This window comes from Malurus melanocephalus, unplaced genomic scaffold (genome assembly GCF_030028575.1).
Source record: "Malurus melanocephalus ecotype Western Australia unplaced genomic scaffold, MMel_1.1 scaffold_65, whole genome shotgun sequence".
NCBI classification, from domain to species: Eukaryota; Metazoa; Chordata; class Aves; order Passeriformes; family Maluridae; genus Malurus; species Malurus melanocephalus.
In genome coordinates, this window is record NW_026623297.1 from 2,419,484 (window position 1) to 2,472,293 (window position 52,810).

The 52,810-nt window shown below is 42.6% G+C and overlaps 2 protein-coding genes across 4 annotated transcripts; both read right to left on the reverse strand.

Annotated features, from left to right (window-relative positions):
* Positions 1-3,812: 3,812 nt before the first annotated feature.
* Positions 3,813-20,591, reverse strand: MCM10 (minichromosome maintenance 10 replication initiation factor). 3 transcript variants are annotated; one of them, XM_057366452.1, is made up of 20 exons: positions 20,549-20,591; positions 19,717-19,769; positions 18,601-18,918; positions 17,798-17,902; positions 17,078-17,212; positions 16,695-16,869; positions 15,825-15,990; positions 15,152-15,319; positions 13,653-13,769; positions 12,427-12,620; positions 11,391-11,491; positions 10,268-10,369; positions 10,053-10,170; positions 9,468-9,693; positions 8,466-8,619; positions 7,685-7,803; positions 6,720-6,833; positions 5,803-5,948; positions 5,545-5,587; positions 3,813-5,162 (listed from the first exon to the last, which is right to left on the reverse strand). In XM_057366452.1, exons 2-20 carry the CDS (start codon positions 19,721-19,723, stop codon positions 5,079-5,081), a joined length of 2,592 nt encoding a protein of 863 aa, XP_057222435.1. In that variant the 5' UTR covers positions 19,724-19,769; positions 20,549-20,591; the 3' UTR covers positions 3,813-5,078. The 3 variants fall into 3 exon arrangements, with proteins under 3 accessions (XP_057222435.1, XP_057222436.1, XP_057222437.1); XM_057366453.1 differs by having other exon boundaries at positions 20,540-20,570; XM_057366454.1 differs by lacking the exon at positions 20,549-20,591 and adding an exon at positions 20,256-20,306.
* Positions 20,592-22,476: 1,885 nt separating this feature from the next.
* Positions 22,477-38,920, reverse strand: OPTN (optineurin). The gene is made up of 14 exons (XM_057366456.1): positions 38,850-38,920; positions 38,005-38,181; positions 36,158-36,357; positions 33,840-33,995; positions 32,592-32,668; positions 30,392-30,526; positions 29,180-29,261; positions 27,819-27,934; positions 27,011-27,160; positions 25,968-26,061; positions 25,155-25,313; positions 24,342-24,472; positions 23,515-23,594; positions 22,477-23,354 (listed from the first exon to the last, which is right to left on the reverse strand). The coding sequence occupies exons 2-14, from the start codon at positions 38,168-38,170 to the stop codon at positions 23,233-23,235; spliced, it is 1,668 nt and encodes a 555-aa protein (XP_057222439.1). The 5' UTR covers positions 38,171-38,181; positions 38,850-38,920; the 3' UTR covers positions 22,477-23,232.
* Between the last annotated feature and the right edge of the window lie 13,890 nt (positions 38,921-52,810).

Genomic DNA, 52,810 nt, shown 5'->3' on the forward strand with positions numbered 1-52,810 from the left:
TCCCCACCTGGAGACAGACATACCCTCTCWGCAGCCTCTGTTGTGGTTTGACCACAACACCAAGAAGGCTGATGAGGGGACACAGGACTGACCTCCAGCCCTGCTCAGTGGGTGATTTTGGGTGCCCTGGTTCCTGCATCTCTGCCATTCCCTCTATAGCCCTGGCACTGATCCAGGTCCTGGGGAGAGCATGGTGAATGATTTACAGTGAGTTGGAGATCCCTGTGCTGACTTTGCTGAGCTCTGGCTCATAGCCTAGTTGGTGCTTTCAGTGAGATTTTTTGTGAGAACTTTGTGTTTTCTGTCTGGTTCCCAGCAAGGATTCATGGAGAGACTTCCCTGTGTGGCATCACTGGTGCAGCTGGGCTGACTGCAGAGGGAGCTGTGACCACAGAGAAGAGCTACAGGTGTCACATTCCCAGTTTCAAGACTGAATTTCTCTTACTGCTGCTGGGAGAGAGAAGAAAAGGAAGAAGTTTAGCTTTGTTTTTAAAAAATTTGTTTTTGGACTTTTGTTTTTAAAAGCTGCCTATGGATTTAGGCTTCAATTCCCTCTTTCAGAAGAACAGACTTATCAAAGACCTCAGAGATTCTCTAAACTCAGCAGTTGTCCCACTTGATGAGACACTTGTGTTCCCACTCCTTCCTACACCTTGTGTGGTAAGCACYCTCTGGGGCAGGCTGTGCTCACTCTGCTGGGCAGAACACACTTGGATGAAGCTGGATTTTCCCAGCATGGATGTGTGTGGTGTTATTGGATACCTTCTCTGTAGCAATAACATTTTTGAGAAATAACTTCCAGATCCATTAGGCAGAGCTCCAGAGATAGAGAAATGCAGAAGGTGTTGACATGCTTGGGTTGCTGTGTATTTTAGTGAAGTAGCACTTATCCTTTTGGAAAAGTTGCTTGAATTGAATCAAATTAAAAGCAAAATCTATTAAGTTATTTTGATAATAGTGTGTTTTAGTTTAGCTGTRGCTTGGAATATRTTTCTTATAATTTGGTTTGCTGTAGGTGTTCAGGTTCACATRTTGGAGGTACATGTGTGCTCATTGGTGTGTACTCACCCTAAATTGATGTAAAGCATGTTCCATCTAAAACTTTCTTTCCAACTAACTTAATGTTCATGCAATTTAGGTTAGCCATCCTTGGACTTTTTTTTTTTTTTGGTATCAGCATCCAGGTTTCGAAAAGGAACGTGTAAAAATTATAGACAGCTGGCTGCTTATTTAACCATCTGCAGTTGCACGAAGCCCCAGTGTTTCAGACATTTTTTTTTTTTTTTTGCCTTGACATTTCACATGTGTTGAAAACAAAGGCTTCCTGGAGCTTGGTAAAAGACAATAAACACAGGAGATCTTTTGCTTAGAATTTATGTGCTATTTTCCAGACTAACAGTTCAGAAATGTCAGATTTAGTCTGACTCCTGACCTTGCTGACAGCGGTTGCATGCTCAGYGCTTTGATATGAACACACTGGTTAKGTGCCAAAGGATTTTGAATCCTGGTTTTGGCTTGTAGTGCTGTAGATCAAAGTCTTACTTCATGCAAGAGAAATAGTGGGAAAAGGAAGTTTAATTGACTACATTACAGTTTTTTCAAAGTAGATTTGACTCTATAAGCTGATCTGGGATGCGGGAGATCCTTTTCCAGCAGTCATTTGTAATCAAAAGTGGCAGTGAGTGATGCCCAGTGTCCTCACACAGCTGTCACCTCACCAGTTTAGAGTGCTACTACAGTGATGTTAAGAATATGATCCAAGAGCAGCTGGAGAAAGAASTAATTGAATTTGGACATGCAAAATATAAAATGGCTTCTGGTCCAGACCTTGTGCTAATCTTAAATCACTACCTTATCTTGTAACTCACAAGTAATTTTGGCCTTTTTGCTGATAAGGCTTCTTGCTGCTTGCCTGTGCTGGAGGAGTGCCCTTGCTCCAGACAGCCCCTTYGCATCCCTGGAAATCAGCCCAGGAGCTCTGCAAATTCCTCCTCCAGCTCTACTCATCACCATTCCTACTTCTGGGCTGCCAAAATTGATTTCTTGCACATTCTTTGCTGTCTTTTCAGTGCAAATCAACCCAGGCAGGACAAGCTTGTGGCAGCAGGTATTTAGGTAAGAGAGGCTGTTATTCAATCCTTCTACAACTGGATTTACAAGAAGAGAAGATCATTTATAAAACACCCATCTGAATGCCTTCTCTGCTCACCACATCAACCCACTGAGCTTTTGGCTTATGCCAAGCAGGGTTTTGTGCATTGGAGCTTGTAGCTTTTAATTTAATTTAGTGTTGTCTGTACTTTTCTATTTGAAACTTCAGACAGTAAATTGATGAGTGTTTTTATGGCCAAACAGATGAGTTCATACCAGGAACAAGCAGGAAATATCATATTCAAAGATGGTGTTTTCTAGGTTTGTTGTTGACATTTTGTGGGGTTTTTAAATGAGTCGTTGGGAAGAAATGAGCAAAGACAGAGCAAGGAACAAGAATCAAGCTTTAAAATGACCTGTAAAAGCCAGGACAGAAAACCTGTGCCTGAACATCAGCTTCTGAGGAGCCAGAATCATGTGCTTTTTGCCCCTTGTGTAAGGAACTTGCCCCAAATGCTGCATTACAACAGCATTTCATGCCAATACAAAATACGTACGGCAAGGCTGAACAACTGATGGACTTCAAAGAAAACCTGACCTACAAAACCAGATTGCTGTAGCTASTTTAGGTGATCAAAGAAAGATTATGATGACTTGTGCATTACTTGATTTTTTCTAGTCTCTCTCGATATACTTTTGGGCTGATACTCTATTAATGTAAGGTTATTAACAATACAGTTAGGTAAAACCATATTAATATAAAATTTTATGTGTGATTATGTTTTCAAGGTTTTTAACAACCTTTTTTTTGTGCAAAATCAACCAGTGAATCAGTATGAGTACACATGGGAAATCATTTGAAGTGCTGATGGAGATAGGGATTTTTATTTTTGAAATAAAGATTAAATTGTAGCAAATCCAACTTTAGAGGCTGCACTAGATTATTTCTGTGGTTCAGAAATTCTGCTGTTGCATGTGTGGCTGAATAACCAAAGTGAACTCAGGAGAGGCAGGTGCTGGGTCTGAGGAAAACATCAAGGTGCTGCAGCTGAGCCACCCAAAAATGCAGTCACTGCTGGTCCTGCACAATGTTTGGGCTAAACCCATTTTGGAGACAGCTCTGAGCAAAACACCTGCCAGTACCTCTTCACCTCCTTGCTGTGACCATCCTGATCCCAGCTTTCCTGTTAGAGCCAAGTGTTCAGGAATCAGGGTGGTAGTGCAATGTCTGTCACAAGACAAATATCTCAAAAAGTAGTGAGGCACATAAATTCCAATACATCCATCTCCCCCACTCCTTGTTTACTGCTAGAGCTTAAGTGAAGCAACTGGTTTGGTTTCTTCACCTATTTTTGCATACATGCATTGCTTTCACTCCCACAGAGATACAGGTCTTACACATCCCAGTCCTGGGCACATTTATGAATATAAAGTATTAACCCTCCTTTGACTATTTAATTTCTGTAGAATCTCCTTTCCTTTGGCCCAAGAGACAAGAATTGGAGAAAGGCTGAAGCTTTCAACGTGCCAGCTGAAGGCTGATACCAACATGGAATTTCATGATGGTTTTGTGGASTTCAGGTGAGAAACTCCTGTTCAGTCTGAATGAGCAAATTGTGTAAGCAGAAGTTACAGACCACAAACCAGTTCTTTGTGGTGATTCAGCACTGAGCTCATGGGCAAACAAAGGTGTTGAGGAAGCAACTCTTCCTCAGAGAAATACCGTGCAGACCCAGGGACTGTTTTATTTTGCATTCTATTTATTCTGAATGAGGAATCCACAGATGTTTCCAAGCAATATCAGTTACTGATTCAGTCCCCACTCAGCAAATGGTACCCATATGAGACTGAAATGAATGCAAGAGGCCAAGTGGCACCAAAAAAAGCACCAGTAAAAGATGAGGGCTGCAGAATGCTGAGGTGAATCTGTCCAGCTGCTTCAAATGAAGTAACTTCCATCTCTTCCAGCCCCTGTGCAAACAAACAAGAGGCATTGGCAGTTTGTGATGCCTCACCAGTGGGATACGTGAGACAGCTGATGGCACTTCAAATCACAGAGGTGAGAGTGCTTTTAGGCACTTAAAAATATCCTGTGRTCCTGCTGGGCATGAGCTACAGGCAGGAAAAGGCTCAGGTCCAGGAAAAGCTGATTAAAGGCTCCAGGCATCCCTARAGAATGTGCTTTCTGAACAATGCCTGTATGGAGACAAGATTTCTCCACAGCACCCTCTTGGAGGGAGAGCTCATCCTGCTCAGTCTGAGAAAGCTACTGTTCCTATTTTAAATGTCAAAAGAAGGGTAAAAGCTTTTAAATATAATCACTCAGCTCTATAAAACTACTCACAAAATAGTGCCAGATTCATTAAAATGCTTTTCAAAGTGGGAGCTGCAGGTCTGTAGTCACAAGAACGCTGTAGTGTGGATGGTGCTGGGGACAGGGAGCTCTGAGTTTGCAGCATAAACACTGCTGGCTTGCAATGCCAAAGCCGTGGAAGGGCTTTTTAACAGGTGAGCCAAGGAAAAACTCAAGACATCTGTTCCTAAGGGTTCAGAGTGATTTCAAAGCCAATGGAGAATGCTCTGTACCTACAACCCTCTCACACTCCTTTCTGTTCAAGAGCTAAGGAACGGGACAGGTTGGCATGAACATATCACAGTATTGATTTCATAAGTGCTTATGGAATATACAGTCATTCCCATTCATGATGATTTGTCACTTAAAAGTCTGGTGAGGTCATTCTTCTGTTGTTAGTTGGAAAGAACAGGCATGAATGTGCATTTCACATGCAGCCTTATTCAGTCAATTAAAAAAAGATTGAAGTTCAATATGCGTGCAGTGGTGGCCTGGTGTACACTTGGTGGATGTCCTTTTCATCAAGAACTGATTCCCCTACYGATTCATCCCTAAAACCTGAATCTTGGCAGTCCAGTATAAATGTGTGTTTCAGACACAGAAATCCACCCTTGTGAAAAAAATCAACTCCAGGTCACTTAAGACTATTGAGAAACTTTGGTTGTTCCTCTCCTCTTGGTAAAAGCGTTTCTCCACCAATCTTCGGACCTTTYTTCTCCTGGAAATACAAACCATGGAGAAAAGAAGTTAAACATGTGGTAGATGCCTCCCAAACACTTCTCTGACAGAAGTTGTGCTAGGGCTAGATTACCTGATTAAATACTGAAAGATCCTCTAGGGACCTTGACATTCTGAATTCTTACAACTTTGTTCAAAAGCCATTTCTCCACAGTTAAATAAAACAAAGCTTTGAGAAGAGAAAGCAAAAAGTGGAACTCCACTAAAACACAGCCTGCAGGCACCTGTATGTACCTGACAAAATGCAGAGCTGCTTGGCTTTGCTGGGAGCTTGTAAGGGCACAGAATCAAAGAGGGGGAAAAAAATACCACAGGAAGCAGCTGGARTGCTGAGGTGCTCAGACCTGCTGGCTCACACTTACCTTCAGCATCCCRTCTCGCTCCCACTTGAAAAGGCCACAGGTACTGAAAGATGAAGATGGCAGGTGAGGACCACTGTGGTGTGTTTGCTGCACAGTATGAGGGGATCCTAAACTAGCCCCACACCCAGCCCATGCTCCCTGGCACAAGGACTAACATTCCCATTTTAGGGCATGGTTATGTGACTCTCAACRTTTTACTTGTGAAGGGACACTACCAAAGCCCCAGTCACAATTTTATGACCTCAGCTGATTCCTTACCTGCAGGGCTTTTTTGGGAGCCTGTCAAGTGAAATAGCTCTGCTTCCACAAGGACATTTRAAAAATCTCTTGATGGCATCATGCCAAAGATAGTCATGGTTATCCTGCACACACGTCTCCAGAGGCTTGAAATAGGTGTAATTACACTGTCAGGGAGAAGAGAGAGCTGTGAGTGCTTCACCAGCATGTGAGACCTGTTCTGATGACTGGCAACAGCTGAATGGTCAGAGGAAAGCATCCCTGTCCTCTCCCATCCTGAGAAGCACAGCAGTTGGACCACCTGCCCAGGCTGTGTCACTGCTCCTTCTAATGCCATCCTTGCTTTGCCACCACCCTGTGGCCCTGCTCCCAGCACCCAATGGGGCACACAGTGTCCCTCTGCACAGCCCCAAAACGGGTAGGGAAGGCAGCAAGAGGAAAACTTCAGCAGGAGTTGAAACTTTGGAAATGGGAGGTAATGCTCCACTTCCTCTCATTCACTTGGGACAATCATAAAGCTCCACTCACTTCCTGATGGCAAAGTCCCTGGAAATGCAGATAGATGATTCCCACACAGTGTTAAAGTTTTCAAGGACCTTGCTTATTTTGTCATGAAATATGGGGAACTGAGGGTCCTGGTACAAAGCACTTCATGGAAGAAACTTGAGAAATTCGGGACAGCAAYACCCACGGAACCCCTGGCACAAGCATTGAGCTGAGATGCTCAGCACAGCACTAAAGCCTGCCTTGCCATGTCTCAGTCACTGTGCACAGGCTGCTCTCAGCAACAGGCAGAAGGAACAAAACTGTCTCCATCAATCCCTGCACTGGACCATGGCCAATAGAGTGACAGATGGGAGTCTGCAGGATAGTCCAGCACCATTTTGTAGAATCCATGTTCTACTGCCCTGCTGTTCCCCTGGCTCCCCTTCACTCACCGTTTTACATGTCACAACTCGGCATTTCACTGCTTTAATGTTCCTCATCTTCTCTTCCAGTTCTTCCTTTTTCACCAGGGGCTGAAAGTATTTCTCCTGCAGTTCAGCCTCAGCCTGTGGGGCACACAAAATCAGTTGTGAGGACACAGAGGGGAGAAGCCCTTCCATAAATGGCCTAAAAGCAAATTACTGCCAGGCCTGCTTAAAGCAGACTGCAGTCTGGGAGCAGAGAAACACCACATCTGTCTTGCTTCCAACAATTCATGTTGTACACATGCTGTAGTTCACCAGCACTGAAACGAGCCACCTCTGAGATGTACAAGCGGGAGGGTTWAACAACAGATGGAAGTACTGAAATAAACACATACCCACGAGGACAGTGCAGAGAGAGGTCAGGTAGGCARATTTAATGAATGGAATTGGTTCTTAGCCAAAATATTACTCCTCAGACAACCTTAAAACAACTGTGACTTCACACCAATAAGTGTCCAAGATGAGTGGGTGCCCTTTGCCACTGGAGGTGCTGTATTCCTGGGAATATGTTCAGTAGAGACCCCCATGTGAGAAACTCTCAGCTCTTCAGGGCAYCTGCTGGCATTTCACAGCTGACAGGAGTCACACATGAAAGTGGCAACTGGTTTTATGTGACTGAGTAATGAGGGATAAAATAGGCATGTGGCTCATTTGATTTTAAGGCAGAGGGATTTCTTTGATTATTCATCAATCAGGAAACTTCATTGATTCTTCCAAACAGCAAAAAAACTGATGGSAACTGGCAACTTGATCTTACCGTGTCTATGACAACAGTGCTGACTTGCAGGCACTGTGCCCTGTGTGCCCAGAGACACCCAGCCCTACTCCTCAGGACAGTTTGGAGCCCATGACATGTTTGGGTGCTGAAATCATGAGGAGTCCAGTCAGCTCCCTAGTTCTAAGCCCTAAGTCACAGCTGGATGGTGCCTTACCTCTTTCAGGACATCTGTGTGCTTGGATTTGGCTTTCAGGATTTTCTGAAACTCTTCTGACTCCAGATAGGCCAGCTGCTCACGCCGTTTCTTTTGGGCAGGYTCCAGTTCATCCATTCCTAGGGAGAAAAAAAGGCTCAGTCCTACAAAACAAGGCTGTGATCTCTGAACTTGATCATTGCAGGAGATTTTGGAAGTTTCAGGTCTCTCAGGCAGATGTTCAGGTCAAACAGCAGACTTTCATAGTTTGGGGAACATGAAAACAAGTTCAAATATGGTTTCAGAAAAAAAAAAAAAAAAAGCATTTTTAAAAATAACATTGCATCTTCTCTCAAAGCACTGTACTAGGAATTTTCACATTACTCCCAGGAATGCAAGCAGTGTTCCACCACTGATTGATGAAGAAACTTAAAAGGGAATTAAACAATTTATCCAAGATCACACAGTAAATCACCAGCAGGCAAACTCAAGTTCCCACAAATAATTCAGATACTTCCCAGGTGGGATTAGTTCTTGGTTTCCCTTGATGAAGTCAGCCATGCACTGCAGATGCTTCAAGTGCCAGAAGAAAGGGAACAGAGATGAGGACAGGGAGCTATCAGAGATTACTTCTCACACTTCCTCTGCAGCGTTAGATTTTTAGTCTTTGCAACAAATCCTTGAAGTTCCAAACAGACCTAACTTGGCCTCTCTTTAGCACAGCAATTAAGTTCTTAACCCAGCAACTACTGTTGTTCAGTAGGATAGAAGCACATTGGTTCTAGAAGCTAACAGTACATACCATTGTCTGCATCTTGGGGCTGAGCAACATTTTTCTCAACTCTTTCAACAATTTCTAGGACATCCTCAACATCAGTTCGTTTCCTCTTGACACTGTTTGGGTCCGTTTTAGGAAGAATTTGGCCTTTTGCTCGCAGTCGTTGTATTGCAGCCAGCTAGAAAACAAGAAAGAGCAAGGCAAGTGTGGGTGACTTGTCTGGCTTCCATGCTCCTACTTCCAGAAGCAGCAGAGGAAGGCTGTCAAATGGAGGAGAGAACATCCCCTGGCCTGAGCATGGAGCTGGCTGGAGGCCCAACAAAATTCCCAGCTCTGCCGTACATCTAATTCACTGCATCGCCCAACCTCTCGTGACTTCCCAAAYCACAAAATCCCTCCTCCACGTGTTACCAGGCCTGCTGTCTCTGCAGGTGAGCTTTACCTGCTTCACAAATCAGTAAGTTCTTCAGAGAAATCAAGTCACTTGAGATTTCCACATAAATTGATAATAATTTGAAACTAATAGAAAATTGTTTACAAGTATTCCTTCTCATACTCCCAGAATTCTAAGATTTACGCACTCTAGCTGAAAATATTTCTTTGACAAACAAATGAACAGATTTTTGCCAAGAAAAGATGTAGTCTTGTTCTGGCTATAAAACAGAATAATCCAAACTCATGAAACAACATAGCTAAACCAGTTGCTTACTTCCTGGTAAAACAGAAAACACCTGCCATACACTGCACTAGCAATGCCAGAGTTTAGCATTCCAGGGATCTTCAGCACAAATCCCTTGCCTTAAGAGACTGACCAAGGAAAAGATGGCAGCATGGACTTTGGTACCAACAACAGCTGTCAGGAGCCACAGGTTTCCTGGAATACAGGCCAGTGTGATCCCACAAATCAGAAACTTCACTAACACCACAACTGAGCAGGGCCATATCTGACCAACAACTCCTCTACTGCCACAAACCAGATTTCCTTTAACCTGTCTTTAACACTAAAAAGATCCAAAGAGCTYRTACCTTTTTGGCTTCTGCCAAGCTGTCTAGCTTTGGCCTTGGAGGTGGAGACTTGTCAAAGAAGAGGATATCTTCTCCTTCTGAGAAGCCTGTGCCAAGTTTGGGCCTTTGAGGYGTTGACATTTTTGCAGCTTTGGGAAACTCTGCCCCAGGCACTGGGGAATGGAGGGAGGTCTGTCTGGAGGAGGATGGGGCAGGAGTGCTGACTTTACTTGTGTTCTGGAGAAACCTTGTAAGACAAGAATAATGCATTCAATTAGGGACACAAGTCAAAGAGATAGAAAGGTTTAAGAAACAAATAGAAGGGAATGCAGACTATGATTTTTCCCTATTTGGCCTTTAATTGCTAAAAGAAACATACAGCAATTTGGGCATTCAGAAGAGGAAAACAAGACTGGTAAAGAAGTCAATGGGTTGCAGAAATCAAGAGTGACTTGAAGAAGTCACCAGAGGGAGTGAATGACCCATTGTTTTCAAAGCTAAAATCAGAGAGAGACATCACAAGAAGCTGAGAAGTAAGAAGTGAAAACACARTTATTCTTAGGGCACAATAACAGAACTCTTGCTGTGAAAGCCAGCATGWCTTACCGCCTCTGAATCTCTTCAGATCGCCTTTTTCTGGCCTCCAGCAATTTCTGTTTCTGTTGCTTGAGCAGTGCTGAAGCAGAGATGGGCTGGAAATCAGCCCCTTGCTTCTTTTCAGCATCTGGGAAAAAAGAACAAACCAAAATAAAAAGCCACTTTGTTGAGAAGGAGATAGAGTGATTTTAGGAGTGGGTCTTCCTTCAGGCAAAGGACAATACCTGCTTTGGTCCAGTGTTTGCTGAGGTTTCGTGCTCCAAAAGTTGGCTGTGCCAGCAGTTCCCTGAACTCTTCAGAGCATTGCATKGATCTCTTTGCTGCACCTGAGCAGAAGAGGCAGAAATACAACAGATTTGGAACAAGGAAGGAAAGCAGGCCTGGCTTTCAAGATGTAGAGTTGTTTAGGTTGGAAAAAAACCCTTACAGGTCACCTGAGTACTTCCTGAAACAAGACCAACCTTTACATTACATTTGGTTGCCCAAGGTCTTGRCCTTTGTYACAGAYATTTCTATCCCTTCARAAACTGCATCACTCAGTTCCTCGTYAGCCTTGSCTGGCTGTGTTACTCCCACCATTCCCATTTTTAAGATGCTTGAAAGTCCYGAAGCCTCCACACTTCACCCCTGGAGAATTAAGAGCAGCTAAAAGCTTCTATGGACATACACTATGTTATCTGAAATGGAGGCAACTGATGGAACTGAGAGATGTAAGTAAAACATCTAAATGGCATCTAGAACCCAGCTGGAATAGTCTGTCACCTGCTCTCCAAGGAGCATAAAGAAGGCATAATATGAAGTGCTYTACAGAAACAAAGCAGAGGCAGAGAAGACTGGTGACATCCCAGGGGCTACAAAAGGAATGTATTTTGACACAAAAGAAAAGCACTAGAAACAATGTGGGTTCTCAGAAGGTCCCCTGCATTGCAGACCTGACTGATTTATACTTAGTATTCATTACAAATTTTCAAGGTTGGCAGAAGTAATTTATTTTGATCAAATAAAACAAATCCTCTGGTTCAAAGTTCTTAAAACTTCCAATTCCCATTAATCTGGCAAATATCTTCTGTCACTGTCCAAAGACAGAACAGGAGACTTAATTTCAGGGCACTGATGAAAAAAAGATGCATGGAACTGCACAATTGCTTAGTTACAATTGCCTTGAAACTGTGATCTCAAGAGTGAAGAGGAGTTTTGACCTGAGTTTTGAACTGAGAAAGGTGTCTGTAGAAGACTATTTCTGCAGCAAAGTGACTGCTATTCAGTGAGTAGCAGGCCCTGGGACACATCTACACATTGAGCTGGAAACACCTAAAGAGTGAAGAGACTGCTTGGGTAATTGGTTACCAATTTTCTGCTTGGTTTCCTGGACAATTGCATCAGCTCCTCTCACGACCAGGTTGGAGAGAGTGGTTTGAATCTTCCTTTTTGGCACAGCAGCTGCTGCACTAGAGAAAGGAAACAAATCCAAAAAAAAAAAAATCAGAATTTTCCCAGACTCAGAGCAAGGACAGGAGCCTGAATACTAGCCCAGTGCTACAACAAAACTCCAGCCACCCAAAGGACCATCTGTCTGTCTTTGGTAGGGATATGGATCTAAATCCAAATTCCAGCATAATGTTGAGATCTSCCCTTTCTCCCTGTGTTGAGATATTTATTCCTATACATTGAGAGAAAACTAAACATAGATCATAGCTTTGCTTTGCTCACAGGTAGYTCCAGGGATAGGAAGGAGGTTGGAATTGTTTCATTACTGTGGAGTCACACCAGGTATCAGAGGGCAGTGGTAAGGGAATAAAAGCTGTGTCCAAGCACAGGGCTGGATCCAGCTGTGACTCATCTTTCCACAGCTGTGTTCATGGGATTTGGATAACAGACCTGGCCCCTATGAGATGCMCACTGATCTTGGTCACTCCTGTTTCCTCATTAACCCATAGTGACACTGTATTTCAGCCAAGGAAGGCATGAGGAAATACAGAATACCCTGACTCTGGGAATAAATGCAGTAAGTCACAGCAAAATACAGTTACACTGAAAAGTACTCATCTCASAGACTTGAATGCTTGACATCTCTTGATCTCAAAGTCCATTAATCTACTGAAACAGAAAGCTGCCTGGCTTCACACCACACTATTAATGTAGAGGTAAAAAAAACCCTTAACACATCTTAGTACCAACTTAAAAATTTCCAATCAAAGAGCAGCTCTGCCCATGTGGCCAGTAGGATTATGCCAAGTGTGGGGCATTTATTCCTATTTGGTGAATGCATTTAAGGCAAATGGTTCTCTAATGGAATAGAATCCCTTAGATATAGCTTCAGGCTGCCTTGTACATGTGAGGGACATTCTGTTCAGAAGCAAGAGAAATAAATGGTTTATCTTACACTGAGGCTGCATATGCTGCTGAAGAGACTCCTCCATAGTAAAACCCATCCTGACACAGCCTCTCCTTCAAAGTGGGATTTTTCCGACTTTTGGGAATGCGGCCACCAGAAAAGGTGGACTGCAGATCTGCCCTCTTTGAGCTGAGCTTCTTGTACTGGGTTTGTATGTGATACTGACAATATTCACAGTCATGCTGAAAAGAAATGGGAAAAGCCTGTTACAGAACACCAGTAATTACAATTTTCTTCATTCTTCTCACCCACATGCACCCTTCTATGGCTAAACTGAAGTAGTATCTCTACTGTGCTACTCCAGCATGTGATCAACAAGGAAAATCCATGCCCACACTTGAGCAATGAAAAACAAAGCTAAAATTGCCTATATTAATCACTGGAAACAACCTTGTGCATCAAAGAATTTTAAAGYTATTCCTTAGAATCAACTCATATCCCACCCAGGACCTCTTGCCCAGATTATGTATTCTTGACTCTGAATTGTATGGAATTTTATGGACTGTATGCATGAGCTCCTCTTGGAGTCTGCAGTCACAACAACAAAGAAGCTACAAGTACCTTCTATATTTGTGTTCTTCCCATTCCACATAATTTGAGCTCCTCCCCAGTTCTTCATTCCTTWATATTTTCTCCTCCTTCTAAGTGCTACTCTACTAACTATAATCCTTCTGACTCAGGGTTCCTTTCAGGTATCACAGCATCACCATAGCCATGAAGTGATATAATCCACAAGTCCTTTAAACTAGTACAAGTCAGTACTGTCCTAAAAGGATCCCAACACCTTTTTTTCTCATCTCCTGTGCCCCACGTTGAGGTATAAATATTGCAGGCACACTGGACCAGGGAGCTCATTGGGTTAAAACCATGCCAAAAAAACAATTCCCAAGAAATATCTCCTAGTTTTATCCTGGATGAGTTCTCTAGTGCAGGGCATAGAACTTGTGCTGGAGGAAAGGAGAGTGAAAGGGTGTGGCAGTCATGGGTCAAGACCACATCCTTTCACTGCATCACCAGCCTTGCATTTAGGGAAATCCCATACTGCTGCAGTGACAGCACAAAAGCAGCTCCTTTGGGTTTCATCTCTCACTTTCTCCACCCACTTTAGTTAGTTGCAAGTCAAGATCCAGAAACAARTCAAAAAGTCAGAGCACCAGTACAGAATCAGGAGCCAGATTTTCACCAACATCTTAGGAATATCCTGAGATACATACCAGGTTCACAATCTGTGTACAAGGATCACCGTTCTTTTTCCTGGCTTTGCACGTGCCCATATCCAGAGCTTCTCCCATCAGGAGGATCTTCTGRGGATGGTCAATGGACAAACACACCTAAACAGAAATCAGAACACACCTTAAGGCCTGGATGGGTYTCTTTCTAGATGTTAGTTTGTCTCCAGTCTGGTTTGGTACCTCTGGTACTAACAACATAGTCTCAAAATGCACTTTTTTAAGCCTAGCTTAAAAAAAGCCATGTGTCCTATTCAGATTGAGAAAAGTCTCAGTTAGAAAGAAAAAAAGTTAATTTATTTCTCATAAGGAGATGAAAGACATTTGAGGTCAATGCTCAGAGAAACCAAAAAATGCCTAAGGCAGATCTAATTGTGCTGTAAATGGTTCTGAACAACTGCTTGGCTCTGATGCCATCACAACCCCTACATTTGGCAGGGGATAGGAGGAAGAGCTGTACCAGGGCTCTCTGTCCCTCTCCAGATGTCTTGGTCCAATCAAAACAGAGTCCTGTGCAAGAAGAGTATCTACTTCACACAACCAAAGATACCAGGAACTGTGTCTGTAGCCAAGGGACCATTTCAGAAGTCAATTTTAATGTAGTAATAAATGAGAACATTTTAGCTAAGAAGAGCCATTCTTGACAGTTAAATTCAGCCCTCCTATTAAATCTGGTGTGCCTTTCTGCTCACCAAGGGGACTATCTACTGCTTATTCATGCTAATTTAAGCAATTATATAGCTTAAAAGACAATTAATGAGATYCTTAATTTTTCTATTTGGAGAATTTAAAATGCAGAACACTACATGATCAGCTACTTAGACTGAAATTCCCCTTGACAGAAGTAACTGGAAACAGGTTCCATTCCAGTGCAATTAAAAATATATTAATTTATTAGCAAAATAAAGCTATCTCAAATGTTTTTATACATACAGCGAAGTAATTAATCATGTTCTGCATTTAAAAATAATCGATTAAACAAATGAACTACTATGTATCAAACAACATATATTTACATAATACATTGTTCGTTCAATAAAACAAACATTGCTGCTTCTCAGTTGTGATTTTTGAACCAGAAACATTTTGCAATTGTATCTCATGCTTGAATTAGAAGAGAGAAATGAGCTTGTACATCTTTTTTAGCTTTGAGAGACCTCTAGGCTGAAATAGGTGATGCACTGAAGTAGCTGAATTAACTGAAATGAAAATATATTCCCTATATTTGTGGAAGAGCCAACTGCTACCAAGAGCAGATTAAACACTGCAACAAACTCTGGGTTTAAATGCTTAATAGGACTTCTTGAAGGCRGCCAGGGGAAAATACACATCATGGAACTACCTGATTGCAATTCAAACTATTGCACAGACTGCTGAAATTTCAACCTTAAGATGTGTTGTACAGCTAAATCTCAGCCAAATATGAAAAGGYTCAACTATGAGTTTTTATCCACAGCTGATGGGCAAATGAAAAAACCTCTCACCTCATCTGAGCCTTCTTTAGGTTTCATAGGGTTGGCATTGAGCAGCCCAATGACTGTGCCTTGGTCTGTCTTCCAGTGCTGCTTGTGGACTTCACCAAASAGGAAGAGCGAGACGCACTCATTGAGATCCCGCAGGTCGTTCAGCCGCCAGATACTGAAGGTCCTGCCCTGGAACAGACATTCCCTYTCCTTTCAGCTGTGTGCAGCAACAGTGACTGCATCCCCTCTTGCTGTTTCCTTGAAAGAGCTATTCTCCTTTCYCCCTCTCCAAGGTTTTTATGGTTTAGAAAAACACATTTTGTAACCTCCGTAGAGGTTAGATACAGTATCTCCAGTCATCTATGCTGCCAGTTCTGGGGTTCCTACAGGCCAAATCAACACAATTATTCTGCTACCACCAACCTTTCTGGCATTAAAGCTGGACAACACACTTGCTCACTGAATAGAGTTGTTTACCCCACTGAACACACAAAACCACAGCATATCCAGATCTGTTTCATCAGTGACTTTCTATAGGACATGTAMAATACTGGTTGAAACCAGACAAGCTAAAACCTTTAATACAGAAGTTTTCCATTAACTACATGGAGTTGGCTGATTAAATRAAGACCTAGGAAAGTTTCTCAGGAAAGACACCAGTATTTCATTTGAATTGAGCAGTAAAGTTACTTACATTATTTGCACTCTGAGGAGTGACCTTCTTCACTATGACTCCAAATGTTACCCAGTCTATTTCCTCCAGATTTTCAGTAGCAAGTTTACTCTTCAGCTGGGACAGTCGGATGAGCTTCCTGTTAGCCATTTTCCTGTCCATTTCAGCTGAAGACACCCGGGGTTTTCTACATCCAATGAAAGCAGGTGAAAAAGAACATAACCAGTGGCATAAATGAGCCATCAAAACTACCCATCATCTTCCAAGACTACATCTTGCTGCAAAATACCTCTGTGCATCTCTGAACAAAATGCCTTGTTCAGAACAGTCTATATCAGAATGCTACTGATCACACTGTTTTTTGTCCAAATAGCTGCACTGAAACACAGCCCCGAGCCTGCATTAACTCYGCTCATTTCAGAATAACCAAGAATGGCTGACTGAGCTGGGAATACAGCTTGGGYTCTGATGAGGACACTGTGAGGATTCAGAGTCCTCTTGTGGCCACACTGAGTATGGGGATGGTGAGTGGCTCCTGAGGCTTCTGTGTGGAGCAGAAACTGGCTCAACTGGAGCTCAGCTGGGCTTTGCATATGCTCACTGCTTCCCTGCTCCACCAGTGAGAMTATCCCAGGGAAGGCAGTGCTAATGAAATTAGAGCTTTTCTCTTAGAAATGAACAGAGGTGAAAACAGAAACACTGTACTTAAGCCAAAAGTCAATGTTACCTAATTACTGATCAACCAGCCAGCACTGTGGCTTTGTGTTACATCTGTCCCCTGATGACAAGTGACTAATGTGACATGGATATAAACCATGTATATACATTGTGTTTTCTCTGCTATTACAGGAGGGAGTGGCCCCAGACAGAGTTTAGAGCTGGGCTGCTGACCTTAATCTCAGTCCTGAGAAGGTTTCCACACACACTGGTTGAGTGGTTGCACTGGAACATGCAGGTACATGAGAAGTCTTCTCTCTGGTCACCTTACTGGGTGTGTTCCCTGTGGCAGACTTGAGAGGCTGGAACGCCAGACTGAGGACTTGTTGTGGAGGAGGAATCTTGTTCTCTTTAGCAGAAAAAAAAAGGCAAAAAAAAGGCATAGCTCTCATTACAAAGAATGCAACAATTAACTGTCATAAGCTCTCTGCCACTGTGACCAGACCACTCCTGGCTAGTGTAACACTGTTCTGGATATGTTCACACCATTGCTGGGAACTATAAGCTTTTGACAAAAGCCCACTGTATTCCAGGGAAAGGCAGACTGAGAATGGTACCTGCTGAGGATGCTTTTGATTTCTGGATTCCTCGCTTGGCTGGTGGTAAAGGATTGCCCAGCTGGGCTGAGAAGCACGGTGACTCCTGCAGCTTCTGAACTTTCCTTTCCTTTAAGGGTGGACAGGGAGATTTACCTGGCCAAGGAAACAAAAAACTATGAGACCTCGGGATCTGAACTCAAACTTTAAGCACTACTCCAAACTACATCATTCCTTATTAATAAGTCCAAGTCAGTGCCTCATGTGGAAACCCTTCAGCCAAGTTGTCAGCATCTGAAATGCAACASCTRRAAAAGTCCCAGTGASTCTTCCCCATGACAACTTAAAACTTCAGATGTCCCTGCAACCTCAAAGCTGTGGAAACATCCCTCTGCTTTGCAATTTTTCTATGAAGTTTCATTACTACATCCAACATGCTATAGCAACAAACACAGCTGTATTTACTGGGTGTACCAACATCTGCCAGTAAGAAGGGACATTTTCAGAAGAGTCTAGAGCACTTAGTCATGAAAGCTGTCCCATATACAATTAATCCATGATGCAGAGACCAAAACTGATTTAGTCTGTAGCTGTAAGAAACAAAAAATTCCTCTGATGGGAAAACCAGACCACCATTCTTCCTTGCTACTTAATGCCCACTTCAGGATTATTTTAAGTCCTGCCTATAAATTTACATTGGTAAGCGAATAAATCATAAATCCATTTAATTAGTTTCATTACCAGGGCTTTTCTTTTCAGGACCTGAACTGGATTGCTGCCCAAGAGCAGTCTTCTGCAACTGCTCCTGTAACRTCTTCATTTGTTCTTGTAATTTTCTCAGCTCAGCTAAGGAAGAAAGGAGAAGAAAAAGAATAATGAAGACAGCAGGAAGCCATTGCAAACAAGGATTTATGAGATCCCTGGAAGTCTGGCACTTTTACTGCATCATGAAAACTTAGAAAATGAAGACTCGAGTCACAATGCAAATTTACTTGATTCTACACAGCTCATAGTGAAGGCAAACTTTTCCATACAGCCTGAAGCTGGCTCTTCTCATAAAAATATTTTACTTAGTCACAGTATGTTCCTTCCCATGATGAATAAAACTTTSTGACTGACCATAGGACAATTTAAATAGATTGCACTCCTTATCATAAAGAAGTGTGTCTGATATGATCAAATACACAGCCTGGACACAGGAAAGGTGAAGCCAGCTCTGCTTCCACACTGACTGGTATGGGCAGAACCTCCTGTCAATAAGCCCTGAGGAGGAGGGCACAGGTACACAGGCAACCTTCCCTATCCTGCTCAGCACAGCTATGTTAGTCTCTCTGGYTTTTGGTAAGTCCTCTTTCTTTTGGGAAAACAGACTTGGTGAGTTTGGCCTTTGAGCACTGAAAACTGAACTTAGAAACTTTTACAAGRCCTTTCTGTATTCCCTCTCCAGCCATCATCAAGAAGCAGCAGGCTCTACCCCCTGCCTGTTAGCTCTCTAGAGACAAAATATATCCAACACAACAGATCAAAGATGCTGTTACAGAAACCTTGCAATTCTTCATTGGTTTTCTCCTTCGCCTGACTGGGAGCTGAAGTGGGGACAGCATTYTCTGCCTCCTCCTCTTCCAGCAGGTCATCTACATCTCCAAACAGCGTAGCCAGGTTCTCCTTCTGCTCATCAATCAGGCTGTCCTCAGMATCAACCTCTTCAGTGTAGGATGCRTCATCTTCTGCATCGAAGAGCTCATCATATTCATCTGGTTCTCCCCCCTCATCCTCAGGAGCATCTTCCTCAGGAGAATTCCTCTCCTCAGCTGCTTCATTTTCTTCCAGGAGGGAAGCCAACAGATCCAAGTCATCATCAGCTAAGGCAAAAATTAAACTCAGAGTTATTTCTGTCCAGTTAGTRGAAAGCTGCCAAGGAATAAAACATCCAAGACACCCATACTCSAATCTAATAAAATCTGAAACTATATCAAAGCAGCAAGTGGCATTTTTTAAAAAAACCTTCAGCTTTGGCTAAATGCATCTAGAACAGCTTCCTCCTGTGAGGTCAGATGGAAAAGTTGTTGCAGACACTCTCAGCTTGTGACACAGGCTGGCAAGTCAGTAGAAAACTTGCTACCTGCTCAGCAGTAGCTTTTCCTCCTATGYAGCTCCTTTTACTGCAGCTGCTGTTACACAGAAAATCCTGGAGCCTGTAAAGATGCAGCCAGCAGAGGCACTCAAGTGGCTTTTGMCAAGGGAAGGGGAAGAGAGAGATGCAAGGCACGCAACAAAGCACATTCTTTCTCAGATATAGTTTGCTCATGGAAGAACATGGAGAACAAAGAAATACGAACAAAGGAACAAAAAATGGAAAAAAGACAAGAACAGAGGGAGGAATGGGGCAGACAGGACAGAATTGGAATTCTGAACAAGCCAAGAAAATGATTTGGCCTTTGCTGCTGAGAAAAACACCAAACTAGCGAAGGCACAGAGCAGCCTCACAGGGAAGTGACAAGAAGGAAGGCAAGAGACAGCCTGAAAGACCCCTGCAAATAAACACGGTGGAGTGTAAATTCCTTTGCTAAAACTTACCAGGTTTTTTGAACCTGAACTTATTAACTAACACATTGATAAGACAAGTTCCCGACTGAAAGTAAGAGCATTTTCTCCCTTACCATCCATAGTTTCACCAGGATTTCTTGAAGAACCCCTCAAGGCAAAATATTCTCTGTTGTGGGGAGAACAAAGGTGATACTGTTAAAGTACACATACCTCATCTAGCAATATATATCGTGTTCAGACTCCATTGCAATCCACCAGCTTGGTTTTGTTTACAGCTGCAGATGAGGACTCCACCTAAAACCTTCACATACATTTTCTACATCAAAAGTCTGAACTTGCTGCAGCATAAATACACTGGTTTTAGAAAAAAGGCCATTACAGACACAGAATTTAAGAAATGCCTACCATGTTCCATTAATAACCATTTCCACCTCACCAATCATAACTGCAGTCAGCATTTAGCTAGTTATTAAAGCATAAATTGTTATTTTCAAAAGCATACAGTCTGCGTTTCTCGCAGCTTCTCCGAGAAGGGTCAGTGAAAAACAATCCATAGAGGCGGACATGAATGGCCCAGGAAACCTTGGATAAGAAAGATGGGAAGTGCACGGAGGTCAAACGAGTCACAAACCCAAATTCTAAATGTGCTTACAGGTCTTCCTGCTGCAGAGACGTTTGMTTTGCCCATGAATTTTGATAGTTCTCTCTTGCTCAGGAATCTTCATTTTCAGAAAAAATGCAGAACTCGCACGAGCAGGCAAAGGCGGACTCCGCGCCTTTTCCCTCACGGTTCCTTTCTCCGCTCGGCCGCCTCCCCCACCCAGTGGAACCCCGATGTCCCCCGGGGCTCCCTCCCCCGTGGCTCCCCGGTCCCTGGCCCCGGCTCCATCCCCGGGATCGCTCCCTGTGCCCGATCCCCCCGCTCCCCTCACGCACCCCACTCACCGCCGCGCGCGCTTCCAGCCGCCCGCCAAAACTCACACTGGCCCCGCCCCCTTCCCGCGCATGCGCGCGCGCCATCTTTAGTACTGGCAGCGGCGACGCTGCCGGCGCCATCTTGCCCGTGGGCGAGCGCAGGGGAGGGGTCTGGTGCCCGCTGAGAGGCGGGGGCGGCAGCGCCATGGGGACCACAGAATCGATGAGGCTGGAAAAGTCCTACCGAGTTCAACCTGTCACCACCCTGTCAACYACACCATGGCACTGAGTGTCCGGCAACACCCCCAGGGGCGGTCACTCCACCACCTCTCTGCACAGCCCGTTTCAATGTCGAATCACCCTATGAAGAAATTCCTTCCAGTGCCCTACCAAAACCTCCCCTGGTGCAGCTTAAGGCCATGTCCTCTCGTCCAGTCGTTGATTCTCTGGGAGAAGAGCCTGACCCCCACCTGGATACACCCTCTTGTCAGGGAGTTGTAGAGCCTTAAGGCCTCCCTGAGCCTCCTTTTCTCCAGGCTGAGGCCCCACAGCTCCCTCAGCTGCTCCCCTTAGGATTTGTGCTCCAAACCCTTCCCCAGCTCTGTTGCCCATCTCTGGACATGCTCCAGCACCTCAGTGTCCTTCCTGAACTGAGGGGCTGAGAACTGAACACAGGGTTCAAGGTGTGGCCACACCAGTGCCCACCAGAGGGGGAAGGATCACATCCCTGGTCCTGGTGAACACGCTATTCCTGATGGAGGCTTTGGATGAGCAGAATTTTGGATTAGCTGCAGAGTTGCCCATGTCCRGGCAGAGTGGGCTCAGGGAAGAGTCACAGCAGGCATCATCCTCATCTAGATAACCTAAATAATGTCAGCACTTGCCTTACACCAGCAAATTCAATCACAGTTACTGCCACGTGTAGTGGATAAAATTTTGTAGTCTGGTTCAGTATTTTTTTGGTACAACTGTAATTCTGTGAAGAACAGTATTTCTAAGGATGTACAGGCTGATTGGGAGATTGCAGTTTGTAATGACAACAGAAAAATAATTGTCCCTGTTTCATGAACAGGTTTCAGGGTAGTGTGGCTTTATTCTTTAGAGTTCCTTGCCCCTCCTAATCTTTACTATTAGACCTACTGTATTATCTTTCTATGAAGAACTACTTCAGCTAATGCCCATGTCCCCCTGTTAGTATTCCAGAACTAAGATCCCCTCTCTCTGCAACCTCCTCAAATGATTAATTTTGACTTGATGAATGCATAAGTAATTCCTCCTTCGGCCTCTCACATTGATTTTCTGTGTTTTCATTAAGCCTAATACTTCTCAGATGAAATCAGCTCTATTATCATTGTTAGTTTGCTTCTGGCAGAGTAGCATTTCCATCAGATTCTGATCACTGCAGGAATCCATAACTGTCACAAAACTCCCATAATAAAATTGGACTCAGGGTAAAAAAAAGCCGATAAATCCYACTGTCACAACCAACCAATTAAAAGCCAGTAAGAGATTGCATCTGCTGGGACTACTTGTAATTGATGAGGAATGTTGTAACCAGGCTGATGAATACCTCTTCATAACGGTCAGCTCTTGTGTTACCTGAAWTTATGGATGAAGCCATATATGAGCTATAACAGAAAATACGAATCCAGAGTCTACAAGTGATAATTGGAACAAAAGTGACAACAGGCAATTAYTCCAATTACTAGGGCAAAAAAGGGATTGTCTCCCTGTTGTTGGGATAAAAACACCTGGGAAGGCAAGAACAGACCTAATCCACTACAATTGTTTCTACACAAGCTTTTCAGACATACGGAATTTACAATCCTGTTTCAGTCTCCCCAGTATTCACAGGCAGATAAATATGTAATTGTCATAGATTTATTTTGATATGTGAAAATCCACTATACTCTTTAAATTAGGCTACATCCATCTCAGTGCTTTCTACCACAATACTGTACAGGGTCAAATGTTTTTATTATAATAAAGAAAAATTAAGTCAATATCTTAAAAATTAACAGTTCTATAAAACCAAGTGACTTGAGTACACCAGGAGCTACATATATCAGACCTAGCGGATCTGTTTTAAATCTTACCCACATCTGGCTAAAGCAAGAAGTTACATAAGCCATCAAAAATTTAACATCAGATTAGTATGGTCACAAYGGCAGCAATAAAACTGCCATCTGGAGAAAGAGCAGCGTTCACTTCAAATGCTCAATGAATACAGCACTATTCCATTTTGCTGAAAGCTTCTCACACAGCTTTTTTTGTGCATTACTTTTCTGGTATATAGTATATGAGAGATKAAGTATTCACAGGCTCACAGTACTTTGAGTTGATCAGCAAATAGCTCATCTCTCTTCCAACTTCAATGATTCAGCCCCATTCTGCAGAGTAGCCATAGAGCAGAGCACTTCAGGGGAATGTTCCTGAAAGGTTTCATAGCAGCAGACACACTGCGAGTTCTGTAGCACATCCATGTTGTTAATCTACACTCCTATCTAAACTCCTTCCCTAAAGCAGATTACAACAAGATTAGTGRCTACAGGGCAGGGGAAGAGTTTTACCCTTTTCCCATTGAATTAATGAGAAAATCCCTGAAAACCTCCTTCATAGGACATAAGAGCTGAGCATTTKTTGAGCAAGAAGGAAAAAAACCCMAAGTGTTTGGCAGGTGAAATTCCAGAAGATGAAGTATTGGAGAGCTTCACTCAGTTGATGCAGTCCATAACATGAATCTGAAGTGTGTCCAAATCAGGTAGAATTTCTTCACATTTAGGACATGAATAAACTGAAATATTCCGCTGCTCTGGCCAGTCTTGACTATTAGTTCCTGCAAGCAGAGAAGGTAAATGGCTACCTGTTGTATTACATTAATTTGGTCTCTGCAGCTACCCAGCTGCCAGAATAACCACAGGGAAGCTGCCTGCAGCCAAGCAAAGCTGGTTTAACCTGAACCTGGCCTCGAGAGCTAGAGTAGGGGCTTGCAGTACCTCTTTGGACAAGGTGAGGTGAGTGCTCTCGATCCGGCATCCTGGCTCCGTGGCGACTCTGCATCTCCGCCAGAGAGGTCCTGCAGAGAATAAACAAGTCAAGGGCTCTGAAAACAGATTCCTGTCAACTGGGAGTGTATTTAGTTCACAACTGCTGCTCAGAAACAAGACCTACAAATGCTGCTGCTTTGTGAGATCATGCCAGGGGCCTGCTGAAATCAGGGTCATGCCACTGACACCAGCAGCAGGATTTGGGCAACCACACASCTAGGGAAATGGGTACACTTCTCTGGAAAGCTCCAAGGACTCTCAGCTGTTCAGGGAAAACTGCAAATTTGATTAAAGTAGAAAAGCAAGTTATRCCAGAAAAAGGATTCAGTGTACAATTAATGTGAAATGTAACTTGATTCAACTACTATAGGACTCAGAGCTGTGTACTCACAACTGCCCCTCTTGGAGAAGCAGGAGATATCCCTGGCACACACAGAGCAAGATTAGCTGCAGATTCACTGCTAAAATTGAGGCCAGAACCCCAAAAAACTCACATGGATCAACAGGGAGAGTTTACCAAGCATGAATCATCCAAAATGAAAACTTGCTAARGTAACCAACTAAGAACTAATACGCCTTACAGAGATTCTACCAGAAAATTAAAATGCAAAATCAGCCAATTCACTTTTTTTCTCTTTTAAAATTCAAATTAAACAAGAAATGTCTGCAAAGTTATTTGCTTTTCTGCTGAGATGCTCACAAGACAACGTTGGTCAACTCTAGTACACTGAAGAACGGGAAAATGAAAAGGAAGTTCAGCCAAAGTCAGTCCTCACCGTCCAAGATCTTCAAGGTTTTGCTGCTCTTTTAGCAAGTAYGCCAGCTGGACAGCCAACTGCTCCTTCTCTTCATGGATCTTCTCTCTTGCTGCCCTCTCAGCATGGAAATCAGAACAATAAACYTCCATCTGATCAGAGAAATGAAATCAGGCTGAAAATTTGTAACTTTGACTGAACCATATTCGTGTACTATACATCAAAATCACAAATCTGTATCATTATCTGCATCTACTCAAAACAGCCACRCACTGCAAAGCCAAGACCTGCACTTCTCACAAGGTGAAGAAGACTTAACAGTTTCTGGATTCTGTAAAAGATACTTCAGGTGTCTTCCCTGGGATGCAGGTGTTGTCTCTGCTGTACAGAGGCAGAAATGAGACTCATTACAAGCAGTGAGGAGGTGACTTGACTGATTACGCTGACAACACTGGCTCAGACAGTGGAACCAGCCCAAGATGCCAATTCTCTGCCTTAAATGTGAGGCAAAGCCTTTTTAGTCACTCAACACATGCTGGTTTGAGTAAAATCATCCCTAAAACATATTCAGTGATTCTAAAGCCAGTGGTTCTAAATACATATCTATTCCCAACTTCTGTTTGTTGTGCCAGACTCCAGCATACACAGTTCCTCCTACAGAGCCCCAGAATATAGTGGAAAAAKGCTTGGCAGGAATCTGCAAGGCAAGCCAAGTAAGGGAATTACRCTTTGAAACTGAGCAAACATATTCAGTGTTCCAGAGTGAGCCATTGAATAACTCCTGGTTTCTGAATATTGGATAAGGGAAGTAGCCAGTTTGTGAAGAGCTCATACCTGAGCACGGAGCACAGACATAGTTTCAAGGTCCTCCTCTTGTTTAGCAATTATCTGCTTCATTTCATCTATCTGGAGCTGCTTTGCAGCAAGGGCTTGTTCTGCCAACTCCACCTTTGCYGTCAGTTGTTCCACTATAGCTTTATCCACTCTGTCTAGCTGCAAAGAAGAATTGCGATTATGAGGTGAATTCTGAATATGACCCCCCTCAAAACGACTGTTTGCCTCTTACTCCTTCTGTCCTAGGAAAAGATTCCAATTTTGGTCACCAAAAGAACTTGGGCTAAGACTGCAGTGGTGACTGATAATTTACCTTAAAGACTAGAGCTTTCAAACAACACTGTATTAAGTTAAAAGTTCAGTGGATCCTGCAAAAGATGTTTTCCTAGTTTCTGGAATTACACAGAACAATYTGGCACCTCCATGGTGGTTCAGTTTATTAACAAGACCTCACTGTGGCAGGCATTCTGTTTAAGAATACAAAAATGTTTAGAGGTTTACCTCCCCACTATTTTATAATTAATGCTGCAGGAACACTGATATGCCTTTGTCTATCACTTCTGTCTAAGGACTCGACTCTATGTTGCACTGCACCTTACTCAGAAAACATCATGGAAGTACTGATGTGTGGATAAAATTTTCTGTAACTGACAGCTCAGGATCTATGTTTATCAGGGCAGTGTTGCTATGTTGMATGTCATTATGTAGAAGGGATGACAATTGTTTCTTACCCAAATTTGATCCCAGAGCTGTTGTCCCATCCCTTCCTGCTCACCCCTAATTAATTACAATTTCTTCTTATGATGAGTTTACCTCTTTGAGTTTCATTTCATCAATTTTTTTCATTGCCTCAGTGAGTTCAGGAAGGAGCTTGCTATATGAATCCTGCAGGTTATTGTATCTTGCCCTGTTTATGACAAGAAAAGAGATGAAGGTTTGAAACAATTCTTTGAAATCTAAATAATGTCAGAACTTTAAAAAAAGCCACTATTGCTCCTCGCAAATCGATCTGCATTTCTGGTGAGAAAAAGTCATGCCCCGTGTCTCAGCATCTCTCTTCCAATGAGTTGTGTGCTGCTCYATCCATGGATTGAATGCAAACAAAYGTCCTTACTGATCATCGGCATGTCATATTGAAGAATCCCTCACTTAGTATTTTTATATATGAAGCTCACAAATACTGTTCAAAATGTAACACCTCTCTTAGGAAGACATCCAAATCTTGACTCAGACTTCATGTGAAGGAGAATTCATCAGAAGAACCAGACACAGACTCCAAAGATAATGAGCAGCTTCTGCAGCTACAGGAAGTCTTCCTGAACAGCTTGGAGTAATATTTTCACACTCCTTACATGGACTGCACATGAAAGGGAGCAGGAAGCCAAAGCAAACAGCCTCTTTTTACCTCAGCTTCACCGCACACTTGACTCTCCTAGTGCAAACATACTGTAAGGATTGCAGACCTCTTCATTAATGTCACTTTCCCAGCGCTGTCACCACCTGACTTGTCCCTGCCCTCCAGGATGTGTCCGCATTTACCCCTGCTCCTCAGTGGCACAGCTGTTGTCACTTCTCTGCTTCCTCCACTTGTTACAGCTGGCTCTATTCCACCTTTGACTTCATGATTAAAGGAAGATACAAGTCACAGTTGACAGTCCAAGTATTCCTAAGTGAGGGGTTCAGTAGACGAAAAAATACAGACTTCTACTTCATAATCTACAACCATAACATAGTTTCAAAGGGTGCAGGACACAAAAGTAGTACTTCAGATTCAATTCCCCTTTGACCAGGTTCYCCTGGACTTCGCTTCCTCACTGACAATACCTCCCTGGAATACAAAACCAAGTCATACTCACTTTTCCTCATGTGTCTTGGCTTGTTCCAGCTTGACCTCTGCCTGCATGCTCTCAACCTGGAGYTCCAGCTTCTTGATGGTGTATATCAGCTGCTGCTTCTCCTCCAATTCTGACGCAGCAGCCAAGCTTTTTCTTTCCAGTACCTGACACCTGACACAACAAGAAAAAAAGGTCGATCTCTCCTGATGGATTTTGCCCCCAGGCATATAGCAAATGGAGTATTTGTGTGGTTCACTTWAAAAGCTTATTTTGATGAAGAACAGACAAAAATCTATCTATACACAACCATCAAAAAACAAAGCTATCAAAACCAACATTTGATTTCTTATTATTATGAATCTCAAAGAACAGGAATTTGACAGGAAGCTAAGCAAAAGAAGTGAGAGTCTTGTAAACACTTTTATAACCTACACAATTTTCTTCAAAAGCCCAGATGGCTCTTGTGAAAAGGTCATAACCAGGTCTCTTGGCTTTTTCCTCTAAAGCCAGAATAGGGATTGATTATGTGAAGGAGAAAACAGAAAAGATTTGCCTTTACATCATGAAGGGTTAAAACCCAAATCTTATAATTCAAGGCACTATTTGTAGAACTATGTTGGCAGCTCAGATTTTCTGACAATTGCTGTATTTCTGCACTTCTCCCCTTACAAAGGAGCATTCTTTTACAGCACTTCTATGAAACATTTAAGTTGATATTTATAGAAAAGGTGAGTTTCCCAAGGTGGGAGTTGTCATGCCAGTGTGTACTGGATGTCATACAAGTGTGTACTGGGTGTCATGAAAGAACTTTTGCTCTTCTGAGCCTTACTTTTCTTGTAGTTTCTTCTGAATCAATTCTGCTTCTTTTAACTTCTCATGGGCTTCCTGAAGCTCTTTAAAAAGAGCACAAACTTGCAGATTCAGAGTTTCTACTTCACTGCCAACCTTTTAGAAAAAAAAAGTGAAAATTACACATGGACAATTCAAGATAGTAAAGTTGTAGGCTCTAGAGCAAGTCTCACTCTAGAAAAAACAGCCTAAGTCAGCCTGCACAGTTACACTCTATACTCAGTAATAAGGCCCCATCTACAAGGCTTTACAATTATTCCACACTGCTCTTGACACTGTTCCACTGAAGGTCTACATTTTACCACAAGGGCAGGTAACTTGAGCTCTGCTGACAAGAGCATCTGAAGAAACCCAACAGTGTATACGGAAACAGCTACAGGACAAGCACAAGTGCTGATCTCAGTATCAGCACTTCAATGAGAAGCATTGGGCTCAGGCTGCAACTCAGGCAAAGTTGAGATAAGAGCACAGCAAAACATTAAGACATCATCTGCTTTCCCTAGGAAGGCCATCTCTTGGCCTGACTGCAGACTGGTCTTGTTTAACCAGCCCTGCCCTAAAATACTTATCCTGACCTTCAGAAGGGCACAGGTCTCCAGCAGGTCCCAGAGTATATTTCCAAGTCCCATGCAGCACTTGAGATAACCCACACACCTCACATACAAGCACTTGTTGTTGCTTGTATTATGCAGCTGCACAGAACCAGCATGGATCTCCAGGGCTATGGGATTGCACGCTTGCCTCACACAGAGGTTTTACAGTTGCAGGTGTCTGACTCCAGAGATGAATCCCAACCCCAGCATTCTTTCAAACACTTAGTTGAAAACATCAGRACTAAGTTTTTGCCTGAACCTGTGTCTGAATCCAAGCTAGTTATGCCCCACCATTGTAAAACATCCMACTAAAAACATGAACACACCAAAAGCAGAGGCCATATGAGCTCCASATTAAAGTCTGTTTTACAGTATGCTATCACTGGATTCTGATCCAAAAGCYGAGCTAGTCAGCAACGAGGAAATTCACCCAGTCTAGATGATTTCTGGAGATMAAAATTACTGTATTTCTCTCYRCTTACTGGGCAYRGCCAKGGCAATGAGKTAWAACTGCAGTTATGCCAAGCCTYCCTAATTCTTGACCACCAATCCCACCCCTTTTTGTGGCTGACATAATTTGGAACCACCCTTAACATATCTATTGGAGAGTTCAAAGTTCACTTCCATTCTCTGTGCAGGAAAATTGCCCCTTGCTTCCTGAGTGCAAGCAGAAATCTAGACCCTGAGTTTGCTGACCACAAGAAGTCAGCTGTACATTGTTAAATCTTAGCTGAGGATAGGTACTTACAGCTTCTGAACTCTCTTCTTCCTGCTCAGTTTGTGTCCCACTCTCCAGGCAGTTTCTGGTTTCCTTCTCCAGCTTTGAGAGTCTGGAAAACAGAGGGAGTCRATAATGATGGATTTGGCCTATGTTTCAGGTGAGATTGTGACCATACAAAGATTTCATGCAAGTGATGTACTCTCTTTGTAACATGACAGCACAAATAAAACCTCACAGGGCAGAATGGAAGGCACAGACATGCAGGAAGGCCTGCACAATCATGGGGCTCTTGAAGAACACAGGACAGTATACATTTAATTAAAATGGATGCATAAGTCTGAATGGTGTGGTGAAGGTCATGACATTCAGTCCAAAGGTACTGATCTTTGGCACARTCCAAAACTGCCAACTCTTTGGAAATAGGTCAGTCTGTTTACTAAATCCAGTGATTMATACTGCCTTTATTTTCCTGTGGTATTTTCAGGGGCTGAGGTTTCTAAGAGTTGTTTGGTTATAGCTCATTACCTCTTCTAGGAAGACCACATAGAARCAATTACTGTAACACCAACCTTTCATAGTAGATAGTGTCCAGGAAAGTCTTACYCTGTCTCTGTGAAATGGGGATCTGGCACAGCTACAGCCTGGGGATTTGCCACTCCTGAACAGTTGTGCTCATTTATACCCAGAGAACTGAGTGGAGRTAGACCCTCATATAGGTCTCACTGTGAAAACTCTCAGACAAGTTTGGAATTAACCTTATTTYAGACATTTCTAAGGAGCTTTTGCAAGCTCACACACTGCTAAATGTAGCATGCCARTATCACGAAGAGGACTGTAATCCCRTTTTTAGACACAGTGATTTGGTTAAGGCCCCACACAGAGATGATTCATACAAAMCCAAGTATCTGTGGAGGAGTGAATGGAGAGAACACTCTCAACTAGTCATCCTATCTTTCTCAATAACCCAGAGAAAGTTCAAACCCAAGAGGAAATGGGTAATTTGCCTTAATCTGTGGTGCTTCTTGAAATCATAATAAAATCTATTTTGCCCATGGAAGACAACCTGTGATTTATCCCTATAAGGAGTATCACAAAATGTTGTTACAACTGAGTGCACAGGAAACTTCCCTTTCAAATCACATTGATATTACAGCTTGCTGCTGATCATCCAGAAACTTGGTAACTGCAGCAGCCCTGAAAGAAAGCAGCTCCAAATGCTACAGTGCACCTACTTCATACCTCTCTTTGTGATCCTGAAGTTCCTTCTCAAGTTTTTCACTCTTCTGAGTTTCATTTCTAAGGCAGCAGAGCAGCTGGCTCACAGTTAGCTCCTCAGACTCCAAATTCTTAGATTCATCTGAAGATTTGCTCCTGCTTCAAACCAAACCAAATGTAAATAACCACAGCTACCCCCAGAGTGCCAGAGCAGTCCCTTATCCCTAATACTGGTCTCCAGTCTGAGAGGCCACCATTCCACACAGTGCTGGAAATCAGTGCTCTGAGCAAAGGGCTCATTCCCAATTCYCAAGAGCCAAGACCACTACCCACAGCCTGTGTGCACAAATGAAGGGCTCAGGCCTTCCAGCTGGGGGAACAATTTCACACCTAAGCAAAAGCAGTCATGACAATACAAAACCCAGTGCACTTATTCTGACCTATTTTGCAGCCCTTTCTGCAAAGCGCTGCTGTCTGTTCCTACAAACATTTTTTCACAATAAAACATGGAATATTTCTTATCTCTGCCCTGCTCCTTTACAGGAAAAAAAAGCACGTCCCACTAAAAATAGTCATCAGAAATCACTTTCTTTTTTAAAAACAATCTTTTTAATATTTCACCTTTCTCACATTCTATACCTCTTTTCAAAATCACATAATGCTAACTGTAAAGTGAACTAGAAATAAAAATATACAAAACTCCGAAAAATAGGGTGAGAAAATACTGTATTCTATTACTTCCAYTTTTATGTATATCTAGRCAGAAAGTCAAAATTCCCAAACTATGTGCTAAGATAGGCAGGTTATACTGTGCATTTCAGAGTCTCAGCTGTAAAATAGCATGTGCTAAAAACTTTGCTTTTGTAGTTCAGAAAAGAAAGCAAAGCAGAGTCTTCTGTGTGCTCCCGAGAGCTAGAAACCYCTGGTGACCAAAATTCAATACCCAAAAGGCAGTGTTCAGCCAGGATATTTTAAGTAAATAACTTTTATCAGGGGATTTTTTAGTGCAGTTCTACCCTTACAGAAATAAATCCATCCTGAGTGGATCACATTTCTTTGAACCTCTTAACAGCACCCATCTAAAGTTTCAGTGCTGGACAAAGACACGTGGTGACACTGGAAATATTTTAAGAAGTATGTATGCCCCCTGTTCTTTTAGATATGGCTCAGATACTCTTCCAAAGGTAAGCAAGTTCCACAGGGAATATCTTCCCATACTCRCTGCTCTCACAAGCCACGACTAACAACAAGCTCAATGCTTGCAGCCTGGTCTGTGGTCAGCAACTCTCTCAGTTTCATCCACATTTGTAAGACCTTTTTTTTTTCTCCTACTTAACTACTTATCTGCATGCTGAGGGACATGTTTCTCTGATATTACACTGAAACACTGTTCTCCCTTGCAATGACACAGAAAGTGACAACTTGTACATGGTAGCAGCACAGCTTTCTGGCCTGCTAAATGTCCTTAGCATTTTCCATACCGTTCCCTTTCAAAAGCAAAAGCACAAAGTAAATAAGAGTTCAGCCAAAACCATCTAGCTGCTAAACTGGGCAGTATCCAAAATGGAAAGTTTAACAGTATCAGATGTCTATGTCCATGAGAAGTAAAGGTTCAGCCAGAGGCAAGAAAGTCCCTTGTGCCCTAGAGCTGATGTAAAGATCAAATTTTGAGAAGTAACCTGAACAGAATGCTGGTATCTTAAACCCAGAAACCCAAAAAGCAAGGGCTCTGTTATTGCACYGTGTGTCTACCCCACCATGGATACACTTCAAACCAACCACACACAAACAGGGTCAGATCTGAACGACTACCAGACCTCTGACTCTTACCAACATCAGTATAATTGGGCATAGGACAGACACTCTCCTAGATGGTCTCCAGTGATTAGGAAGGAAGATGCCCCTGCAGCCTCTATCTTTGTCTTTTGTTTGACATCCCTTAAAAGCCTGAAGAGTTGGCAAGTCAGAACATCCATAAATGCCTGGCCAACTGGCCAGAATATGTACTYCCTCTTGTGGGATAGTGAAAATTGGAAGCAAAAATGTCAGAGAGCTATGGGTCTTACCACGTCCTGGGAAGGTAGAGCTACTACAATGGAGGGGTGCAAAGCCAAAGAAAAGGAGGATTTTCCAGTGCACTCATCATAGAAAGAATTCCCTTACATTGCAAATGAAACCCAAGGCAAAAGTCCGAAACACACATATCGCACAAGAACCTACGTACATATACACAGCAACATTACTGGGTATTTCATCACTATTCTCTTGATGTTCCTTTGTAGTTCTATTTATTTCTCCTTCCTAAGAAAGAAAAAAACAGTTAGTTTGGTATTTGGACTAARCAGGACAAAGTTTTATTTATTTAAGGAATAAAGAAAAACAGGGAAAATTGCTATAATGGCAATACAGATAAATAAAAAACCTCCTACAGATCATATCCATGTTTGGAAATTCTTAGTTTAAATATTTCACATGCCTTTCCCTGTATCTCTTCCAGTTGATTAGAGAAGAGGAACAACAATGAGATTTGCCCTTCTCCATTCATCAACAACTTTCACAGCCATTCTCCCCTGTGAAGATGACTGGGCACTACACAGCAAGTCAACAGCACTGCAGGTGTAAGCCTTTAAATCACTCTCCTGCCTTCTAAAAGAACCACTCTTCTTCCCCACTRCAAAGCCCACTCTTTGATGTTTGCAGCCCAAATGAGGATCCTTCTAGCAAAAAAAAAAAAAAAAMMAAACCCAAAACAAAACAAAAAGGAGAATGCATCCCTGAGTTTTCTCTGACAACTACAAACAAGTTTTAATGAAATTATTTTTAATTTCTTGTTGCACATCTACTTTCCAGAGAGAGGATATGTGGGATAGAGGAAGAGCAGAGGCCTGCATTTAACATTTCAGTTTGCCTGTGATGATTTTCCAGATACAGGAATTGTAAAAAGTACATTTCTATGTCTGGGGAATACTCTATAGAGTTTTGCACTTAATTTTGTTTGACTGCATCTCTACTTATCTGTAGGYCCCAATCTCAAAAGAAAATGCCCCTATCTATGCACAAAACYCTCTCTTAAGCCTCTACARAACCAGCAAGACTCATTTTTTCCTCTCCTTTAAATGCCTCTCCCCATTATGAAACTTTCCCTGTGAATTTGTTTCTTCCACATTTTGTAATCTGAGCCTTCTACCTCCTGATAATGCCTTAACAAAACATAGTGTGGATATTCCCAGAAATTCCAACCAAGACAAGATTTAACATTTTTAACTAGTGCAACAGAGGCTATCCATTAAACTAATTTACTTAAAACTTTAAAGTTGAAGGATAAAAACTGATTCCAACTCCTTTACCACTAACTCTTACAAAATACATGAGTGCTCCATGGGAGATAATGTRAGAGASCAAAGAAKCACAGAATTGTTTAGGCTGGTACCTTACTGCAGGTTACTGGATTCCTTTTACTTCCTTTACTTACATTCATCCCAATCTCCACAAAGGAATCCTCTGCTGAGATGTTCAGCTTGASCTGTAGCTCTGAAATGATGGCGAGTAGATCTGCTTTCTCAGCCTGGAGCCGCTGCACCTGSGACTTCAGCTGCCTCACTTCCTTCTCAGGAGCCGTGCAACCCTCCTGGGATAAACACACCCTGCATTAGCCAAACAAAAGGGAACACCAGCCAAGGAGCACWGGACCTGAACACAACAGTGTCCTACATCCCTTCTTCTCTGTTCAGGCTTGCCTGGAAACCCCACTGTACATACCCTTAAACTATGTTTTGGTTCACTAAACAGCAAGTCTAAACTGGGAAACCAAATTAATGAAAATGAACTGAGCATTATGCTGCTGGAAAATATGGGACTGGTTCTATGAATGCACAGTTAATTAGGATGTAAATTTTTGTCTGAATCTCTGCCTTTTACTGCCACATAGGGTATCAGTCAACCTCCAGAATTATTCCATCTTTTCACCCATATCCTTATTCCTCTTTTCCCATATCTAACCATGACTCAAGAAAGAAAAGACCAGTGGGCAACAAGCTYTTCTACACACCCCATTCTTAGCCTTTCCCCACCATCTAGCTTTTTGTATCCCATTTCCATGTATAAATCTCTCCCTGATTCTTTGACCTTCACACTAAGTCCTAGATCCCTTCCCCAAAGTCTCTGTTCTTCAAAGATTCTCCCCAAACTTCTCTCCTTCCAATTAAGACCATCTCCTTCACCTTCTGCCTTTTCCTTTTCTCTAGGATACTCAAAACCCTCTCTTAAGCCTCTACATAACCATCAAGACTCATTTTTTCCTCTCCTTTAGATGCCTCTCCCCATTATGAAACTTTCCCTGTGAATTTGTTTCCTCCTCATTTTGTAATCTGAGCCTTCCATCATCTGATAATGCCTTTATAACACCACATACTATGAATGCAAATTCTGGACTATTCCTGGAGTCTAAATTACATTCTAAACTGCAATTATGCCCAATCTCCAAACTATCTCTGTGTTGACAGTATCTCTCATCCCACAATACCACTCTACCCCTCTGACCTGCTGCTGCCTCTGATTTTGTGCTTATACTGTAAGAGGATGCATTTAGAGTCAGTCCCAGTGAAGGAGAAAGATTTTAGATTTCTCAAGCAGGTTGGAAAACTCTGGCAACAGCAGACTTTAAGCATTCAAAGTACAAGAAGTTTTACAGCATGTAGAAGGATTGTAAATCCTCTATTTGCCCTTTAAAAAAAACCCCAGATTTATGAAWTTCTGCATTTTCTTGACAATTCTGAGACACAACTTTCAGTCTGTAAAGATTGTGTAAGCAATATTTACACAATCACAGTATTTATGACTTTCCTTCCCCTTGAAACTTCTGAGCTTATTGGCAAATTTTGATTTACATGCTGAAACATTTCTTACAGAGTTCCATAAAACAATCTGGAGAGGAATGTAGAGTGACTCTGTTGAGAGAAAGGTTAATATACTCAGCCTTCATCAAACAACTGAGAATGCACATGGGCACTGGAGATACCAGACATCAGAATGCATCAGTTTGGCTCTGCATGGAACTTCTTGTTAAGCAGCTTTTCATGTGACCATGTGGGACACAAAGCAGGTTTTGTTTTGATAGGCTTTGCCCACAGATGCCTTTAGTACCACCTGCAAAATGTTGCCTGGCTACAGTGCAACCACCTGCAACATTAGAAATGATGTGTAACAGAGCCAAGGGCAGGACACAAGAGAAAAAGCTCAGTCACTCTCAATGGAACAGCAGACGCACAGATCTAATCTGACCTCAGTAAAAGAGCTTTCATAAAAGAAGACTGATATAATAAAAATAGATGGCATGTAATTTTTTTTTTGCTTGTTCACATGTCAACTTCTTCCTGAAAACACACTCCTGGAAACACAATACAAAAAACAATTAAATGATCACGAGAGACAGATTATCTAAAAGCCAAAGGGAAGGATAAAATCAAGAGATATCCAATAACAGATGAAAAATTAACAAGAAGTGCTAATTCTTGTTTTGYAAAAAGGTTAATTATTAYTGTTTATTAAATGTTAATGAAAATGTAAATTATTTCAGGTGTGCCATARTTTTCTGTTACTACACTTTGAAACRTCTTCTCACTTTATAAAGTAAGTCAGGTCAAGACCACTTGTTAGAGCTAAGGATAAAAATGGAGTTGTTAAAAAATCTCCAAAYCTCTGTAGTGTGATGAATCCTAGAATCACAGAAGGGACTGAACACTCCAGAATTTCAATTCAAAAGCATGTCAATCCAACCATTACCTTATTTACTATTTCAGCTCCTTCTTTTTCCTTTAAGCTCTGAAGTTGCTGCTGTAGTTGTTCATTTTCAATGCACTTGGCCTGCAAGCACTGCTTCGCCTCCTTAAACTTTAATTCATAAAATTCTCGTTCTTCTTTCTGCTTCTCTCTCCAGGTAGAAAGTTCCTCATATCGGTCCTTCATAGCTTGGTTGTGCAACTTCATGGCTTCTAAATGGTAGCCAGAGACAGGACATTGAATCACATTAATATTCTGTCCATGAAACAGCAGATTTCCACTACACTGAGCTCAGCATTCTTCAGTATCAAATGGGTTGGCAATAATTGAGTATGAAATGTGAGCCTCTGTCTGTTGTACCTTAAATACCAAACGAAAACTAAACTTATCATAGTCTGTTAGCACTACAATAGCATTAAATCCACTGCTGAGATCACATGCCCACACTTGCTGACTTCTTGACTTTTTCCTAAACTGAGAAGCCAGAAACATTGCTCACAAGAGGTACTTGGTACCTTGCTGTGTGTGGTTTTTACATGACCGGCCCAAATGAAATTGCTGAACTGAGCTTCTAATACTGAGACTTGGCAAGGGAAAACACCCTAAATTGGTAAATTACTGCATGGAAGCCAATGATATCAATCAAAATGTCTCAAATATGCTCAACAACGCTCTTCTTCAATATTTGATTGCAAGCATTGAAAACATATTCCAAACAACTTAGAGCCAAGTCAGTTCCCTGTATGTAACAAAGTCGGTATGTAACAGTATCAGTCTTACTATTGCAAAAGATTTTTAGGCTGAGTCAATGGAATTATTTTAGACATGCTTTTTTTAAAGCAAACAACCCAAAGCTGGTTGCTTAAACATCTTTTATACTTGTATTTTCTAGTAACTTCTATTATGTCCTAATGTCATATTATAAAGTGGCCATAAATCCTTCAGGTTATGAAAAAAAAATGAAGTCTAGAGAGTGATTCTGCAAGTTATGAGTTACAGCAGCTGTAAATATGTCCCAGAACATAATCTTATATGATATAGGACCTTTTAGTAACATACCAGAGGTACTTTTACAAACAACTTTCCTGCTAGATACCCRCGAGACAGAAAAATTGGACCAGGTCCAAAAATGATTCAGGAAGAATTTAAACACCAGTGTAAGATCACAATACAGGAGATATGTGACTTCATGCTCTGTTCTCATATAAACAGTGAAATACCTCTGTCTTTCACACAGAAAATTCTCAGATCCCCTGGATTTTGCTCYAACCATTTAAAATAAAAAATGACTGACACCTAAATTCCTGGGGTCCAGAGAAAAAAAATCTATCTCACCCAAAGGACTAGGAATTTTCAGGAAAAGCTATTGGTTTCCCCCAGATGTACCCTGCCATAGCCACCACTCCTTCTGGAAGCATGGAAGGTACAGTACCCATCCCTCCTGATACAGCTTTGGCAAAATGTTTCTAATGGAGCCAACAGTTCTACAATACGAACCAAAAAAAGCTTTTAGAGATTGATGAGCAAAAGGCATATCATAGGAAGAGATTTTTCACCTCACCTTCTAAAATATCCAGTGCTATACTGCTCATATATAAAATTCTAAAGCAAGTAAGTCACCCCTACATTGGACTGCTCTCCCACTAATCTTCCACACCAATTCAATTTCATGTGTTCTATCAAATATCCTATTTATGTGTCTTACCAAACTGGCACTGTCACTTGCAGAGTCGTTTATACAGCAAATGCTACCCAGCAAGGGCAAATAAGCAMAGAATTCATACTGATAGGACAAAACAAACACTTCAGAAGAGACTCAGGGCTCTTRTATTTCAAGATCAGCTCACGTGAGCATTCACCTTTTAACTCATTGTTCTCRGTGATTAGTTCTTTCATCTGCTGCACCATCTCTTCTGGGGTGTAGGTGTTAAGGGCTGAGGCAGCCATGCTGTCCACTCCATTTTCCATTTTACTCTTGGAATGCTCTCCATTTTCAGCAGGACGGCCCTTCAACTTGTTGGACATCTCTGAAGCAGCTATTAMAAAGTTTGCCAAGAGAAAATTCTCAATTTCTTGTCCAATTACAAAGAAAGCATAATCACTCATAATACACTCATTTTATTAAGACACGCAAGCCACATGCCTTGTCACAGTACACAGGCACCTTCAATCGCTCTGATCCTGCTACATCAGAGTATCCGTGTGTCCCTCATGGGCCTAAAACACATGACCCCCAAGAGTCTTTCGGGCTACCAACRCTTCTTCAGGAGCCCATTCCCCTGGGAATGAAAGGAGATCCCACCTGGCCCACTCCCTTCCCAGCCCTGACWGCATTCGGGCCCCGCCACCCGCCCGGCCCTGTCACTGCCTCGGCTTTGCCTTTCACGCCGAGCTCCCATTTCCGCTGATTTTTAACTTTCATTTTCGCTTTCTTGTCCCCTTTTCCCGTTTTCTGGCACACCGCGCTGCGGTGTCGGGGAGGGTGCGGGGCTCACACCTTTCGCCCAGGTACAACCGCTCCGTCCCTGGGCCAGACCGGCCCCCGGGAGCCGCGAAACAGCGTGTCCCCGTCTTGTCCTTCCTTCCCGCAGGCCCACCCTTCCCGCAGGCCCAACACGGATCCGCCGAGTCACCGGGCGAGCCCGGCCATGGYGACCGCCATCCCCCCGCTCTGGGCTGCCTCAGGGATCCCGTCCCCGCTCACCCCTCACGGCGCGCCCATGGCGGCGGCGGCCCCGCTCAGCTGACGGACGGACTGCCCGCCCTCCCCCGCCGTCCCCGCCTCCTCCTCCTCCTCCTCCTCCTCCTGCTGCTCCGTGGGGACTTCCCAGCTCCGCACTTCTCACCTCCCGGCCCCACAGCGTTCGGTTCCCTCAGGCTCTCCCGGCTCCTGCCCCGAGGTCTGCCGGCCCAGCGGGAACGGCAGCCAAATGCCCTCAGGAGCAGTAAGGTCGTGTGGGGAGCACTGTCCCTCAGGGGGTAAAATCCTGCCATGCGGGTCGATGAGGTTGGAAAAGACCTCTCAGACCTTCCTAGTTCACCCTAGGACCGAGCACCAGCTTGTCAACCCGACCATGGCACTGAGTGCCACGTCCAGGCTTTCCTTAAACACCTCCAGGAATGGTCACTCCACCACCTCCCTGGGCAGCCCGTTCCAATGTCGAATCACCCTTTCTGTGAAGAAATTCCTTCCAGTGTCCAACCAAAACCTCCCCTGGTGCAGGCTGAGGCCATGTCCTCTCATCCTGTTGTTGGTTCCCTGGGAGAAGAGCCTGACCCCACCTGGATACACCCTCTTGTCAGGGAGTTGTAGAGAGTGGTAAGGTCTTGAGACTCCTCCAGGATAAACATTCCACCTCCCTCAGCTGCTCATCACAGGATTCACGCTCCAAACCCTTCCCCAGCTCCATTGCTTTTCTCTGGACCCCTCTGGGTCCCTCAATGTCCTTCCTGAATTGAGGGACCCAGAACTGAGCGCAGAACTCGAGGCGTGGCCTAACCAGTGCCCACTAAAAGCGGGAGGAATGGCTCCTCCTGGCAGGAGGCCTAAAACACAGGATCAAGAGGCGGTGTGAAGTGAACAAAAGGGAACGTTATTGCACATGGCATTTTAGTGATTTTTGCCACAGGATCAAATCAATTATGGAGGAGTTTGCCATGCTGTGGGGATATAGTCCATTAATGGCTGTCAAATGACTTGGCTGGATATGGTATGTGGCCCTGGAAGCCTTTAAATGCCAGATTCCAGGGATGGGGTTAGCTGGGGTCGTTCACCCTGCACAGTGCTTTGTGACTGTGCTTAGCAAGATGCAGGCCTGTGTTAGGAAAATTAATCCACAAGCACCAGAGGTTTATGTCCAAAAAGGAGACAGAGGAGTCCTGCAACTTTATTCATGAATAAAGGGAGAGGTCATGGGCATTTCCCATGGGGTCTCTCAAATTCATAGAGGACGYAGCCTCTTTTATCCTAATTTCCCKGACGCAGTTCCCTCTCTCTTTCCCCACTGGCTGAGGTACTTGAGAGTTACAGACACCCCCAAATGCCTGGTGAAACCCCTCTTCTATCATACATTGCCCCCCCTTCAATATACATCTCTGTGTCTCTGCTCTGGTAGTTTATTATCATAGTCTGAGATAAGTCAATCAGTGGAATTCCTATGGAAATCCTTCCTATTGTTTCTTTTTTATCTCCCAGTATCAGCCTTATCTCACCCCAGAGTCAGAGTTTGTTTGTAAAGACATTCCCTTCTCCTTTCACCTGGAAGTACCTCAACTGCCTGCTGATGTTTTGGTTCCTTCATTTACAATGTGAAAAATGCCATTGTAGCTAAAATGTCAGTTTCTGATGTGAAAAATACCAGTCTTCCATTAGATAAAGCCATGGCTCGAAAAKAAGCTCTTTTGATTTGAAAATGCTGCATTGCCATCTCCTAGGAGTTGTGAACTGTCTGCTGTTTAATGAAATTGTGCCTTTCCACCGGCTGGTCTCCCCAGCTGCCCTCCAAGTGCCACTGCCAGGGATTCCCCAGCACGAGGGAGAGTAGGAAGGTGCCTGTCAGATGATGGACAGTGGACACTGGCAGGGAGCAGATCTTTTACAGGTTCAGCATTTAGACAGGGTGCAGCTTACAAATCTCCTGAGAAATAAAGCCAGCAATAMTTTGGGACCACCTACATGGCAAAGAACAGGTCTGATAGCAGAKTTATGCATGCTGAGCCCATAATCCWTGTGCTTTCTGCTTATRCTACTAATGACCAGAGTCTGTCCCCTTGTAGGTACAGAGAGATATTCTCTGTGTGAAGGAGTGCAATCTTGGAATTACTGTCATCTCCCATCACTGCATCTATGACTGGATATTAGACAGGAGTGTGCGGGAGTTAGAGGGGAAATAAAGGTACCCTCTGTGAGACTGAGGAAAAGAATTACCAGCAGTTCATCATGGCTTGTTCTTTGAGCTCTGAACTAAATTCTGGAAGACAGCGAGACCTTACTGCATGTGCAGCAAAGAAAATTAAATTGTACTTGTTAGAGGAGTTTAAGRAAACATTTGCTATTTTTTTACACTCCTGATAGCTGTTTGTTCCCTCAGTAATCAGGTCTGATTTTAGTACCCAGAATTAATTTTTGGGAACAGATCTTATTTAAACCACAAATACCCAAGTTTTGGAGGAGCAATTTAGCATTTCTGTGTGTGCTTCGGTGCCGGTAAGATGTATGTATCTTACAGTTCTTTGAAAGGAATCCAAATGCAAAAACAGTCCTTGCTTGCAGTTGTAAAATGGAGGTGGGTTGCCTGGTAGCAGAAGTAATRTATCTGATTCCAATTGGAATGAAGCACTTTGCTTTTTAAAAGCCAAAGAAAAATGAGAGTCCYTGTAGATATGGAGAGAAATAACCAAAGAGGCCTTGTGAAAAATAAAAAAATATGAGACAGTCTCTTTTATTTACATGAAAGAAAAAATGGCTTCTGTCTAAGGAAGATTGAAATGTTTGCACAAAACTCCTGTTGCACATCAGGCTTGTGGGAATACAAGGGATAAAGCAATTGTTTGGGCCTACCTATTTAATTCAAATTTTTTTTCACCTCAGTTTCTTATGTGATGAATCCTTTTGTCCATTCTTTAGGTTACACATTGCACATAGAATGGAATGTGTGGGCTCTTTGTAGGAAGGAGATCTGTTCTGGCTCTCCCAGTGAGTGGTCTGAACTGCTGGGCTGATTTAGGAGTAGCCCATCTATCTATGCTGTACTACACAGATAGTAAATATTTGGAGGTAGGAGGTATAAAAGTGTCCAGCTTTCTGCAGACCACTCCACAATATTTGTTTGCAAAAATAGACCCTGGTCAGCTCTGGGTCTGAGGGCTCAGATTCAGTCAAATTAGGAATTTCCCAGTAGCAGCTGAGCATGGAAAACAGTCTTTGCATACACCCTTACTCCCTGGCAAATGTGGGATAAATCAGTTTAGCTTAGTCTGAAATGATGGAGGATTGTGCCRAATTATCACATCAGCCTGGGCAAGTAGCTTGGATACTGTTTTTGCAGTTGTCTGGGAGCTGAGTCCTGAGAATCAGCCAAGGTTTGAACTTTGGAAAGCTTTTGTACAAAGAACACCTCTATGAATATCTCGACATATATACACTTAGGACTTGTGTTTTATCCATCTTTCTGTCTGTTGTGGATTATGGGGAACTCATGTGTCTCTGACTCTCTTATGTTTGCTTTACTTTTCCTGTCTTTCTGGTGCCAGCGTTGCGTTTCTGCACCTGACTGTTGCTGCAGTGGCTGCTGAAAACTCCTGATTTTGGCCAGGATCCCACTGATAATGTACAAACATAGCCCAAAGACTGACTTCTCTTTCAGGACACAAGAATATGCTCTGTACTGGTCTGGATTGCTTCCTCTGAGCTGCTCAAGTGCCTAAAGAGGCTTTGCTTTATTCTGCCTCAGAGCTATCTACAGGCCTGTGCAAGAACTACTAACCTTGATTAATAACTGGGCCTGTTGCCAGCGTAAATGCTGGAGTGTTTGCTGYGACTTCAGATTTGCTGATTAAGCTTAATTTCCAACTGACAGGTAATTTGAAAACACCATAAAGATATGTTCTTTGCTGGCTTCAAGCAGATTAAGTGGGGGAGAGGGGCTGTTATAAAGCACATCCAACTTCTGTAGTCAGCAGCACTGTGTGATGAATGTCACCATAACCTAGAGAGAAGTAAGATAATGAAATGCATTCATTTCTTCCAACAATTAAGTGCTACCATGCCTGGAAAGGGCTCAGAGCTGGCTGGTAAAATTTACATTAAGCAGTGTCAGGCCTTGGATTATCGTCTACAGTAAAATAAAAACAAACAGCATGAAAGTCACATGTATGATCTGAATGTTTATCTGCCATTGACAGATGGTATGATATGTTAAATCTGGGATCATCATGGATTTTTGATTATCAGTCCAGTATTGACCCTATTTCTATTGATACTGGTCTTACCTTCCAAGGAAAAATCATCAAAAAGGAAGTCCAGGAAGCCAAAAGATCACAGAAACAAAAGTAAAAAAAATGTGACCCAAGGTCCTGTTTTCAGTCTAGTAAACCTGCTGTGGGCAGGATATGTGAAGCAAAGTTACTTTCAAAGAATGTGTCCAACTAGCTGCCTTTGGCCYGTTCTGCGAGTTTAACTCAGTGTGTTGTGTACCTCTTTCCCTCCCACACACAGCCAAGTGGATAACTTTTTTTTACAACTGCAGTTATATAACACTCCTGTGCAATGAYACAGGAGGCTAAAGAAGCTCTACTACAACTTTTAGGTGATCCAATGCAGAGAATGCTGGTATGTAGGGAAATTGTAACATCATGCTTTTATTTGTCAGATTTTCCCTTCCTCAGGTGAGTTGCAGTTTGATTGTGCCAAGTTGCTGGAATTCCTCACCAGMAGCTCTGATTTCTTTCTTAAAACCAGCTCATTCTGTCACCAGTCAAAAATACTATCTGTAATTTTTTTTTTCTGATAAATTCAATGATTACAATCAAACTAGCAAAAACATCCCACTTATCCTCAGCCATGAAAAGTATTCCACACTATTTCCTCTAAGTACCTGGCCCTACATTATAGGACCTCTGATGACAAAGTAATTTTCTGCCTGTCAGTAAGGTACACTTTAYGGAGAGAAGAAGAGCAAAATGTTAACCACAAGTAGTCTGGTGGTTTTGTGATTCCCTTTTTGCAGTGCAGATGAACTGACTCATGAATGTGGARTAACTACCACAGACAGCACTGTAGGATCCTTGTTCAGGCTGTCTTTTCCTTTCGTGACTGCTCAGCAGATACTGGTGATGACTCAGGATGCAGTACATTTCACTCAACAGCTGCCCTGCCAAAAATAAGATGGATAAATGTGCAGAAAAGCTAAAAGCCGAACTGACCACTGTCCTCGTTTTCTCTTTCCAATAGATGGCAGCAATTCTCTTTCCAGATCATCATCATCAGTTGAACCGGTCAGGAGTTCCAGAATACCGTAAGAGTTTAAAAACACAGGCATCTTTGCCCTTTTCTTTTGCTCTTTCTAASTGTGAAATTTGCACCAAGAAGGCAGCAGACGGGTAAAATATCTGAAGCCCTTGGAATGTGGCACTGCTGCCAAGTGCAGCTGTGCCAGGAAAACACAGGCAGATCAACGAGTAAACGTGACCCAGGGCTCAGAGATGGGGGAGGGAKGCTTACTTATGCCTAAGGATGGTCAAAAGTAAAAGTGGGGCTATTTTAGGGTATTATTGAGAGGGAATTGGAGAGCCATGGAAGGGTGGAATGGAACGTGAGGATTCCGAGTCAGATGGAGATGTTTTGGACAGCCAAGGAGCAATGACAGTGCACCTTGTGGAGGAGGAATCACACACAGTGGACTGTCCAGCACAGCAGGCTGCCTTGGAAGAAGTGTTTATGTGTTTTAATGTTTATATAAGTCTTCAGGAGGAAATTAAACCAGAATGGAGCTGAGGAGGCCTCTATTCAGAAAGTACTGTGGCAAAAATCTCTCACAGATAAGGTTGTTTTTTCTGTCCTGAAATGCACCTGTGTTCATCATTAGAAAAGAACAGCTCCATACCACCATCTGGGCCATGGGGAGAGATGAGCCAGGCTCTCATCATACATTATGACATGAAGAAAGCATTTCCAGCTTCCTGRTTGCAAAGAGATGGTCAAAATAAAAATATTTGGGTATAACTTTATTTGAAATGTGAAAAAGCATTACATAATTTAAAAAATATTATTTTCAAAGGCATAGCTCTTAACTATAGCCTGGAGGCAAATGAATTCTTTGTTAATTTTACCACTTAAATCCTTTTAAAAAATCTCTAATGTTTTCTGTCATACACATCTCTTATTTTGTTTTTACCTCAAATGTCTTGCTAGGATTTTTGGTTGAAGAGCTCTTTGACTCCACAAGCTGCTTTCCTGCTAAATGTGGAAAATGTCACTCTGGTGGGTTGTGTAATTGCACTCATCACTATTTGCCTTTTTACACAATCTGAAGGAGGGAAATGGTGCTACCCTGGTGAACTGAGCTGCACTGGCATTTTTGATGGGATGCAGGAAAGACAAACCACAAAAAGCACAGTTCCAGAACATTATGGAGATTGTTACAGTACAGAGTTTCCCAGTAAGAGACCACAGATTACACTCCTGATAGGAGATAACTGTTTTTTTTCCTAGGGTATCTTCTGGGTCTGCAAGCCATGAGCCCCAAGCAGTACTCCAGAGGATGTGGGACCATATCTTCATCTTGTTCTTGACATACTGTGGCTTCTACTAGGTGGAAATGAAGCTTGCAAGCACACCTCATAAACTGCAGTATTTCTGTGGTAATTTAAGGGATATTCTCATTTTGCAGCCTTGGCTTGTCCCTGTTGTGATTGTAGGAATACCCAGCATACCCAGGAATATAGCTCCTTGCAAGGAGGCTTGGAGTGCAGTTTGTATGGTGCTTGAGACAGCACTGCCACTGAAAGAAGTGCAGGTGGAGACATACAGACAACCAGATCAGAGTGTACCTCGACAGAGGTTTTTAACCTGGATCAGTTTTTACCTAAAACAGTTTCCCTTGGGCTGACCCGATGTAACTTCAGCAGAAGACTCTGGAGAAGTAACCTTTGAACCTCTTGGTCCAGAGGAAGGCAATGAAAATTAATGAAGGGCTGGAGCACTTCCATGAAGACAGGCTGAAARARTTGGAGTTGTTCAGCCTGGAGAAAAGAAGGCTCTRGGGAGACCTTACTGAGGCRTTTCAATACTTAAAGGTGTCTTGTAAAAAAAGATGGAGAGAGACTTTTTAACAGGACCAGCAGTGACAGAATGAAGGAAAACATTTTAAAATTGAAAGAGGTAGGTTTAGAGTGCACGTAAGACTAATTTTTTTTGAAAGGAAGGTGGTGAAACTGGCCCGAGTTGACCAGAAAAGCTATGAATGCCCCWTTCCTGGAAGTATTCAAGGCCACGTTGGATGGGGCTTTGAGAAGCCTATCTAGTGGAAKATGTTCCTACCYATGGCAYTGGGAGAGTGRTGAATACTGGGAAGGATTTAGTTTGCAAGGAAAAATAGAAGAGAATTTTTCTGAGACTATTCGAGGCACTAAACTCAGACTGGCACTTTCTGCTTTTCAGACAGATGAGGGCGCTCAGCACTTCTTAAGTGATTTTGGTGTTTTGCACATTCGGGCTTTAAGTTACAGCACTAAAATTCTCGAATCAAAGTGCTGCTGCTGAGCAAAGCCTGTACAGGGCTCAGGCTCCAACATTGCCCGTAGCTGAAAAATGAAAGACCCAGAGCTGGTTAAATAACTGCTTATGCGCTTCAKTTCAAGCATAAATTTAATGCCTTAATTTTTAATGGCATCTTGAAAGAACTCTTTGATCACTGATTTCCACTTCTGAAGCAGYAGGGTTTTGTTTATTTATTACAATTTCAAGTAGCACCATAAAAGTAGAACTGGAGAAAAAYGTTATGCTCACATACCTGGATATTTATATTCTGGTCGTCTTCTGTCAGCTTTCTCTTCATCCTGGTTTTATCCTTGTCATTGGGATCTGCTTCTTGRCATGACATACTTTTGCCAGAATCACCACCTATATCTGTCCTGAATTTCCAAAGAACTGGCCTCTCTTGTGGTGGAATCTGCATTTTGGGCACATCTGTTCAGGTCTGGAAAAAAGACACACTGACTTAATTTCACCCAGACCATGATGCATGRTTCTTTTTAGGGATCTTTAGTATAAATCAGATTTCTCTGTATTCTCATTTATCTTGCATTGATTTCTCTAGCTTGTTCAAGCTTCTTAAAATAKTTCTGTGGTTTTTGTTTATTCACCACTTTTTATTAGCAAATCCTTAATTCCTTAGTGCTTCTAAASCTCTTAAGACACAAAACAATTCTTCTGATTTGTTAACTCTTATTATTACTTCTAGTGGTATGAAAAAAATTAGTTTATTTTGATGAAATATGCTTAATACATACACTTATTTTATTAAAGTCAAGTAATTACTGGAACTAAAGTCTTGCTTAGTTGGWTGCCTCATGTCTTTAGAAGAAAGGTTAATCTACTTATTGTGGCAGTCATTTCTGTAAGTTTTTTCAGCTCTGAAGGGACATCTTGGCTTAGAAATTTAAGGATTTTTGTGTCAGTCAATTGCCTTGTTTTCATCCACAGAAACTTTGATTTGCATTTTCAAGCACTGGTAATTMAATTAAAGGACCTGTGACTTGCAARGCAATTTGACATTGGGCATCTAACTTATCTCTCTTAGGTACACTTGTGTATGGTGAATTTTCCCCAAGTGGAGATAAACTGTCTTAATTTAGGGTTTGTTTATGACCATGTAGCTGTGATAGTGTCTCCTAACTTGAGCCTYWAGGCAWGTCATGGGCCAGCTCATTTGTTTTKKTCAGGTGCTTTGGCACATAAGAATCTACATTGCATCATGGAAAAACGTCTTCCTTTTTGTTTTCTGTGACCACACAGCCAGGCTGCATCTGGCATGGGGCCTTCAGGAGGGATTTCCCTTTCATCCCCAAGCACAGGACTTGGCTCCTGACCTACCCAACTCCTCGCTGTCCCCACCGAGGGATGAAGCACAGAAAAATGATGCTGCAGACAAATGGCACAGCACTTTTCTCTTGTCCCATTGCACTCTTTACTGAGAAAAAGTAATTTCTCAGTACTCATAATGTGGGATTCACAACCCATCTCAGCATTTCTCATTTTATTGAGATAAAAAAATGGCTTTGGCAACACGTAAGTTCCTCATGGTACAGCTGGGCAGCACACAAACCATCTGCTTTCTCCACATGAGGAAGTACCTGGGTATTAAAGGGAGAGACATTGGAGCATGCAGAAATCAAGTCCAGCTGCCTGATGAGATGCAGACTGATACCCAGATGTCAAATGGTTGAATCCATGTTTCTGCCTGTCAGCTCTGCTGGGGGTGATTCAAAGTGGATTTCTCAAGGGGTAGTCTGTGGGTGTTCCCAGTGGCAAGTAATCTCTCTCGTATGTCTTCTACTTAACAGATTGTCTATATTGTCTATCTACTACCTATCAGACTCAGGAGGCTGTTTGAAGGGCTTGCACCTCTGGGCAGGTCAAGATCTCACGGGTGTGACGTGTGAAGACTGTGAGATGCAAGAACACAAGGCACAGGTATTTTATCCCTCCTGCCAGTCTTTCTGCCTCCCTCTGCAATTTTGATCTTCTCTCTTCAGCTGGGACCAGATCCAGATGGGGTTGATGGYTGGAGGCTCTGTAACCAGCTACTCTACAGAGCTAGACTGAGCTTCCCGTATCAGCTGTAATCCACAGACAGCCACCACTCTAAATCCCTACTGCTTCCAAAAGTGACAGCCAGCCAAGGAACRAAGCAGATGAGGGAGCAGACCTTATAATCAGGTTTACAATTTGGTCAGTTATTATCATGACTGCAATAAGCTAGTTACAGAGATGGGAACAAGCTGGTGCTATAGAAAGCCAGCTATAAAAAGTGTGTTTYTAGACATGCTGAGTTCTGTGAGGACAAACAGCCTATTAAAAKATCTTGTTAACACAGAGGTTGTAGCCTCAAAGCTGATGCTTGTTTTATATGCGTTTTATTTTTCCCCTCATTTTCCCTTGCTTGTTCCTTTGCTGTCTTTTGTAAAGGAATATTGTTTTATTTGGGTAGAGTATTGGATAATAGAGTATACAGGAAATAAACACTTGTGGCCACTTCTGTTTGCTCAGCTCTCTCAAGGTGAACAGGACATGATGCAGACCCAAACAGGAACCCAGGAACTTTCTTTGCAGTAATTTCTATCACAGAAGCATAGAATATCCTGAGTTGGAAGGGATCCACAAGGATCATCCAATCCAGCTCCTGGCCCTGCACAGGAGAAGGCCAAGAATTCCAACATGTGTCTGAGAGCACTTTTTGAACTCAGACAGGCTTGATGCTGTGACCACTTCCCTCCCAGCCACCCTCTTGGTATGGTGTTTACTGTTGCACTTGCAGCCATCTCATAATTTCTTTGTTTTTCCCTAGCTACCTGATTTTTCTAGCTGGCCAGTGAGTTAGAGGGTACAAAGGAGAAAGGATACCTGGCCTCAAATCCATGTTGAAGAGAAAGAAAAGTCAGTCTTGTGCTTGACWGCATTACATCACAACTTCTGTCTATTCATTTATGCAAGACACAATGAAAGGGGAAGGAAATGTAAAGATTTTTAGGCACTTGCTTTCATCAAAGGGTTAGAATACTAACCTTTAGATTAGTATTATTAGTTTGACTATTATGTTATTTTTTTCTTATGCATTTATTAGCATTGCAATGTCAGAGTAGGGTTCAAATGACAGAGTTCCTGTATTGATTTCACCTATCGTACTCCAGGAAAGGGTCCTGTGACAAAATCTGAATCAAGCCTGGTGTCAAATATCACTAATATCAAATATCACTGTCACTATTCCCACAAGATTTCCATTTAAGAGATTGCTTCTACTTGCAGTTTTTCTATAGTGCATCACTATAGGATTTGGGCTCCCCGTGATGTTGTAGTAAAACCCTATAGATCTATAGAAAGCCAGTTCTAACTTCTGCAAGGTTTTTTTTCCTGATAACCTTCCCTTTGAAACCACCCCCTTGTTTTATAGGTTGTGATCTGGGGATTTAGTACAAATCTCTTTAAAACCCACAGTATTTCTTCCTCGAGGTCAGATCTGAGCTCCAACACAGGTGCTGCTRGAGTCCCAGCTGGACATGGTGAGTTTTGGCAGCAGTAGTGTGTCCCAGAGTTGAGAAACCACGTGGGAGGGTACTTTAGAGTCCTGGAGGATTTTTGGGTAGGATGTGTGAAATTAAGGCTGGGGCAGGAGAGCTCATGAAGGTAAACTTCTTAAGAGGCATTTTCTTTATTCTTCCAAAGAACGGGATTATCTAAGATTTCAGGCTGCCTGACACTGTAACCAGTAAAGCACATTTTGGGACTGAGCAGGGGAAGATTGTGTTTGTGAATGAGAGCTGGGCTATATTACTTTGGTTTTGTTCCTTTTTTTGCCTGCAAGCTCTTCAGTGTGATATCTACATACCAAATCTCAAAGAACTTTCTAAATTACAGCCAGCTCCTATAAAGGTATCATTTGCCCAAAGCCAYTACTTCAAACACATCTCATCCTTGAACCTGGGAAAGAAGAGTAATGTTGAGTGAACATAACTAGAGGAATTTGACAGAGAGAAAAATAACTTCAGTGGGAATGGCTTTTCACAGATTAATGTATTCCATGGACCACTTGGATTTCAGGTGACTGAACCGTGTTGGAAGCAGATGCTGTTTTCTCATTGTTCCTGTGCTTGCCACTTCCATTTTTCAGCACTTGTTCACCACTAAGCTCAGGGAGGCAAAAATCAATAGTGCTCCAACATTAATAATTGAGCAAAGCAGKCAGCCAGCTGAGTAAACCCCATCTCACCTGAAATCAGAGCAGTTACTTCGAGCTTGAGCTAATATATCTGAGAATTAGATGCAGGCTGAGGTGGAAAATGGGATAAAATCACCAAAATAAAACAAAAAAGCCTAACAGCTGGCTCCCCCTTGTGCTGCACTGTCATGATTCTCACCAAAGGAGCAGCAGAAGTGAATAAGGATTGCTYTCTTGAATCATTCTGTGTAGGGATGCAATCAGGCAGAATGGTTTGAAAGCATCTTTAGTTTGTAGGAATGAACTCTCCAGGGGTCTGAGTGCTATTCCCAGGTTTCATCCTAAAGTGTAAATCATGCACTTATTGAGAGATGATTGTATAAAGTACACAAAGAAGAAAAGAGTCTGACAAATAGCTTTTAACTTGGGGTGTGAAAAAAAAGGCAATAAATACGCTACTGGAAGTGTTTCTGAAGGACATTTGGATACCCTCACAATGCAGGGTGAGAACCCAACTCGAATGTGATGCTCCACAACATCCCCTCTCTGAAATGGTGCCATYTCTGGAAAAGACTGCAATAAACTCCTAACACCCTGGGTGAAATTACACAGTGCTTAAGGGACAAGATCTCTTAATCGCAGTAAATCATCAAGCAGTAGGATGGCACATCAGATTGGCTCACTACCCTGGTGGCCTCTCCAGTTTATAGATGAAAGTAGCCCACCTGATGTCTTCTTTGAAAATAGTGGRTTTGGGAATCTTTAGATCAAACCTGCTTATAAATATGGAGAAGAGGGGGTTTCTCTGAGGGATAGTCTTATTTTAATGGAGCAGAATATCAGTAAAAGCATAAATCATATCTGAGACAGCAAGATACAGCTGGCAAAGGAATTCAGTGAGGATTAATGCCAATATGTCAGCAATCCAGGAGATGCATGATAGTATCACTGCAGAACCAACAGATAAAAAATGCCATGTAAAGTTTTCCTTTCTTTCAGGGAATCTCCAGGGTTCCTTCTGCAGTGTGTCTAGGAAAAGTGCTCTGAATCCTAAGTAGTGTGAGGAGGCAGACAACCTGATTTAAAGGTGTTAAAATGTTGCAAAGGGATGGGAGCATCCTCAAGGACAGCACTCTGGGATGGTGCTAAACACTCACTGCATCAAGATGCAGTGTTGAGGACAAGATGTGTGATGCACCAAGTTATCCCACAGAGAATTGCGTGCCATTTCTGCAAGGACTAAAAACTGCCTGCCATCTCTCTAAGGGGAGATAGTCAAGAAAACACTATGAACTGGTGTATGGGGGAATTCCACTAGTATCAAAGTTTCCTCTAAAAGGAGGACAAAACTCCAGATGGAGACCCAGTTTGTTGTTTGGATGAAGCCTGTGAGTTTATGAAAAGCTCATCTAGGGCTGAATTTCAACAGCGTGGAGTTTGTAGCTTTTCTCCCAAACAGCAGAACAAAACCAAAGCCTTTTATTTTCATAGCTTGCAATGTGTTTGTTAATTATTTATTTTCAATGYTCTGCAACACAATGAGAGTTGCGGCACGAAGAGACCACGATATTCAGAAGGAAATGAAACTAAAGCTTTGCTAGACAGGGCCCATCTGTATCTCCTCTTTCAGCTCTATCTTTCCTCTTTGGCTTTCTGTGCAGCAGTTGGCAGAATGTGTAAATCCAGAAAAGCCCTGCAGAGCCAGGGGAAACCCAGAAGGCAATTAATTCATCTTGAAACAGCACAGCCTAAACAGTCACCAGTGACCTGGAGAGTCTATACAGGGAGTTTAGGTAATTGTGCTGACAACTTACCATCAGGGCTGGGGTTTTGTGAAAATTTTTTTGCAGTGAGCAACAAATACTGTCTTTAAATAAGTCAGTGAAGGARCAATTGCATGGCTYTCAGCTGCAGCAACCACTTCTGGTCTTGTGGGTGCTGCCCATCACCTTTTGAGACCAACGTGGCTCCAGCAGAGGCCACTAGGTTGGACTAGAACCTCTGAACATGAACACATGGGCTGGAGAAAGAAAAGAAGAGTAGAGGCTTGTTTGTCCCTGATGATCCACTTGGATATGTGCAGCCTGGAGGTGTACAGCTGGAATGAAAACAAGACCATATAGCATGATTCAGCTGATCCCAAACAAAGGTTAGGGGGAAGGAATTCCTATATGAGCAGAGGGAAAGTTCACAGGGAATTTCCCCTGGCTGCCTTTCAGAGTTCTGGCTG